Source organism: Ursus americanus, chromosome 3 (assembly GCF_024610735.1).
Source record: "Ursus americanus isolate L20-20 chromosome 3, mUrsAme1.1.p, whole genome shotgun sequence".
Taxonomy (NCBI): Eukaryota; Metazoa; Chordata; class Mammalia; order Carnivora; family Ursidae; genus Ursus; species Ursus americanus.
In genome coordinates this window covers 47,647,224-47,716,778 of record NC_142129.1, presented here as the reverse complement: position 1 = coordinate 47,716,778, position 69,555 = coordinate 47,647,224, and the positions used below count along the sequence as shown (strand labels likewise).

At 47.0% G+C, this 69,555-nt stretch overlaps 4 protein-coding genes and 1 long non-coding RNA gene across 8 annotated transcripts; 1 reads left to right on the top strand and 4 right to left on the bottom strand.

Moving 5' to 3' along the window:
• Window positions 1-25,397: 25,397 nt before the first annotated feature.
• Window positions 25,398-28,210, bottom strand: HOXA1 (homeobox A1). Its single transcript, XM_045792986.2, has 2 exons — window positions 27,393-28,210; window positions 25,398-26,882 (listed from the first exon to the last, which is right to left on the bottom strand). Exons 1-2 carry the CDS (start codon window positions 28,033-28,035, stop codon window positions 26,527-26,529), a joined length of 999 nt encoding a protein of 332 aa, XP_045648942.1. The 5' UTR covers window positions 28,036-28,210; the 3' UTR covers window positions 25,398-26,526.
• Window positions 28,211-28,281: 71 nt separating this feature from the next.
• Window positions 28,282-32,008, top strand: LOC123789147 (uncharacterized). Its single transcript, XR_006778690.2, has 2 exons — window positions 28,282-28,501; window positions 31,873-32,008. It is a non-coding gene; the product is annotated as an uncharacterized LOC123789147 (long non-coding RNA).
• Window positions 32,009-32,140: 132 nt separating this feature from the next.
• On the bottom strand, window positions 32,141-35,624 carry HOXA2 (homeobox A2). The gene is made up of 2 exons (XM_045792985.2): window positions 34,206-35,624; window positions 32,141-33,559 (listed from the first exon to the last, which is right to left on the bottom strand). The coding sequence occupies exons 1-2, from the start codon at window positions 34,588-34,590 to the stop codon at window positions 32,820-32,822; spliced, it is 1,125 nt and encodes a 374-aa protein (XP_045648941.1). The 5' UTR covers window positions 34,591-35,624; the 3' UTR covers window positions 32,141-32,819.
• Window positions 35,625-39,223: 3,599 nt separating this feature from the next.
• On the bottom strand, window positions 39,224-59,047 carry HOXA3 (homeobox A3). Of its 4 annotated transcripts, XM_087860955.1 has the most exons (4): window positions 58,887-59,047; window positions 54,521-54,600; window positions 42,572-43,217; window positions 39,224-40,959 (listed from the first exon to the last, which is right to left on the bottom strand). In XM_087860955.1, exons 3-4 carry the CDS (start codon window positions 43,095-43,097, stop codon window positions 40,160-40,162), a joined length of 1,326 nt encoding a protein of 441 aa, XP_087717081.1. In that variant the 5' UTR covers window positions 43,098-43,217; window positions 54,521-54,600; window positions 58,887-59,047; the 3' UTR covers window positions 39,224-40,159. The 4 variants fall into 4 exon arrangements, with proteins under 4 accessions (XP_087717081.1, XP_045648929.1, XP_045648931.1 ...); XM_045792973.2 differs by lacking the exon at window positions 58,887-59,047 and having other exon boundaries at window positions 54,521-55,569; XM_045792975.2 differs by lacking the exons at window positions 54,521-54,600; window positions 58,887-59,047 and adding an exon at window positions 50,451-54,248.
• A 1,500-nt stretch (window positions 59,048-60,547) lies between these two features.
• On the bottom strand, window positions 60,548-62,901 carry HOXA4 (homeobox A4). Its single transcript, XM_045792978.2, has 2 exons — window positions 62,160-62,901; window positions 60,548-61,607 (listed from the first exon to the last, which is right to left on the bottom strand). The coding sequence occupies exons 1-2, from the start codon at window positions 62,785-62,787 to the stop codon at window positions 61,261-61,263; spliced, it is 975 nt and encodes a 324-aa protein (XP_045648934.1). The 5' UTR covers window positions 62,788-62,901; the 3' UTR covers window positions 60,548-61,260.
• Window positions 62,902-69,555: the final 6,654 nt, after the last annotated feature.

Below are 69,555 nucleotides of genomic sequence, written 5' to 3'. Positions count from 1 at the left end.
ACCTTACAAATGTCTGAACTGCTGCAGTAGGAAACCAGCCAAAGTTCTGTCTTTGTAGGCACAGAACACACCTGTCTGTTTCATTCCTTTCATATTGTCTGGAATGCTGCAATCTTTTCAGTACTGTGAATACTCAGTAGGCCTTGTACTGAGTCAGAGGTGTATTTGGCATCTATGGTTTTAGGAGAAAGGAGTTTAAGCTCCCGATGCCCCAGAATATTTGGGGTTTTGGCTGAATCATTCCCAGTTGTAGTAAATAAAGGCTATTTAAAAACAAAAACAAAAACATTTCATACTGAGAAATGTAGGGGTAATATGGCATGATATCTGAGATATGCTTTAGAATATTTCAGCAAAGGAGGAAAAAGATGATAGATGAAGAAAATGACAAAATCTATCTAGCAATTTAATTTGGGTAGTGAGTAGATGGGGGGTTCATTATACCATCTGTCTACATTTGCGTATGCTTGAGGGTTTTTTTTTTAAGTGTTACATTATTACAAAAACAATTTCAAATTAAAAACATAAATCCAGACAAATAATGCCCAGAGTCCTGAATCATTCTTGAGAACTGCAGAGTGCATTCCATCATGGTTCATCCTTCTCAGTTCAACTCTAGACTCACATCCTTAAAGCTGGCTCTCAGTTTGATTTCATTTGTTTTATGGGGGAAAAAATGCTTTCAGATTATCAAATGGACCTGCGGCCCAGAAAACTGACAAAAAGCCAGAAATTTCATGATGGCTCTTGATTTCATATCTCTTAAGCTTCTGGGGACATAGTATCTTCTTGGTACAGATAGCTTGCTTTCTGCCTATGGTGGATATGTGCTGCTTCTGCTGTCTGACATCTGTTTATTCTGCTGCCTGTGATTAGAACTCCTCAATTCCCATTTAGGGATCCACTCCAGCCCCATTCTGAAGAAGCAGATTCCATCTCTGGATTTGAGGATAGAGCTTAAGCCCAAGACTAAATCAATCAGAGCATTCCACTCCCCCAGCCACTGACTGGTTCCTAAATAGTCACATGCCCTAAATCAGGCCAATCCTGGCTAAGGAGATTCAGGTCTTAGACTTCTGTTTGTGCTTTGGGAAAGTAAACTCTTTTTGCCACTGGATTTATAATCGGGTTGATGTATGTTCTTGTAGTTGCTTGAACCCATCTTATATAATAGCTTGAAAATGAATTGAATACAGCAAAAGGTAGCCATATATCCACTGGCAGTGAAAGGAAGACAGCTTTGGCGCACCTGGGTGGCTCAGTTGGTTAAGCGTCTGCCTTTGGCTCAGGTCATGATCCCAGGGTCCTGGGTGGGGAGCCTCCTTCTCCTTCTGCCTTCGTCTGCTGCTGCCCCGGCTTGTGCACACTCTCTCTCTCTCTCAAATAAATGAATAAAATGTTTAAAAATTTTTAAAAATTAAAAAACAGAAAAAGAAAAACAAAGGAAGACAGGTTCTAATGATACCACGTAAGCTCTGACCAGCTGCCCCTGGCCTTTCAGTTTTGAATCAAGAAGTTACCTGAAGAGCTCTTACTAACACATAGTGTAATCACTCCCTTTTGTAATTAAGCCACACTGTGTAATCAGCTGGCTTGACAGCATAGCACTTTGTGAAGTCTACACTCCAAAGGAAGATGTGTAAACTTAAAGCATAATTCTTACTTACAAAATATACGAATGAGTTCTAAAAATGTGGCATCATGGCCATCAAATTCCATGATTAATTCAACAAATATTGCACACCTACTCTGTGACTGTGCTAGGTGCCAATTCCAGCAAGGTCAGGGTAGCTCAGCAATAGGAAATAAATGCAGTCCCTAAATGTTTCTATTTAGTGACATATTTAGCTCTGTTTGAGATTTTTATAACAAAAAAACTTGAGAGCATTTCAGTATATAACTGTTACTGGCCCAACCCCCCTCCTGGATGACTGCAGGTCCAAATGACACACCCAAGCTGGAGTCAGAAGAACAGAGATGTGCATTTGCTTAAGGCTTTCTCTGGCCCCTGAGCCTAGAACAAGGAAGATCCCAACAACAGCTTCCAGAAAGAAAGCTGAGGCCAAAAACCCCATTCCACCAAAGCAATAATGTGAGGAGGAATAGGCACAGAATGAGACAAAAACAAGTGGGAGCCAACACAGAGATCAGGAGCAACTGATCGGAACACAAGATAGAAGAAGACAGAGAATCTCTGAGACCCAGGTTAGAACATCTTCAATCAAAACCTGGGAAAGGGGGGCGCCTGGGTGGCACAGCGGTTAAGCGTCTGCCTTCGGCTCAGGGCGTGATCCCAGCGTTCTGGGATCGAGCCCCACATCAGGCTCCTCCGCTATGAGCCTGCTTCTTCCTCTCCCACTCCCCCTGCTTGTGTTCCCTCTCTCGCTGGCTATCTCTATCTCTGTCGAATAAATAAATAAAATCTTTAAAAAAAAAAAAAAAAAAAAAACCTGGGAAAGGGCTATGAAGTTGCAAGCTATTTCAGACAAACCATTAAAAACTAATGTGGAATCATCGCTATGTTTATTACTTTTGTGGAAAAAATGCACTTGTCTAAATGAAAATCAAATGGCATCAGGAAGAGAAAGAGAACCCATGGATTTCCTATCCTGTTGCACGTTTTTGCTTGTTTAGGCTACGAGATGGAAATGGTAAATTAGCAATCAACACCCACTGCAAGATCCCGAGTGTGCCTGCCAGTACTGCAGAGACAAGAGAGCTAAAAAACACACAAAAAAAACAAACACAAAAAAAACCCCCATATTTCCCTACATTCCCTTGCAGCAAGAGTTCTGGAATCAGGACCCACCAAGTAGATGCAATCACATGAGATCTGGAAGGTGGGAAAGAAGGTGGAAATGCCCTGCTGTTCTTTTTCTCGCTGCTGGTGAGTAGGGCTGGGAAGGCAAGATATTAAATTTTTCTGCAGTCAGGTTCCAGCGTCCAGTCGCTAGTTTTATGAGGCTATAGTGGTGAGTTTTTGAATTCCTCTGTTCCATGACAGCCTCCCGATTCCCCACCTTTCTGATCAAGTAGCAGCTAAAATTTCAATCTAGTTCAGCAGTACAGTTCTGGGAGTCACCTCTGCAGGCCCAACACTGAGCTCACAACTCCAATTGTATAAGGACAAAATTCTCTATATTTAAATCTCTTCTTAAGAGCTAGTATGGTCTCTGCTTCCTGAACCTGAACCATGAAACATTCTACTTCCTAAAGCATTAAAGATTTGTGATGATAAAACAAGTCAAGCCAAAGATTAATCCCATTTACAGAGAGGTATCATCTGGGCACGAAAGATAGTCCTTAGAAAACAGACAGCATTAGGGTGTATGCAAATGAGCAGAGCAGCTGAAACATAAATCTCTGCACCAGCCAATAGCAAGATGGTGTCTTACTATCTTCGTCCTCAGGTAGAACGGTTTCCATGGGGCAAACTTCCATAATGCTGAGCCATCCGTTTAGCGGTATTAGCCAAGTTAATGAGGTCGCCGGTACTCACTTGTTGTCGTTTCCCCATTGTAGGCACTTAGGCCCTATGTGAAACATTAATAAATTGAATAGGTCACCAAATACAGTGCTCTGGTCAAGATGGAGCTGTTTGTAAAAGGTTATGAATCAGATTAAAATCCTCATTTGTCACAGAGCCAGGGAAGTAATATTCTTTCCTGAGCCAAAGATCCCTCCACACTTTTCTCAGAACTATTATATGAACCCATATTACAATATTATTAGAAAGCATTACCAGTTAGAGTATGCACATCACTACCTGTTTCTCTCATTAAAAGCACAGCAAGGAATAATAACCATGAAATGCCAACCTGGGAAAAGCACAGGCTTGAGAGTAAATGCAGCAGTTGAATTTGGCATCCTGTGATGACCCTGGAGGGGAGGTGATTCAGCTAAAATTTGGTATTTGTGAAGATCTGATCCAAAACTTCTACTGTTTTTCAGCACTGCAATTAGGAGGCAGAGGGCTCCCCACTGCCACCCCGCTCCCATGCAGTGGAGTCAGGGTGGGAGCTCCAGCTCTACTCTTGTGTTTGGCACTGCCTCAGGGTCATAGACCCCACAAAGACCTGAGAATGCAGCTCCTGGGGTGCTGCCTGTGGAACTTCCAAAGTGACTCTGGCAAATTCCAAATGCAGGATTTATTTGCAAGGTGCAGTGGTCTTTGAAAAACTGAAAATCAGAGAAAGTTCGGAGAAACAGAGGATTATTATGATTATCGTTTGTGAATAATTTTTAAATGCATTTTACAGGTGGAGGAAATTGTACAGATAACATCCCAGCTGCATTTCCCCTGATTAATAGGTAAACATTTTAGTCATTGTGCATATGCTAATAATACAAATAATTTAATTAACATTTTTTTTAAGGTGAGTGTATCTACTTTTCATTCATGAGAATCCTAGGAAAAGAAGTGTTATGAAAGAGAAATTCTCCACTGTAGTCACTGAAAGCTAGTGAGGTAGCCTGCATTCCTATTCCTTAGCTCCTCCAAATGTCTATCCCCTTATTAACAACTCGGCTTTATTATGATAACTGTTTCATGTAGCATTTCTGTAGCAAGGGAGCATGGCAATCGAGACTAAATCCATATTCTGCAGCTCTGTATGGGTGTTTCCCCCAAAACTATCATTACTGACCGAGTTATAAAGATTTAAGCAAGAAATTTAAAACGTGGGGCTCCTGGGTGGCACAGCAATTGGGCGTCTGCCTTCGGCTCAGGGTGTGATCCCGGCGTTACGGGATCGAGCCCCACATCAGGCTCCTCCACTATGAGCCTGCTTCTTTCTCTCCCACTCCCCCTGCTTGTGTTCCCTCTCTCGCTGGCTGTCTCTATCTCTGTCGAATAAATAAATAAAATCTTTAAAAAAAACAAAAAAGAAATTTAAAACGTAAGCAAGACTTCGGGATAAAGAGCTACCAAGAACAAAACAAAGGGTACATTTTATCATAAATTGTCATGGGTGATTTTAAGTACTTTAGAATATATCGTTCCATATCTACAAAATCAATTCTTTTTTTTTTTTTAAGATTTTATTTATTTATTTGACAGAGATAGAGACAGCCAGCAAGAGAGGAAACACAAGCCGGGGGAGTGGGAGAGGAAGAAGCAGGCTTCCAGCGGAGAAGCCTGACACGGGGCTCGATCCCAGAATGCCGGGATCACACCCTGAGCCGAAGGCAGACACTTGACTGAGCCACCCAGGCACCCCTATAAAATCAATTCTTGATGAGTGTATGTGCAAAATGTGTATACACACAGTATACACACAATATGTGCAGACACATATGGGCAAATTAGAATATTTTAAATAATATAAAAACTTGATCATTGTTTTTTTATGAATCTTAAGTCTACAAAGGAGACTTGTAATAAACATTTAACATTCATAATTCTGTCTATTTGGAGAAAGAGCATGGAGTTGGCATCACTGCTTGTCACGTATCTGTATATCAGACCTTGCAAGTGATTCTGCGGTTACCACACAGTGGGGGCCTCTAGGCCTGTTAGATATCTGATTCCTGTGCTCTGCAACATATCTAACTCCTGACCCAGCGGAGCTCAGGGTCATTCTTAGGTCATGGTGGTTAAAGATGGCTGTCAATTCACTGCTTAGGCTAGGTTTCAAAACTCCTTTATCTCTGTTATATTGATGATCCCTAGTGATAGGTTAGGAAATTAACCACACCATCCACATGCATCTTAATGGTGTGTTTTGTAGCACCAAAGTGACTGTATTAAAAGCTCAGTGTGCTGTATTTGAAACAGTCTGTCACCCTTTGAAAGCTAAGAACTGTAACAAATATACTTTTATCTGAATAAACAGTTATGGCTCTATGCTGCCTTGCAAATTTTAAAAAGGGGAGTTGTAATAAAACAAGTTGAAACTAGCTGATCCTGTCTTTTCTCCGTGCAAAAGTAATTATTATTCAGTCAAAAGATATGCAGTGAAAAAGAGTAATTGCATAACAAGATATTATAATCCTGAGACTATCCACCTGGTGTTTTTATTCTGATGAATACCCTTTTGGATCCCTATGCCTGTGCAACTTAATGTTTGTCACAATTCTCTATGGCTAAGGAGAAAGACAAGCCTTAATTGTAAATTTGCACATGCTTTATTGCCAATGCAATGGCATAAACACATTTAACAGGACTGCCATTCCATTTAATTACTCTGATTTTGACATGGACCTACCACCGATAAAATTGATGGCATGAATTACAAGCACCATAAAAAATCACTGCTTTCTCTTTAAGGGGTGAGTGTTAAGGTACTCTTCCATATTCTCTATAGCTATCTGCATTAGGTGAAGAAAAAATAAAGCACGGTAATAGGATAGCCATCCTCAAATTGCTTCCTTCCAAGCTGAGTTATGCTTGTGACATGACAATGATGCATGGTCTTTTTTTTTTTTTTTTTTTTTAGCTTACCTGGGTAAGATCTATGACATCTAAAGAAAAATAAACAAATGAATAAGTAGGCAAGTGGACAAATATAGAGAAAAGCCTTCTGCCAAATTAATCCTGTGTTTCATCTCTTATTATATTTGCTATTTCTTTGCCTTTTCTCAGTGATATTTGATGGTATTCATGACACTTTTGCTCGAGACAAGTGAAAAAAAAGCTCAGGAACAGGACAGTAAGCTCAAGATCTGTGCAGATGGACGGGGCTATGGCAGGGCTATGGTAATACTCATTGCCAGAAATTTGAAACCGGCAGTAAGAGGAAGTTGGCAGTCAGTTCCATTCAAGTGAGAGAGTGGCGGTGTGGCACCCGGCATCCCGGCTTGTGGAGACAAATGGAAAGGCGCCAGTTATTGGCTGGACGAACATAAAGTGTTGGCTTTCTCTTCCACAAGTTGAGGGAAGAGCTTTAACAGCTCAACATCAATGTTTTATGTAGTCACATTAAACTGTCTGCTACTTGAGTTCATTTTCTACGTTCTTGTTTATGACTCACTAAAAAAAGAAGCTAGTATTGCCTTAAAATGTTTCCAGAAGCCTCCCTCTCCGGCCCATGGAAAAAATCTAAATTTCTAAATACATCTATAAATCGATTACCCACATAGATGATGAATCAAAGCATCTCCTTTTTTCATCTTTTAAACTTGAAACTGTCACTGAAAATAAGTTCATATTTATTTGGCTATTGATCAAGTAGAAATATTCAATCAAAATATTCTGCCATGTGGTTTCATCCAAGCTTCCTTTGTCTTTCAATTAAGAAATGGTTTTACGCTATACAAATAGGGTGAGATATTCAGAGGATTAAATCAATAGACTATAAATTATGAGTAAAAGAAAACATCAGGTCACTGCCCTGACACAACAGATTTATTATTAAAGTAGGTAACTCCAAGGCAATTCACTACATTAGTTTTTATAAAGTAAGAGACAGGGAGAGATCAATGATAACTTTGGCTCACTGTTGCTTTTAATGGTTCATTTATAATAGCTACTTATCTCCTATTATTTTAGCTTGCTATAATAATGTCAAGCCAAGAAAAAAAGATAATCACCATTATGGGAATATATATTTAATTCAAGTCTGACTGACTATTCTTTAATCTGATTCATGTATTTGTAGAGTGGCCAGAAATATTCTAAAATGCATAGTGATTCTTAGGACATAAAACTCCATTACACAGTCTACATTAGGTATAAAGTACAAAAAAATCTGACAGTTTTAGCTGTACTTTCATAGGCATGTTATCAGATGAACAACCACATTGCCACAACCCACCCATAGCTCACCAACTCAAACCTGCCTGGTGCTATCAAAAATTAAAAATAGGATTACCATATGATCCAGCAAATCCACTTCCGAGTGTATACCCAAAAGAAGTGAAAGCAGGGTCTCAAAGAGATAGCTGCACACCCATGTTCATAGCAACATTATTCATAATAGCTAAAACACAGAAGGAACCCAAGTGTCTACTACTGTATGGATAAGCAAGATGTGAATATTATTTAGCCTTAAAAAGGAAGGAAACTCTGCAACCATGCTACAACATGGATGAATCTTGAGGGCATTATGCAAAGTGAAATAAGCCAGTCACAAAAAGTCAACTACTGTATGATTCTACTTACATAAAGTACTTAGGATAGTCAAATTCATACAGAAAGTAGAATGGTGGTTGTCAGAGGCTGGAAGAAAGAGGGGAAAAGGGACTTACTGTTTAATCAGTATAGAGTTTCAGTTTTACAAGATGAAGAAATCTAGAGATGGATGGTGGTGATGGTTGCACAACATTATGAATGTATTTAATATCACTGAACTATACACTTATAAATGGTTATGATAATAAATTTAATGTATGCATATTTTACCACAATAAAAACAAAGTGGGAAAAAATAGTGGTAACTCTACAACTGTCCAGAAAGGTTAAAATATGACTGGCAATACCGAGGATTGACAAGGCTATGGGGTAACTAGAACTCTCATACATTGATGGTGAGAGGATAAATTGGCACAACCACTTCAAAAAACCATCTGATGGCATGTACTAAAGCTAAACATATGCCTTGCCTATGATCCAGAAATTCTACTCTTAGGAATATATCCAAGAAATATGAATGCATATTCTCAAAAGAAGATTGTCAAAAGACATCAACAAGAATGTTCATAACAGCTTTACTCAAAATAGTCAAATATTAGAAACAACTCAAATTCTATCAGTAGAATGGATAAATGAAATGTGGTATATTCACACAATGGAATGCCACACAGTAATTTTTTAAAAGAACAAAGTATTATTACTAGCTATTACATGAAGGAATCTTACAGCTATTACATGAAGGGCCATGTAATATAGCACCTACTGTACGATTCTATTTATCTGAAACGCAAAATAGATAAGACTAATACAATGGTAGAAGTCAGAAGACTGGGAGGAGGTTATTGACTGGAAAAGGACATGAGAGAACATTTAGGGTGCCAGAAAAGTACTATATGTTGATCTGGGTGGCAATTATATGGGTATGTGATGAATCTTAAAAAGATTATGGAAAAAAAGTCAAACATAAAAGTCTACATATGGTACGATTTCATTTACATGACACTTTGGAAAAGGCAAAACCTATGGGATAGAAAACAGATCAGTGGTTGCCAGGAGGTTGGAGTAGGAGGGGACTGACTGTAAAAGGGCCACTGTGGAATTTTCTGGGATGATGGAAATCATCTACATCTTGATTTTGGTAGTGTTACATGATAGTATACAGTTACCAAAACTCATTGAACTATACATTTAAAAAGGCTGAATCTTGTGATAGCTAAATTACAACTTAATACCTACTTCAAAAATATTCAGCAATCTGTACGCTTGAGATTAGGGCACTTCATGCACTTACCACGCGTATGCTATGTTTCAATAAAAAAAAGTTTAAAAAGTAAAAGCAAAACAAAAGTAGAGGTTAAATGGGTTTTAAGACGTGTTTGAGTCCAAACTCTGCTACAAGTTTGCTATGCCAAATGCCCTAATTGTTGCAATGCAGTACTAACACAGAATGCCTTAGGTCTGGAATGAACCCTATGGTTCATAGAGTCTCACCTCCACCCCAAGAGGAGAGATCTGTGATATGTTACATAGCTACTCGGGGTGGAACCAGAAACAAACCTAGGACATCTGACTCACAAGCCAATACACTAGCACTCTGGCTCAATTCCAGCTCAAGGAAGATTAAAAAAAAAAAAAAGTCAAACTGATAATTTGGCATTGCATCAGCAGCAAATTTTAAACCAATTGTGTAGCACTGGACCTCTCTTCACACATATTTGCTTTCCGCTTCCAAAGGTACTGAGAGAATTAACTGGAAGTTTGCAAAGTGCCTTGAGCTATTAAAGCAGCTCTATCTGCAAAATCTGATGTATCAGAGATCCTCTGATAACATGAAACATAGATTAGGGCAGTCCCCATTCCAGGCTCCAACTCCAAATCAAATCTTGGCATAACTTCTAACCTTTCCTGTCCAGGCCCATCTCCAATATCACCTAGTCAGTCATGCAATGTACCCAAACTCTTCTACTACCAGCAGAGATATTTTAGGGTACAATCTAGATTATATAACCCTTAATTAACTCTTCTGAAAATGTAGTTCCTCTGCAACAAAGTCAATTTTTTTTCTTTAAAGATATTTATTTATTTGACAGAGAGAGAGTGTACAAGCGGGGTGGGGGGGGAAGCAGTCTGAAGGAGAGGGAGAAGCAGGCTCCCCACTGAGCAGAGAGCCCGATGCGATGCGGGACTCAATCCTAGGACCCTGGGATCATGACCTGGGCCAAAGGCAGCCGCTTAACCAACTGAGCCACCCAGGCACCCCAAAGTCAATTTTTCTAAAGTGCACACATGCATAAACACCAAATCATAACAAATCCTGTACAGCAGGGTTTGTGTGCCATACAGCTCCCAGCACGGTTCTCACAAAACTGCACACATGAGCACATTGTGCCATACTTCTCTCTAAAAATGGAGACATGGGGGAAGTGCTAACTCAGTGGCCCCTAGTTCCCCTCTCTATTCTCTGTTTCTACCTACATGACCCTTTGACCTCCCATCCTCTTCCACCCCCACTAAGACTCCAGTGCCAACTTTTCTCTGACCTCCACCCCCTGTCAAAACAAAAAAGACTCTAAGTATCAGTTATTTACATTTTTTGATTGACTGCTTAGTTACACTTTAGTTTCATTGAGCTTTAGTTAGTATGATAATTCAAACATTTACATTTAAACCATTTTACACCTCATTCCTTAATGAAAGGTCAATTCTCCATTAAAGAGTTCTGTACTTCAATTTAACATCAGTAAGCAAGTAAAACAGAAAAAAACAAAAAACCCACAACATTTTGGAAGAACTTGGAATCACACTTTGTGTTCCTAAGCCTTGGGAATCATGAGCATATTAGAATAGCTGAGAAGGGGCACCTGGTTGGCTTAGTCGTTAAACGTCTGCCTTCAGCCCAGGTCATGATCCCAGCATTCTGGGATCGAGCCCCGCATCAGGCTCCTCTGCTGGGAGACTGCTTCTTCCTCTCCCACTCCCCCAGCTTGTGTTCCCTCTCTCGCTGGCTGTCTCTATCTCTGTCAAATAAATAAAATCTTAAAAAAAAAAAAAAAAAAAAAGAATAGCTGAGAAGCTGCAGAAAGAACCCAAAGAATTGTTCCCTCACTCACTCATTCATGCATTCGACAAACATTTATCAACTGCCTACCACGCGCCAGGCATTGTACAAGGCAGAGAGAATCAATGATTAATAAGATATGGTGTCTATCCCGGAGAAGTTTACAAAGAAGAGGCACTGACAGAAGAATTTCAACTCCAAAAGTATAAGTGCTCTGACAAGTAGAAAAGGCTAAGGGAGGACAGCAGAGCGGGGATTCCCTTTCCTTGTAGCAGGTTTCACAGAGTACAGACCCATGAGCTTAGCTCACGGAGTTTGACAGGGCAAAAGGCAGAGAGAGAGCAAAATGGGTTTCCTCATCTTTTGGCCAAATATAAGGGGAGATGGGAGGGGAAAGGTTAGCTCTTTTGTGCTGAGGGAATTTAAGGAAGGAGGGCCTAATGCCAAGCCCAGTGTCTCTTGCAGCCACAGACATGACCACAACTCAGGCTGTGGTAACAGCTGGGCCACCTCCTCTCATCTGCACTGATGTGGTCAGGTCAGCTGATGATAAGCCTTGCCAAGATGCCCTTAGCTCCTCAGAGGGGAAGGCAGGTGCAAGCACTGTCATACAACTCCATACTCAGCTTTCACTCATTAAAATGTTATTTTTGCATCAGGATATACCAGTGGAAAATAAATTTTATCCACATCCTTTAAAATAGTTACTATTTTGGTTTGGCTCTGTTTGTGGCCTAAAATTTCAAAGTCTTTGTTGGTGTCAAATTTAGGATAATAAAGAGAAAAGGTCAGTGGTCAAGTAATGTCTTTGCCTTAAAATGGCTTCCTCCCTGCCAGGGAAAGATTGGAGGGAAGCTGGTCTTATTAGCTAAGGGCTTATTTCTGGAAGCTTGCTGAAGGCAGAGATTTTATATCCAATTTCTAACAAAGCCAGGTGTGTAGTCACAATACCCAGAGCTGCCCTGCACCTGCTTTGCTCAATTTCTTGATCCTTAACCCTCCCTTGCCCTAAACTTGTGGGTGAACAGGCTGTATCATTGAGCATATTTGATGCTATCTTAATCAGTGTCTAATATTTTTTTATCACATCCCTATTTTCTCAAGTTCTAAAACAGAGCCCTCAAACACTTATATTATTCCAACCTCTGATAATATAAGAATGAATGTTCATTCTTTCAACAAGCATTGACCCAGCAATAGGACAGATGGTTAGTTAATCCCCAATTCTCATCCTCTCCTTCTTCCATTCTAGATAGCTCATGGCCACCCACCCAGAGACTGCATTCATATTCTTTACAGGTAGGTGTGTCCATATGACTAAGTTTATCACAACAAAATGTGAATGGAAGCAAGGTGTGCTACTTACAAATCATTTGCTTTATGAAATTGCTTGCCCTCCACTTTCATTCTATACTCTTCCTATAAACGGAATGGGAATGTGGAGGTAGCCCAGATCTGACAATGCAGACAAGACCAAAGGAATACCAGAGCAGCACAGAAGAAACTAAGATTGTGAATGACCTCATGGTGCTAAGGCACCCCACCAGTCTGGGCTCTCCCCTTCCTCTGAAATTTTACATACAAGAGAATTAAACTTCAGCCATATTTAAGTCATTGTATTTATTTTATTTTATTTTATTTTATTTTATTTTATTTTATTTTATTTTATTTTATTTTATTTTTAGAGAGAGAGTGAGCAGGGGTGGGGGGAGGGGGAGAGAGAGATAGAGAATCTTAAGCAGGTTCCATGCCCAGCGTGGAGTCCCAGGTGGATCTCATGACCCTGAGATCATGACCTGAACCGAAATCAAGAGTTGGATGCTTAAGTGACTGAGCCACCTAGCAGTCCCTAAGCCACTGTATTTTTAGATTTCTTTGTTATAACAGCCCAGCCAGACCCTCGTTAATATAAACATTCATTCAATGTCTATTTAGCAGTTACTAACAGGAACTGTATGTGGGGGGTAGGGGGGACAAAAAGTGTTGAATAGACAGAAAAGCTCTCAGGATATAGGTTGAGAAGGAGAGACAAAAAATATAAAACTACACTTGTAAACTGTGATAAGTGTGTAAAGGAAACAAAGAGGGTACTAGGTTAAGGCCTCTCTGAGGAAGCATCATTTAGCTAAGACCTCAAGGTCTCAGGAAAAAATGGAGAAGGGAGATTCATCCCAGGTCGCAAACTCCCTGGGGAAGAAGGAGTATGGTTCTTTGGAGGGAATTCAAGAAGGCAGGTGAACATGGGCGCCTGGGTGATTCAGTCAGTTAAGCATCTGCCTTCAGCCCAGGTCTTGATCCCAGGGTCCTGGGATAAAGCCCCACATCGGGCTTCCCGGAGTCTGCTTCTCCCTCTCCCTCTGCTTGCTGTTCCCCCTACTTGTGTTCTCTCTCTCTCTCTCTGTCAAATAAATAAATAAAATCTCAAAAAAAAAAAAAAAAAAGAAGAAGAAGAAGAGGAAAAAGAAGAAGGCAGGTAAACAATGTGAGCAGCGTGGCATCAGGAGGAAAGGCTCTTCCTAAAGAGACATATATGCATATACATGTATAATCACACAGACATACTGAAGTATGGGTAAGTCATCTTTGCTTTTACAGTAGTTCCTAACTCTGTTTTCCTTTCTAAAACTAAGCCATAATTGGGGTTTTTTGTTTGTCCGGTTTTTTTTTAATTTCTTCACCTCTCACATATTCCAGCACTGGATCTAGAAAAACTGATCACCTTGAAACCATAAGAATTCAATCTGCCTTCGTAGCATCCTTAGACTCCATCTACAGAATTTGCCCAAAATTAGGTTCCCTTTGTCCTAAACATAATGCTCTCCCCAGGGTCATTTTCATCTATCTTATCCTCCTTTTTTCAGCCTTTCTGACTCATAAGTACTTAAAAAGCCCCAAGTTTCTATAATTCTTATTCTCTTCTCTTTCCAATCCCTTGTCTTTCACAGTCAAACTGGGGGCATGGAGTTTATGTTAACATTTACCAGACACCTTGTCTTCTCCAGCAAGTGTCATCATAAAACCTTAGCATTTGACCCAAATCACATGTTGATCATTGCCCCAACCAGAACTAAAGGCTTATTCTCAAGTTACACATTTTGGAGAAAAAGGAATGTCATCTCTAATTGTTCTTTAGGACTTCTAAAATTTTTTTATTTATTTATTTTAAGTAATCTCTACACCCAATGTGGGGCTCAAACTCACAACTGAGCCAACCAGGTGCCCCTATTCTATAGGACTTTCATAATAAAATCCTAAAAGCTTAAATGCCTAACTAAACTCTAATAAAAATATTAATACATAATGTAATATAACATAAATTAGCTAATAGGTTATATGCTTCATAATGCTTTATAAACTCCTTGAAAAGGGGTGGTACCTCCTCTCTGTAAAATTTTACATCATCCCTGAATAAATGTCTTAATTAATGAAGGAGCAAAGTCATGAGACAGGATTTAAATATAAGGCAGCAAGAAAAACTAGAGTAAGAAGATGAGAACAGAAGTCCCACATGGCGGGGAGAGGGGAGAGGGCTAGTGGAGGTCAGGAAAAGGTGAAGCTAGATGGAATTCGCAGGGCCAGAGGAGTAAACCCATAGGTGCTTTGCAAGGGCACCTGCAGCTGATAGATAGGGAACCAGTCAGCTCACACAGTTACAGATGCTCGGTTAGGGACTGGACTGGATGCTTTCAAGTCATTCTTAGTTAAGAAAGAGAAAAACTAGGGAGAAAAAGAGAATGAGAAAGAGGAAAGGTAAGAAAAAGAAAAGTTGGATCAGTGAAATGACTTCGGGGGAAGAGTACATACAATGTTTTGAAGAATAAGTACTCAGAAGCCAGACTGCCAGGTTAAAGAGTGAGCTTTGCCATTTTCTACCAGAGTGACCTCTCCTCTTAGTTTCTTCTCCTTGAAAATAGGGATTATAATAGTACCTACCTACACCTCACAGCGTAGAGGATTGAAAAGAGCCAATCCACGTAAAGTGCTTAGCATAGTGCCTCACACAATGGAAGCTATCAACAAGTGTCAGCCACTGTTGTACGTAAAGGGTCAGCCTCAGAAGAATAACTACTCAAGATGATAAGATAGGAAAGCTATAAAATAAAACAGAAAATAAGCTGGGTCTACAACTCAATTAGATAAATTTGCATTTTCTTATTGGGCACACGGCCATCTTTGGCTCTTTAAATATATATGTTCAGGGTTTTTTTTTTTTTAAGATTTATTTATTTTAAGAGCGGGAGGGGCAGAGAGAGACTCTCAAGCAGACTCCCTGTGGAGCGCTGAGTCAGGAGCCAGATGTGGGGCTCCATCTCATGACCCTGAGATCATGACCTGAGCGAAAATCAAGAATTGGGTGCTTAAACAACTGAGACACCCAGGCACCCCAATATATTTGTTTAGGTTTAACAAAGCAAAAAGGATGTGCACTAAAAGAGCCCAGGGTTGGCTGGCTGGCTTAGAGGAGTATGTGACTTCTGAACTTGGAGTCATGAGTTCGAGCCCCACATTGGGTGTAGAGATTATTTAAATAAATAATATTTTTTTAAAAAAAGATTTATTTAGGGGCACCTGGGTGGCTTAGTCAGTTAAGTGCCTGACTTCAGCTCAGGTCCTGATCTCGGGGTCCTGGGATCAAGCCGCGCATCTGGCTCCCCAGGGAGCCTGCTTCTCCCTCTTCCTTGGCCTGTCTCCCCCATTTGTGTTCTCTCTCTCTCTGAAACAAATACATAAAATCTTTAAAAATATTTAAAAATATTTATTTGACAGAGAGAAAGAAAGAGAGCACAAGCAGGGGGAGCAGCAGGCAGGGGAAAGGGAGAAGCAGGCTCCCCACTGAGCAGGGAGACTGATGTGGCGCTAGATCCCAGGACCCTGGGATCATGACCTGAGCTGAAGGTAGATGCTTAACCAACTGAGCTACCCAGGCGTCCCTAAATAAATAAAACTTAAAAAAAAAAAAAAGCCCAAAGTTGGGGAAAAAGAGAAAATAGAATTTGAAGAAGCTGTTCTCTGGCCCATCTTATATAGAGAGATACTTTCCACATTACAGAGTCCAACTACCCTCCTACAATTCCCAGCCACACCTCCATGGCCTTAAAAAATTTCAAAGCACCTTGGGGCACCTGGCTGCCTCAGTCGGTAGAGTATGTGACTCTTGATCTCAGGGCTGTGAGTTCGAGCCCCACATTGGATGTGGAGACTACTTATAAGTAAAGTCTTTCAAAAAAGGAAATTCCAAAGCACCATCATTTGGTATATCACACAGTACATGAATCAGGATTCTTAGTTGTGAGCAACAGAAACTGACTATTGGTGATTTAATTGGGAAAGGAACATACCGGTAGCTCAGATAATTGCTAGGAAGACTGAAAATCAGGCTAGATAAATGGAAAGCTTAGCATGTCTGGTGAGACCACTGCCTCTGCCCTGAACTCGCATGCTGCCACCTACACTGCCAAAGCACTAGACTTGCTACTGCGTGTCTAGCACCTTCCCTACGGCTGTGCTGAAACAGATGGGGCTTCCAAGAAAGCAATGATATGGCCTTCTCGGACTCACAGCGAGAAATTCCCTAACACCTAAAATACAAACATTTTAAAGCTGAAGTTAAATTTAAGGGTAGTCTTAATTACATTACTCTCACGTTTTATTTTTTAGCTTGAGATGGAAAAAAATATTTTATCTCACATTCTTAAGATATGAGGCTTCAACATGTGAGGATTACTGTAACAGGCTGCAAATTTAACTCTTTAGTTATTTAATGGTGAGAAACTTAGAGAACTTCCCTAAGCCTCAGTTTCTCCATCTGTAAACGGGGATAAAATAAAACCTACATCATAAGGCTACCATGAAGAAAAACTGAGATAATGCACATAAGACTCCTAGCTCAACGTCTGATACAAAGAAAGCCATCAATAAATGTTAACAAAAAAAATAAGTTGTCACAACTCGCTAGAGTCTGGATCTCTTTAGTAGAGCTACTATTTTTTGTATAAGTAATGAGTTGCAAATTAAGCCCTTATGGTCCATAGGGAACAGATCAGCGTAGCCAGAATGCCCTCAAGTTTCAGGGTGCCTGAATCAGGCAGCAACCAGGGAGCTAACATGCTATCTGAGTGGCTTGGGCAGGACAATTAAGAAGCTTGGTTTCTCTTCTTGATTTTGTCTCTGTCTCATCTGTCAAACCATACAAAGAATTTCTGAAATTGAAGAAATAAAATGCATCATCCGGTTTCTCTTTACCCGTGGGAGAGATGTGCACAGTCACCCTCTCTGTAGGATTCATGTAGGTAAGTAGTAAGGAAGAAACCCTCTGGCCATATATCTAGGTATTTAAATCTGCTTATTCTTAATAACATTTAGATCTTCAGTATTTAATTATTAGTGTAATTAATTACTGTAATTACTATACTTAATATAGTAATTAATTATTGATGTTATTAACATATCTATCCTGAGATTAATTTTGCATGCCATTTTTAATATCCACTTAAGTACATATTAAAGATATAAGCAAATATTTTTTCTTACCACTGTTGCTGCTAGCACCTCTCTGAGCCTCAGTTTCTTCACCTAAAAATAGAAAGACCAGATTAGATGATCTGTGATTCTATAACTAAATAATATCACTAACATTATAATGTTTGTAATAATGCCAAGTCCTCATGCACTTATGAACGTTGGAAAAGTAGGAAGAAGCGAAGTACATTCTTCTTCATACAACTCAATCTGACGTCCTATAAACTGAATACTGGGAATAATTGGCTTTTAAAAACTGGCTCTCTTTAGGCCTCATAACATATTCCTTTAAGTTCTTGTTGAACCTGGTTCCTCTGGTTATTCTCAGTTAAGAAATGCTAAGTTGCTGGGGTTTTGTTTTGTTTTGTTTTGTTTAAGTTTTATTTATTTAAATAATCTCTACACCCAACATGGGGCTTGAAATCACCACCTGGAGATCAAGAGTCACATACTCCTCCAGCTGAGCCAGCCAGGTACCCCGACAGGTGCTAAGCTGTAAACTATGAAGGCTAGTGCTTTTGAGTGAAGGCAAATTCTTCTCTTTTTCTTCAAACGTGAATTGTGACTGGATTTGCAGTATATAAAATGACCAAATGAAAACTGAGAGATGGAATATCGTGCATTCAAATGTTTCCAATCCTGTGGATGCTAGCTTTCATAGAAACAAAACATCTGTATTTCATATTGAATATTCCCATTTTTGTCCACATTAGGCATGTCACGGACATAACTTGTGAACATAAAAGGTATCTTTTTTCTCCCTGCAAATTATTCTCTTAATCAATTGGTGTCAGATATGGGGGAAAAAAAACCTTTACTGTTAAATTAGTCCTCTCATTGACTTTATTGTTAAATTTGATCTCTCTTTAGCTTTGTTTTCATTCAAGTATTTGTCATTTGCTTATTTTCCCAAGAATGTGTAGCTACAGTTTGCATACTTGTCTGATATTAAAATCAGTTTCTCCAGCTAATTCTTCACCAATGAGCAATTACCCACTATAGTGCCTGTGTCAAACAGAGATAGCCTGGTAACTCTCTGTAGAGGATTTATATGGTTGACCCTGTGGAGAAGCACTACAATTCAGTGGGTAAGAGTCTGGGGCTCTGGATTCAGTGGACAAGTTACTTAACATCTTGGACCCCTCTATTTCCTTAGCTGTAAAATCAAAATAATAAAAATATCTCTTTCTTGGGTCTGAGTAAGATTTAAATGAGTTAGTGTATGTTTAGTATTTGACATAGGGTTTTGCTCAGAGTAATCCTGAATAAATAGCAGATTTTCTGGATACTGAAAAACCATATAAGTTTTAGAGAATTACTTAAAAGCCAGCAAGAACAATCACCTTATTTTATAACTTAAGGTTAAGAGCTCTGCCCAAGCCCATACTGTGAATGAGAAAAGACTGAACGCAGGTGTCCTGAATTCCTGTCCAGAGCTCTTCTAAAAGGAACGTCTCTTCAGATCACTGGAAGTCTAGCGCCCTGCCCTCAGGAAGCTTAAGGTCCATTTGGGGAGCCAAGACTAACACAAATGGATAGTCTAGTTCACAATCCCAGTTAGGTACTGTGTAACAAAGCTTCCCGCATAAAAGGTAGAGTTTCGAGGAGGGGCTCAGCTGAAAGCGTGGGAAGCAGTACAGGCAACTTTCTAGAAAGAAGTGAGACTGGAGGCAAGGCGCTGGTTGACTCTGCAACTGAAAGGAGGAGGGCATTGGAGAAGCAAGGAGTTCCCTTGACTAGAGAAGCCTTAGTCTCTCTCCGAACATCCAATGTTTAGAAACTTATCACCCCTGCACTCCCCACCTTCCACCTTTCAAAACATCAAAGTTGAACTAGAAGGAGAACGAGTATGTTAGTCAATTAAACATATTTTGGAAATAGCTGGGAGGAGGAAGCAGGGAGTAAAATCCCCCCCCCCCGCCCTTTCACGTCTTTAAGATGAACTAGGGGACTAGGCTTCCGACCTGGGTTTCTCCTCCTGGGGAAGACATGTTCTGTCCCTCAGCCGGGGTTCAGGGAATGGAAGCCCCGAGCCCCCCACCCGGAGGAGTCACGCGGCCCCCTGAGGCATTTGAGGCCGCACCTCTCTGCTCCGCGTCCCGGGGCACCTGGAAGCAAGGCGATGCTGGCGGGGAAAGGAGGGAAACGGGAGGCCTAGTGGCCCCCCGAGACAAAGCGGGGCTCTTCGCAGCCTCCGGGGAGGTGCCCCGACCCACGCTCGGTTCACAGCCAGCCCGCCCCGCGCCGCGGCCGGAAAGCGCGCAGGCCCCAGGCCGGCCGGGCCGCGCCGCCGCCACACCCGCGAAGGGCCCGGATGCTGCTTCCGCCCCGCTCTGCGTGGGGGCCACGCGGGACGCGAAGGGAGCCGCGGCGTTGGCCGAAGAGTTCGGAGAGAGGAGGCGGGGACGCGAAGGAGGGAAAGCCGTCGTCACCTTGGTGGCGGGGCTCCGCTGCACCGCTGCGGGGCGCCGAGGACCGGCGGCCTCTCCCCGCGGGCGGCCCGGACCACGCGGCGCTGCCCCGCGAGCGATCCGCAGAGCCGAGCCTCCGGCAGTTGCCCCGGCGCGTCCTGAAGGAAGGGCCTCGTTTGTTCCTCCGAATGGACAGATCCCCGGAACCGTGTTGCTCATACTTGGCGGGGAGGGAGGAGGGTCCCTACTCGATCAAATCGTGGCTTTCTGCATTCTCGCTGTGGTTCTGGGGCGATTTTTCTTTTTTAAAGAAGCAGGCTAAAATGTCCAGTGCGGCTAAAAAGTATCGAGTTTAAAAAGAAAAAGAATTTAAATAAATTTTTGCTCTATTTTCGGTTGCAAGCCGTCGCAACCTGAACGCCCAAGCCTAAAATGAAAATATAAAACAATCTGATTTCTATAGATTAGGCTTGTGACTGGACGTTTTCCACCACGTTTTTAATAGGAAAAAAGTGTAATGGGCTATTTTTTTTTAATGGAGACACATATTTTAGTTGCATCTGGAAATGTTGAGAAAAAGAAACGTTGGTCTTTTCATTTGTTTCCAATAAACCCCAAATGCAATCTTTCCAGACTGTTTTACAGGGCGTAATTAGGGTTTGAGATTGGGTGGGGGGAGCTTCGTAGGCTAGCTCTACCAGCAGAATTGCTTGATTGATATTTGCTTTCCTGTTCTGCAATCGAAGTTTAGCTATATTTGAAGGCTCTAAAGCGCTGGGGATTCCACTGACAGCCATAGGTGTCCCTTTGGGCAGCAGGTTTCTGCTGAGATCAGTAGGACCCCACCAAGGAAGGAAAATGTGGAAAGTTGTGTTGCAAGGCAATTTTATGTTAAATTGTATGTGTATTTGGTACATGAATGAGTCGTGAAGAAAACTAAGAAATATGAACCAGGGCAGTTCCGGAGGCTATGCTGTGTCATAAACCACACAGAAACAAACACAGAAAAAGATTTAGGGTTAAGACACCTCCTGGAATGTTCCTCGCATCTCTAAGCCCTTTCTAACTGATCTCTAAGCCCTTTCTAGCTGATGCTGACAATGTAATGGAGCTTGAACTTGGACACAGGCAACTCCTCTTTCATTTATTGTTCCCTAGTCTAGGTTCAAAAACAACAACAAATATGTATGTGTGTTGAATTTTACCTGTTCTATTTTTATATTTTAAGAACGTTCGTCTTTGGGGCGCCTGGGTGGCACAGTGGTTAAGCGTCTGCCTTCAGCTCAGGGCGTGATCCCGGCGTTCTGGGATCAAGCCCCACATCAGGCTCCTCTGCTATGAGCCTGCTTCTTCCTCTCCCACTCCCCCTGCTTGTGTTCCCTCTCTCGCTGGTTGTCTCTATCTCTGTCAAATAAATAAATAAAATCTTTAAAAGAAAAAAAAAAAGAACATATGTCTTTAACAGCTAGTAGCCCAATATTTTATTCTTCGAACAAGATGGTAGAAACATTCAACTGGAAGGTTGTTTCAAAGATTCAAGTAATCTTGGTGGCTTCCAGATCAAGGACTTAGTGGACGGCTAGGAGACCAGAAATGGAAGAATGTGAACTATATCCAGCCTGAAACAAATCACATAGAAAAAATGGGAAGGGGCAAAATCAAATCAGAAATTTAGATTCAAGAAGTGCACTGGCCTCAGATGCTAAACTGCCCTGGTTTTTATTTAGGAAGTAAGGGTAATGATACTAGCCAAATCAATCCACCTCTGGACACCTTATTGTTCTGATTCATAAAATGAGAGGTTGGTTAAATGGGTCCCTTTCAGGTTTTTTAGAGGTATTTATTTATTTGGCAGAAAGATAGAGAGCACAAGTAGGCAGAGTGGCAGGCAGGGGGAGAGGGAAGCCCGACTTGGGGCTTGATCACCCTGGGATCACGACCTGAACGGAAGGCAGTCGCTTAACCGACAGAGCCACCCAGGCGCCACTCCCTTTCAGTTTTGAGCATCTAGGCACAGGAAGTCCTTTGGCAGAACTGTGTGCTCTCGGAATCGGAGGCAAAAGTAGGCTTATCTATAGCAGAAGGTCACCAAAGTTAGCCATCTAGTGTGTAGCGTCTCTGATAAGGACGAGCTAACTTGTGCTCTTGTGTGTATTGAAAAAAAATCATAGCATTTCTAAGAGTGAGAGGGTTATTTTACAGTCCCATCCAAAATAAAGATGTTGTCCCTGCATTGATTTCAAAATTTTAAAACAGAAGGGTATCCTGTCATTCAAAACAGTAAATTAAAGACTCAGACTCCAAGAGCTTCTACTGCCAGAATGATTATTCTTCGGGAAGAAGCACAAACAGCAGTGACCGTTTTGGTTTTTTTTTTCCCACAGACGTGCTCAGCCATCAGAAAAGCTTAATAAATCCCTATTTAGTATGCATTTATGCAGTGATTACATGAACTTTGACCTCGGGAGAGCTGTAGCAATTAGCTTCAGTGACCAGCATCTTCTCCCACCATTCCCAACTGGCTTCCTTGGGTCTTCCTTTCTCATCTCAATAGTCTATGCACTAGGATTGCATAAAATTTTAAAGTTGACTTTCTACTTGAGGTACTTGCTTTTGCACAAGTGAATTACCCCTTCCTCCCCTCACCTCCTGTCTAAAAAGTCATCTCAGAAGGATATTGGGGCTCTGATTGTTGATATTACTCAAACGCAAATGGATTTCAATTCAATCTTACCCTGTACTTCGCAAGGAAGATAAGCTCTAACGGCCCAAAGAGCCTCATTTCATAGCTCTTGGCATCTGAAATAAATCGGATCTCTTCTGTCAGGCTAATTTAACATTTTAAAAATATTCAATGTAATTTATTTTAAGTCAAATGAAACCTAGTGGATTGGCAGAAAGCTAGAGAAGGAGAGAGGCGAAGGGCAGCTGGAAGCTCCTCTCCCCACCTAACAAAAAAAAAAAAAAAAAAAGCCAGGAAGGGAGAGGAAAGTGTTTTAAGTTTCTAGTAAACACTGTTTAGCAAAAGAATAATAGGAAAGTTGCCCCTTTCCCAAAGAGGGATGGAACTATAATTGTTGCCTTTAGCAGAGAGCTCAGATAAACCGCGGGGACTCATTCTAAAGTGACCCATCACTGCATTCATCTCTTCTTGAACTTTCAGTGAACCTGAGATTAAGCAGGGGTGAGCAGCTAAGCAGTTTGTTGTTAGCAGCCTTTTCAACAACCCTTTCAGACTGAGTAAATATTGATCGGTTTGAATCTGATTGCCCCAGAGGAAAACACCATGGCATCTGAATAGCCTCCAAAAGTAAACTTTCAAAGGTGAAGCCAAGAGCAGACTTTAGAGCAAGATCTCAACTCAGCCTTAGGTTGGGGACACCCTGAATTTCGGGTGTACTTTGAATGAGTGTGAAGGAAGTGAGGAGAAAGCTTTTGAAAACTGGATTGTACCATAATTATCCCAAGTCCCTAATTGAGACTCTTGTCCTTTTTAAATTTATCAATAAGATGCTATTTTCCGTTTTCCGTCTTTTGTTGTTTCAGTCACCATTGCTGTCATTTTTCAGGGAGCTAACCATGCTCCTCAGAGACCAAAACAGAAAAGGAGAGACCTAGAAATAGGATGTGGTAAGCACCTCTGATTTAATCGATTGGGACAACTAAAAAGATACAAATGTTTTCCTCGTTGAAAGGTATATTAATGTTTCCTAAATGCATTGCTTGTTAACTGATTTATTCCACGACCTAGAGAAGGCTTTGGATGTTTAGCCATAATTTATTGTTCTCCTCTCTCTCGGCTACATTAAAACCAGCACCTTGAAGACTGGAATCTCCAGGATTTCAGCAGGTCCAGCCCTGCTTTTAGATATTGAAATTACGGCAGTGGCATGCAAATGACACTTTAACACATTAAAGAATTTGGAAACGAGCCATCTGTTTTGCTGTGTGGCCTTACACTAATAAACAAAAGATACTGTATAAGGCCAGGGTGGGAAATGAAAGAGTTGGCCGACTTTGAAGTTCTCCTCCATCCACTCGAGTCTTTTAGAGGCAACCCCAGAGCCCAGGATCCAAAAGCCAAAGGGAGGGCAGCGGGTGCCCTTGATATGGCCGCAGCAACAGCGCCTGCAAAGTCCAGGCTCGCCCCCTTTGACAGGGAAGTACAGGAAATCTCCTGGGTGCTCTAGAAGGCCTGCAAATTCCAAGTTTTTGTAGGATTTCTCCTCCCACTGCCAGCCCATCCTTTGTAAAACACCCTTTGGAGAGGAAGGAAGTCATATGCCTGTATTTGTGATGCTGTATTTCTCCTCTGCCCTTGGGGCTAAATTAAAGCCTCTGAGAATGTGTGAAGGTAAAGGAAAAGTGGTAAGAGGTCTGGGAGGAGAGCCATTTTGAACACTCTGACTTGCTGGCTTCCTCCATTCGAGAACAGACATTTGCGGCGGTTGGAAACAACTCGAATATGGAAAGACTTCAGGGCAGCTTTCAAAAGTTCACCTGGAAAAATCTGTTGAGCCCAAAGAAGAAAATAAAAAGTTTTTTTCTGGGTGAGGGGATTAGAACGGGGTTATGGATGAGAACAGACCCATTAGAGCCATGCGGGCTATGAAATCAAAGCTGAATCTGATAGGAATGAGAGCCAGAGGGGGTGGGCAGGAGGACATGTAGAGAGTGGCAGGAAGGGACGGACATTGGAAGGAGGGATGGGAGGAGAGACGCAGCGGGTTTACTGAGAATAGACCATACTCGGTTCTAAGGGTGGAATATACTGGAACACTGCCTGACAAGCCGAAAAAGAAGAGGGGTGAAGTGGAGGCCTCATCCTCAAACAGCTTTATACTGGAGCTCATTAAATGTGAATCTCTTAGCTCTTGGTTCACTGATGTGAGGAAAGACGGACTGAAGAGTTTGGGCTTTTGAAGGGGGTTCTGTTTATATATACGTCAACATTCAGTTGGAGGTGAAAAGGTTAGCACTTGACCCAGGAAGTATCCATGTTTGTTTCAAAAACAGATCCGCTTCATAAATTTCTTCACCATTCATTTTTTTCCATTATGAACTTGGATTATAATAAAGGAACTATTGTTATTTTAAAGAAAACCAACCTATTAAATAGGCATTAGCTAGGTGCTCTGACACTCACAAGGGAAGTTTCAGCTACATAAGGGAAAGCATTTACTTTTTTTTTCAAGAAAAGGCCCACCTCTGAAAGTACACACCACCCTTCCCTCCTCCCCACGTGAAATGAGCCAACAATGTTGGAACCAGCAAATTGTAGCCAAGCCAAACACAGGGATGCTTAAGCATATGTGAAACTTGAATATATTTATTACAGACATCTTAAGACCCGTAAACTCTGCTCTGGATCACATTACTCCAGGATCTCAGAGCTGTTCATGATTGTACAGGAAAGGGGGAATATCATAGGCTCACAAAGAATAACTGATATAACTCAGTGTGGTACTTCGGGGACATCAAAACATTGTGCGACATGCAAAAGACTATTCACGAATCACACAAAATATACATTCATTGTGCCATCCATCACATTAACAATTGAGCTGAAAATACATCAGATCCAGCTAAGATAACTGTGGGAGGAAGAAGCTGGGCGGAATAATACCTGTAGGTTCTGAATAATCCAGCACAAATTTTAAATGGAGTGTGGCCAGAGAAACAATAAACGGGTGGGGATGGGGAGAGACTTAGCACAGGAAGCAAGGTTTTCGAACCTTGTGTTCTGTAGGCCTTCTCAACTCACTGAAAGAACAAATGCAGGCTACCCTCTGAGGCATCTGACTGAGTTTAAGTGAGCAGTTTTATTCTTTCACCTATAATCACATATAAAATTGTACCAGCTTTGAGTTACCCACCCTGTTTTAGTCACTTAATCTAAACATTTCTAGAAAATCTGTATAAAGATAAATCTCTCAGGACAAAGTATTTACAACCAGCAAACACACACATGAAATCGAATTAAATAAAGGCATGAATTAATTGTGTAAACACACTCATAGTGCATCTCTTCTTTATGAGCTCCTGGACTCCCCTTTCCCTCTATCCTACTTTAAGGGCAAAGTAGGGGAGAACTGTAAATACACAGATAGGTAAAAGGCCTCCCTCTGACATGTTTCTGCTGGCAAAGGGGACTATATTCCAAAGGACATCTGAAAGGAACAGATTCTGCGGAAATCTCCTAAAAGCAGGGAGGGGTGTTGGGAGCCATCAAAAAATTGATTATGGCACCTAATCTGCATCAAGGAGTTAGCACACACACCCCAATCAAGCCTCTAATCTAGAATTCTCTGGAAACACATTATCCTGGCCAGGAGCTCCCCAGATAGGATCAGAAAGGAAGAGAGAGACTGTAAATGGAAAGGAAGATAAGCTAAGAATGTGCTTTGGGTAAGAAGTCCCCAGCCCTCAGAGTAGCCTGGGCTGCGGAGTCTGGGGCTGGGTGGGCCTCAGTGGGAGGTAGTCAGAGTGTCTGAGGTAGAAGACCCCGGGGAAGGAATGCAGGGCGAAGAGCTGGACTTCTCTGAAGATTCCTCGGCCTTCTCCTCACTTCCTGGCGGGGTGGCAGGAGAGATGGGCAAGAGGCCCTCCTTCTCTCGTTTCTTCTGCTTCATCCGGCGGTTCTGGAACCAGATCTTCACCTGGGTCTCATTGAGCTGCAGGGATGCGGCAATCTCCACCCTGCGGGCGCGCGTCAGGTACTTATTGAAGTGGAACTCCTTTTCCAGCTCAGTGAGCTGCTTCGTGGTGAAGTTGGTGCGCACTGCGTTGGGTTGACCCACGTAGCCATACTCTCCAACTTTCCCTGGGGGCATGGTGGGGAACGAGGAGAGAGAAAGATAAAAATTTTTACAATCCATATGAGATCCCCTACACGCTTCAGAGCAACATTCAGGTAAAGCGGAGATCAAGAATTTCTCAACAGAAACGGGGCTGGGAAAGGTGACTGATGAGGTGTAAAGTGTTAATCTGAAGTCAACCGTTAGCATGGTCAGACCGGTGATTAATGGAACCTGGAGATATTAACAGAACCACCCCCCCACCACACACACACACACACACACACACGCACAGAGACACACACACACCCCTACCCACTTCCTATGCCAGAACCTCTAAAACTCAGCCCCTTAGGAAACACAACAGTCCCAGATCCTCCTTTGCCCCACACACCTGGGCAATCTCTCCACACCGACCAACACCGGTGGGAAGAAAGAACTTTAAAAAAAAAAAAAGTATTAATTTTCCTTGGCAACTAAGCAAACAAGCTCCTTCCAGAACCATCAAGGAACATCCAAGGAATGGCAAGACTGACCTGTTTTGGGAGGGTTTCTTTTGACTTTCATCCAGTCAAATGTCTGCGCTGGAGAAGACGTCTCTGATGTAGGGGAGCGACAGGCTTCTTGGTGGCTGGCGTGGAGAGGGGACAAGGAGTTATTATACGTGGCCAGGGCCAGGCTCTGGTGCTCTTGTCCATATGAGTGGTGAATGTACTGAGGCGAGCCCACCGCGCCCCCGGCATAACCCTGGTGGTGGTGGTGATGCTGGACCATGGGAGATGAGAGGTTTCCAGAGTAAACTGCGGGAGCGCACGAGGGGTACCCACCACTTACTTCTGCTTCCTGATTTAACGCGTAATGGCTGTAAGGCGCGCCGAAGTTCTGCGCGCCGTAGCCTGGACCACAACTTGAATGGGAGTAGGACACCCCCAGGTTCCCAGGAGTCTGGTAGGTGGCCGGTTGGGGGTGGTGATGGTGGTGGTGGTGGGGCGGGCTGATCTGCACCCCCCTGCCCACTAGGAAGCGGTCGTCGCCGCCACAGCTGTTAGCACTGACTGCGCACGACTGGAAAGTTGTAATTCCATGGTCGGAAGGGTAGGCTCGCGCTGAGCAGGTCCCTGAGTCGCCACCGCTGAGGATGGGGTATTCCAGGAAGGAGCTCATTCTTGCATTGTCCATCTGTCACTGAGGGACCGGGTCCTGCGAAGCCCTGGGTGACCGTGCCAACTTTCTCACTTCCTCCATGGGGCCGGAGAAGAAAAATGATATGAATGTACAGTGCGCAAGAGGGGGGGCGCGAGGGCGGAGGGCGCAGGGGGAGGGGCACGTGACTATGTCAGCCAATGGCGAAGCCTCCTGCGAAAGTTTGCTGGCTCCCGCGGTGATGGATCACCGTTTCAGTGGCATTTAAATCCCCGGCGCTCCTCAGTCTAGGTGACGCGCAGTCGCCCCCCCAGGCAGCCCAGGCGGCGGCAGCAGCTGCGGCGGCTGCAAGGGCAGATTCGGAGCGCTGGGCCGAAGAGGAGCAGAAGCCACCTTCTGCGCGCGCTGACTCCGCTTTCCCCCCCTCCGGGAGGTGGGGGCTGGGAGGCATCCCCGTCTCCGCCCCCTCCCCACCGTGCACAGAAAGATGAACTGGCAAGAGGTGAGAAGGGAAGAGGGCTCCGTCTCTCTTGGGTCGGGACTCAGTGGGCTCGCTGGCCTGCCACTAGCTCAGGGGCCGAGCCCGCAGTGCGCGGAGCAGGAAGGGTAGCTCCCCGGGCGCTTTCAGTACACAGTCCCTGCTGTGGTGCCGGGGCGGGGAGGAACGCAGAGGGCAGTGGCGTAGGACGCGGCCAGGCCACCAGCTCTCCAAGCTCCGAAGGGAGAGGGAAGTGAGCAGGGCATTGGCCTGGAGGACCCCGGGTGGGCGTGGAGGGGATGAGAGCAAGGAAAACACACACACACACACACACACACACACACACACACACACACACACTTCCCTTCTCGAAGGAGGGTCTCCGAACCCTACTCCCTCCACCCCAACTGATTATTAGCAAGGCAATGAGGAGCTTCTGTAATTCGACGCCCGGGAGCGGGTGATTGGTAGTAGTTAAGCTTGCCGGAAAAGGCCGGGGGTGGCCGGGCTCTTCGCCCTCCCTCTGTCCTCGCTCTCCGCCCCTTTCTCCTCCCCACTCAGCTTTGCTCCGGGAGCCCTACGGGACCCGGAGCCGCTCGGCTGCTGGATTTTGAAGGGTAGGAGGCGGGGGAGAAAGATGACGCTAGCGGACGTGGCCAGCGTGGGGGCCGGGCGGTGCGCTGCAGGCCATCTGCCGGCTCCCCGGGACCCAGGAGTCTGCGCGCTCCGGCAGGGGCCTCAAAGGGCGAGACCACAGCTCCCACGAAATACGCTGCACTCCCCCCGCAATGATGCTCGTTTTCTGGAGGGGGATGTTAGGAGTGGTAGGGCTTCCTTTATCCGCTAGCCGCCCCCCCCCCATTCTACTGCAGGTCCGAAGTGGATAGGGGCTGGCAGGTGGGAGGGGCGGTGGACAGATGGCTGATGGTGGACGGGATATTTTCTTCTTCCCCAACAACACATCCTCCCCTTTGTAACTGACTGTGGAGTTCCTTGTGTGAATCTTCAAGTCTTTCCCTAGAGAGACACGTGCAAATGTGAGCGTCATCCCAGGCCAGGGGTCCTGTTCTCCATCACCCTCATCCTACCCTGATGCTGACGGGGTCGTTAATTGCTGTTTACTATTAGGTTTGGTGTCAACCCTTGGCTTGTAGAGAGAAAATGCCAAACTGAGACCGAGAATTAATGCATTCTTAGGTAAAAGAAATCAGAGATCATCCAAGAAGCTTTGCAGCCAATGCAGTATAGATTTTCCCTGACCCTATTTACCACATCGGAATCGGACAGATAAAATTTATCTGAGGCTGGGGTTCCCACTCCCCTCTAATTTCTCTCCCCAGTTAGAATAAGGAAGTTTTGCTTGAGGCAGGCACATTTCAGATGTGTGAGTCAACCTTTCAGGTTTCTGCATTCTGTTCTCCATATATAGAAGTCTCCCTCCCCCCAACCTGCCCCCTCCCCAAGAGGGGAAACTCTTGCAGACATTTGACTACGGATTCCCTCAGTAGCGAAGAAACATTCCCCCCCCCAAAACATTTTCTTTTGAAATTCTATTTTTCTGTGACCTTTGACCCATCCCCAACCACGGTTAACAGAGCACAGACAGAAAAGGTCACTCCTGCCCCAATTTCAGCACCTGGGGACGTTCATCTTCGAGAAGGGAAAAGGAAAGGCGGCCCTCCTGGAGGCGGCTTCCGTGGGAGCTCCAGGCTTCCAACGATGGGGAGAGAAGGGGCTCCTGTCGGGGAGGAGGTAGGACGTGAGAGGGTCCGTGCTGGCATTGCGGACGATCTACTTTCCGAACCAAAGGACGTTCTTTCCCCTGGTCTCATTCCTGTCCCTTTGCTGGCTTCTTCAGCCCGGGTTTGTGCAACCCCCTTGGCCGCAGGGCTTGAGCCACAAAGACGCCCTGGGCCGCAGCCGCTCTCCTTCCTCTTGCAAGTTCTCAGCCCTTGCGCTCCACTCCTTCCACTTCTCTTCCTCCCTCCGGGCCTCATTCCAGAGCCAGCATGGGTGGGGGTGTTTTTCTTGGGACCACATGCATGCACTTGCACATAAGCCCTTGCAAGCACTCGGGCCGGCGACCGACCCACCTCCGCGCACTGCTCCGGGCTCCCGGCAGGCGGGACTCTCGCAGCCGAGCCTGCTCCGCCCCGGCTGGCCGCCCAGAGCTCAGCTCTCCCGGTGCTGCTTACAAAGGCAGTCTCCTCTGGCCTCGAGCCCGTAAGGCTTCCGTAGCTCGGTTCTTTCCCCACCCCCACGAAATCCTGGGGCTCATTCCGCCTTGTAGAAGACCCTGGTTTTCTGAGCGTGTAGGCCAGCGCCCCACGACCCGAGCTAAAGTCTCTTTTAATGCCCTGGGAGAGTGGGCGAAAGGAGAGCTTGGTCACTCTTTAGATGATGGCCTGCAAGCGGCTTGCTGGGCTCAAAGCGCCTCTTTCAGGGCTCTTCTACTGGAAAGGGAAGGAGCAAGGAGGAGACAAAACGCCGCCGAGGCCCGGAGCTGTTCATGGCATCCGCGGCCCAGCCAAGCTGTTGTTTTAAAAGAGCAATAAAAATGAATTATGACTAAACGCCTTCTAACTTAATGCTTTCGGACGGGGATCCCCGGCAAATACGTAAGAGGATTTTTATTTGTGCATGTGTTCCTGCAATTGATCTCTTTGATGACATTCTCATTCATAGAAAGCGTTTGATTTATGAGCGTAGGACGAATCGCAAACAGCAGCGGCTCAGCCCTGGCTGCGGCCGGGCCGCCCTGCTCAGCTCCGCGCCTGGGGCTGGAGACCCACCGGGGTCCTCACAAGCCTCCAACGCTGCCAGGATTTAGGGGGCAGAAGGGTGGAGGAAGGCAGGGTGCAAACCCATGGAGAAAGATTGCAATTTCATTGTAACTTCCAAGCCTTAGCTGTTAAGAGCCGGGTTCCTAAATCAACCCGCCCCCCACACATGTTGCTTACACGCTGCGTTTTCTCACGGTAAGTAAGTAGCCATCACAGCAGAGCTCAGTAAGGGAAAAATCAGCATGGGGAGATGTAAGAAGGGGGAAAAAACCAGAACAACCCAGTAACGTGCCCTAGATCACATTTTATTGATATTTCATTTAAAGTGCTTTTTCTCTTTCTCTCTCTAGAAACTGGGTTAATTTATAACCTAGGGCGCAGAAACTCTCCATTTTAAATCTCAACTTGGTAACCTGACTTCACAGCTTTAATGATCCATTATTTGCCATGTAAACAGATTTAAGAATGAAATATTGATTTTTCTGATCCTGAAAAAAGAATCCTAGAATGATTGAACCAGAGGATTGGAAAGAAACCTTTCTGAAGTGCATTTTCCAGCTAGTAACCATTGTTTTGTTTTTTTGTTTTGTTTTGTTTTTCTCTACCTTTTAGGTCTGTTTGCCTGGACCCATCAACAGCTGGGAGGCTAATCAACCACACTGAAAATGTTTCCGGGATTGTGGGGGAGGGGTTGGAATGTAGATGTTTGAAACAAATGTGTATAAATAAATGAATTGTTGATAACTTAGTTATTGACCTGAAGACTGGTAGCTTGTTAAAGAAACTCCATGTTCCTCCTTCCTGGAGTTGGGGGTTTCTGTAGGCACTTTATTGCTCCACTTTCAAAAGCTTGGGCTTGGCCCAACTCAGAGGCTGCCCAATCCTGTTTCTAGTACCAATTTAAATCTATGGCTTGAACATCTACACTGAAAAACCAAATCCATTCCCTTTAAAAAGAAAGAAGGAAAGGGGGGGGGAAACACTTCTCAGAAGTCCTAACCATTTTCTGGCTCTCTTTTTTGTTGTTGTCTATTGAAGACTTTGAACACGCCCCCTTAATAAATATATTAAAATTGAAAAAGAAGATGAATTGTGACCAGAATTTTATTTACCAAGTTAGACTAAAAGAGGAAAAAGAAACCGTTATGAGCCTTGAGAAAGAGGGGGGAGAAAAAAATAAGAAAGCTACTTATAGCAAAGGAGAATTTATTCTACCAAAAATACTCATGACAATGCATCCTAATGTAATACAAAAATAAACAGAAAGTGAAGATACAATTATATGATCACTTTCTTGCAGGCCTCATATATTGCTTTCAGGAAATCACATAGAGGGTCGTTGGATTAGATTTAGAACAACTAAATAACTCCGAAATCATCTGTAAAAGATGGCTCTGAAACGGGATCAGGAGAATCACTAAACAGAAAATCTTCCACATTTAGAGGAGAGACAGGGTGGGTCAAGAAGAAAAGAAAATAAAAATCAGGAATAAAAGAAGGCCGAACCACCTGGTGAAAGGGGTTTTTGTTTTGTGATGCTTTGTTTTGCTTTAATGTTTTTAGTAATTCAGATGCTGCAAGTCGATTGTGGTGAGTGTGTCTGTAAAAAAGTCAAAGCTGTCAGCTGAAATATCTACGGGACTGTCGAGGGAACCTGGCAAACTGGGCGAGACAGCGTCTGAAAGCTGCAGGCAGGAATCTGCGGAAAAAACGTTAAAGTCCTGCAAAGAGGGGACCTCGAGGGCCTCGGGACTGTCATTGTTTAGGCCAGAGCCACAGTTCTGGCCCATTGTTGACAAGCAGTTAGAAACAGTGGGTGACTGGTGCTGAAAATGTTTCAGATTTTTCTCATTGCTGGTTAAAGGCGAAACTGGGAAACTTTGGGAGTCGCCATTGTGTCCATTGGGAGCCTGCTGCTGAGAGAGGGCATTTTGCTGAAAAGTGTAACCTTCCCTCTCCAGAAGGGCCCCGGAGACGCTGAGGGCTTGCTCAAAGAGCGACTTCTCCTCCTCGTCCTCCTCCACTTTCTCAGAGTCTTCGAGGCTTTTAAATTTCCCTTCGCTGTTTTGGTTCTCCTTGCACTGGGTCTGCCTCTTGTGCTTCATCCTCCGGTTCTGAAACCACACTTTCACTTGTCTCTCAGTCAAATCCAGCAGCGCCGCAATTTCCACCCTTCGGGGTCTGCAAAGGTACTTGTTGAAATGAAATTCTTTTTCCAGCTCTAAAAGCTGCGTGTTGGTGTAAGCAGTTCTCAGGCGCCGCGAGCCCCCGCCGCTGCCATCGGCGATTTCCAGGGATTCTGCGGAAAGGGAAACCAACAAGAGACACACGCACAGTTGGAGGTGGAGGGGTCCGAGCGGGGTTATTCCACTGGAGAATAAATATAGCAGAAAAGATCAACTGCAACAAAATGGCCGCCCCTGGATGCAGGAGAGCTATTGTGCTGCCTTTCCTGGGAGCCCAGCCCGGGGAGACCCCATCTCTTCCACCTCCATCCAATTCCTGCCTGTGGCTCCCCCCAACCTCTCCATCCGGGAGCAAACTTTATATTAGCCACACCACAATTTATAATTAATGCATCAGCTGCTTAGCTGAGCAAGAGCGATCTATCACTCTTCATTACTGTCAAAAAGCCAAACTCTAGGACAACTAGACAAGAGGAGGTCAGTTCCAACTCAAATAAATCATCCCACATTACACAAGTTAGGGAAAGTTTTCACCCCCCTCTTCTTAAAAATATATGTGTGTTTCATTGTGCAGCGCAGGATCCCTTTTCTCTCCATCAAACCCACTCCTGAGCCCACAGGGGAAGGGAAGGCAGCCAAGCATCTCTCCCTCTCTCCCCCTTCTCTCCCAGCCCACGCTCCCCTCCCCCATAACCGCTCCCCGGGCAGCCCAGGAGGGGAAAAGGGTCCCGGGACCTGGGGCCAAGTCTTTGGACTGACCTTTGTGGCTGAGGCAGGCAGGGCCGGTGGCGGCGGCGGCGGAGGCGGAGGCGGGCGGCAGCGCGGTTTTCTTGGCCGCCTTCTTCTCCTTCATCCAGGGGTACTCGGGCGGCTGCAGGGCGCCGGCGGGCACTGGGCTGCCCCGGCTGCCCGCGGGGCTCGGCTTGGGGCGGCCGCCAGCGCCGTGGCGAGGGTGACTGCCCGGGTTCAGGCTGGGAATGGTCTGCTCAAAAGGAGGAGGAATCAGTGTCGAGTGTGAAAGCGTCGAGGTCTTGATTGATGAACTTTGAAATGTATCAGCGACAGGGGGAAAAGATGTCAGGCACTCAGCGAGCGACGGCTGGCTATTGATAAAACCAATCTCTCGCTCAAATTCGTAATTCATGGCCTTCTCCTTGGAGCCCCCTCGGAGAAAAAGTTCCCTCTTCTGGAGGGGCTTTGGGGGGGCAAGGCCCAGGAAAAAGGCGAGAGCAGAGGAAAAAAAAATCTATCATAGAAGATCGCTGCTGGGGTGTTTTTTTTCTAATTCACTGATTACAGCCGTATGGGGACCGCGCTACTATTAAACTATTGAATTCATGGAGACAAGGTTGAAATTGGACCGAATTGGCTGTCACATGATTGCTTCTGCCCAATGACAATTTGGGCTTTAATCAAAAGAAGCCACTGTCTGTTTGATTGATCCAAAAAAGTCGGGAAGGAACGCCTCATTGGGGGCCAGCGAGGCTTTATTTACACTTTTTGCAGGGTAAAAATACATATATGTGGGTGTGGGTGGGGATGCCCGGGAGTGCGTGGGGGCGAGGGTGCCTGCCTGCCTCCTGATCGGCATAGATCGGGTGTGTGCGCCTGGGAGTGTGTGGAGTGTGAGTGTGTGCGAGCGTGAGCCCTGCTGCCGGGCCCGCCGGCGGCCGCCCTCTGCCTCCCCCGCACACTCCGCGCATTGTTTGGGACTGTCGGGAAGACGCCTCGCACCTCACAAATCATTTAAGCACCTCAGTCTGACGCCTGCAGTCATTAACAAAGTAATCCATTAATCTTCAAAGTTTTGACACCCGAGAGCCCCGCATCCCAGCCACATAAGTTCTGCTAAGGCAGGAGGAAGGAGCAGAGGGAGAGGGGAGAGGAGACAGGGAGAAGAAAGAGAGAGGGAAGGAGGGAGGGAGAGAGGGAGGGAGAGAGGGAGAGGGGGAGAGAGAGAGAGAGAGAGAAGGAGAAGGAGAGAGAGGAGACACAGAAAAGAGAGGATTCATTTTGGGGTCTTCCCTCTTTTCCCTTTTCCTCCTCCACCGTTTCTAAAACCAGTTCCTGGATCTCAGAAGTGATCCTTGTTTTCCTTCCTCTCTGTCTTTCCCTCTTTTCCTCTTTCTCCCTCTTCTCCCCTCTCCCCTTCCCTCTCACTTCTATCTACCTCTCCTTCCCCAAACCCCTCCCGCATGCCCTCGCCCCCCCCCAAGCCCAGCTTGGAGTCCGCGCCCCCAGACCCGGACCCCAGCCCATTGTTAGCCGGCTTTTCCAAGGCTGCCTTGCATCTGGCTCCAGAGGGAAGCGGAAGACGGGAGGCGGCTCTCGAAGCTTCCCAACCTTCCTGTGCCATCAACTTTTCAAGAGTGGCTCGAGAAAGATAGATGCATGTGCCAAGCGAGACAACAACCCCAGGTCCATGTGTCCAAATCCCTGTAGCCAGGGCGGCGGCCAACCAAAGCAATGCCACCCCGAGCAGGCTCCTGCGGCTCCTGGCATTCTAGGTTTCATATCCATAGGGCTCGGGTGCGGTGAGTATTTCTGATTTCCAGGAAGTCTGTTGGAAGTTAGCAGCAGGGAGGGAGAAGGCGCTTGTTCCTCTCTCTTTTTTTCCCTTTTCTCTTCCTCTCCTTCTTCTCCTGGTCCTTGTCGCTCTGACTGGGGGCTTGTGGGTTCAGATGCAATGCGTGTTCCCTGGCAGCCCAAACTGCCTCCCGCACCTTTCCGCTCCTGGGCCACCAGGGATGTTTGCACTCAGGTTCTGCTGTGGGAAACAGCACCGCAGGTGAGAGAGGGCAACCTCAGGAGGAATTAGGAAGGTTCTCTTTTTCTCTGTTCACGCTCTCTTTTTTTCCAATTCGGAGACTTGAGACTGAGGACATCTTGGACTGTGCTGGAGGGTTCAAAAGATAACACCTTTAGGTACCAAACAATAACTTTTTAAAAATCCACCAAGCCAGAAAGAGGGGAGGAGGCTGAAAGAGAAATCTGAGGGTATCTCTTTTCCCTCAAACCCCGAGGAGGATGATTCGCTTTTGCTTCTTTTGAAATGGACCAAGTGATCAGACTCCCCCAGGCCGGCAGGCATCCGTGGCAGGAAAATAAATCATTCTGATGGCCAGGGAGAGAGAGGTTGGTGAGGGAGAAAAAATCTACGTAGAAAACAAGAAAGGCCGACCACGGCACAAGGCTAGGACTCCATTTCTGAGGCCGGCATCAAAGGGGGCTTGGGTGGAAATTAGATATAAAGTGGCCTCCATCACTGCCTAGCCCAGAACATCGCCTTACAGATAGAGATGCTATTTTGGAAAATGCGAGGTTTTTCAGTTTTCTTGCTTTTATTCCAAACAAAGCTCTGAAGGAAGTCTGGGTGCGATCAATCTTGCTCACCAAAAGCCTTGACAGCTTCTGGCCCTTAAGAACACATTTCAGCTTCGAGCTCTTTCCAAGATCAAATGTGGCCGAGCAAAGAGGAGAGCAGGAAACGCAAGTAAACAAGGAAAACTAGTCTTTTTAAAGATATCTTTTGGGCAGCAGGAAGAGTTATAAGGCTGCTTTTAGGAAAGGTGCTTTTGCACATTCTGGGATAGTGGCTTTGGCATTTGTTTTTACCAGAAGTAATATTGAGGGGCTAAGGGGAGGGGGAGTTATGGAGAGGGAGCAGCGCTGCCCCCATATCGCTGAGGCTTTGTCAGGGGCTGCGTGGGTGAGAGCTTTCTGCTCGCCTCAGCGGCCTTAATTCAAATACCATCTGGAAGCAAACCCTTTTCTTTAACCATTCAACACTGAAATCTTCCCCAAATCTATTACTTTAACTCAGGAATATTTTAATGAGGACTTATTTTTAATATCTTTGAAGCTGGAGGTGAGATCAATTATTTTTTCTTTGAAACCTAAAATGAATGTTTTGACTGCCAAGATATGGGAAATCATATTGGAATCTCATTTAAAAATCTGTGCCCTGAGGGAAGGAGGATGCCTCCAAACCAGTCCCCTCTCAGCTAAACAGTAGGTTTTAGAAATGGGTTCAAATAGTGGTATCTCTGAAAGATTTTCCTCTGTGAATGGATAGCGCTTGTGCGCTCCTGTTTTCTCTCTCTCTCTCTCTCTCTCTCTCTCTCTCTCTCTCGCACTCTCTCCATTGTACCTTATCTTACCGGGTAATTTTATACACTTCTGTAAAATTTTTACTTATAGAAGACTTCTGTGGTTACTCAGCCTGCTCAGTAGATCTGAACAACCACAAGGGCGGAAGCTCCGGTCCTCACAAAGACTGGTTTTCCAGCCTCTGGATTTCTGAGGTGCGCCATATTTCGGCAGGGAGGTTGGGGTGGGGAGGGGAGCAAGTCTACTCCTTCCATAGCCCAAACTCTTTAAAAATAAAGAAATATATATGTGTATCAAGAGCCCCAGAACAGATGTGGGAGACGTATCTCAGGCTGTGAGATAAACACCCAGGTCTCTATAGATGCCTGGCTTTGCACCTTCTGAGCCTTTTTTCTTTTTCTTAAAATGTGAGAAGTTTCCCTAAAAGCAGCTCCTGGAGACCCAGGAGATATCCCCAAATGGCTCCAGTGCCTCTTTCTAAAGACCATCTGAGGGAGCTTCTCAGGGGAAAGATAGAGGCCATGATGATGGATATTTTGGATTGCAAACAAAATGGCGACATTTTTCACCTCCGTCTCTGAAAGATACAATCCAGGGAGAAGGAGGATTTATTTCTCACATCAGATGCTTCTGATCCCGAGACGCAGGTGGTTTCTCACTTCCAATTTAGAAAGGGGGTGTTGATAGGGATACAGTTTCTGAGTTTTTCACTTTCTGAATTCGGTTCCTTCTCCAAGCAATTCTTTAATATGAAAATAAAAATATTTCCCTTTCCTGTGCCTGCTTTTGCGTCTGCCAGCCAGTCAGTAGGCAGCCCTATCTTAAATCCAGGAGTCGAAATGTAATGCTTAGCTCCTGCAGCATCAAATGAAAGAAGTACTTATAAAATTGCATTTTTATTAGAAAGATACCAATCTCCTTTCTCTCTCCTCCTCCCCCTGGGGCCATAAAAGGACAGTGAGGAGGGATGAAGGAGAGGAAATAAATCCAGGAGATGCCAAATCCTAAATTCCAGGATGAAGATGAAGCTGGGACTCAAGCAGTCCAGGGAAGGGCTCCCGGGAGGCTCCTGGGAGGTCAGCCTTTCTTTTGCTGGAGACCTGGGTAAAGCTCTGTCTCCTTCGAGCTCTCAGTGGGGATTTTAGGAGTGATTCTTTCCTCCTGGAGCGATGAGACCGAAAAGCATCCACAGACAGTCCGGTTGGTCCAGAAAATGCTCGGCATCCTCCGCGCGGCTGACGATTCCCAGGGTTTAAAGCCTTGGCCGGTCCGCTTTGACCAGGAGGAACGTCTTGGAGAAGACAGCCCTGCCTTACTCCCCAGCGGGGCCTCTCGGGCACCTGTGCGTCCCCGCCGCGCTTCGGGCTGGCGGCCTTTTGTTTCTCCCGCACTCAGCAGTCCGCAGCCCCTGCGCCAGCGCAGGCCCCTCCGTGGCAGCTGGGAATCAGGCAGCCCAGCGGGCTGGCGCTCGGCGTTTCCAGAGCTGCCCGCCTCCGGGAGCTCTCGCAGCCTTCGCAAGAATTCGCCGTGCTCCCAGGCGAGCCGCCGGGCCAGGCCCCCACTCCGGAGCTGGAAGGCTTGCTGCGGCCTGCTCAGCTAGTTCGCCTCTGCCTGAATTTCACGCAGACCCCCATCTTCGGCCAAAGAACCCCTTCTGAACACGGATATTATTCAGAATAAAAACTTTATTTATTTATTTTTTTGTTTAGTTTCTCAGAATGTGAGCAGCAAGGAATGTAGAACTCTCAAAACAAATCTAGCATTTTCCACGTTTACAGATTGGTTTTTTTTTTTTCAGTTTCGCCGGATGTTAAAACCTAAATCACTGTTTTCAAAAGCTGGATCCTCTCTGGTATTATTGCATCATTACCGTTTTTATAAAGGAATTATATTTCCCTTTCAAATAAAAAATTTTTCTATGTACGCCAATACATTATTGAACAAAAGGCCCAAGAAACCTTCTGAACAATCAGGGTACAGAATTTCTTTAATATAAATACGAACGGATGGGGATAAATAATATTTAAAACTTAGATTATTCAATGCTTGCAAAAAAAATATAAATAAATCTGACTGTTCACCAGCATACACACACGGAAAGACGTACACTTAGTCATCCTTGCACAGGGAGCCCCTGTTTCAAAGCGCCTTTGATTTTTTTTTTCTCGCTCTTAACAAGAAGTGCAATTAAAAAAAAAAACCCTAAAAATTAAAAAAAAAAAGTAATTGCTTCCCCTCGGGAGCCATAATGTACGAACAAATTCACATTGAAGAACTCGGCTAGAAAATTTGTTCATATACCCTGTTTCTGATCAAAGAGTAGAGAAGGTAAAGGATGCAGGGCCAGTGGCCGAGCGAGGGGTGGGAGGAGATAAACATAGCTACTGATACTGACAGCCATTCCAGCAACCAAGATTGCTACGTCACATAAACTATAAAAACGCCTTACCAAAGAAAACAAAACGGGGTGGGGGGAAGGTAGAGGGGGCAGAGGAGAAAAAAGGGAGGGCAGGAAGAACCTTAAAACAACAACAAAAAAGTAAACGTAGAAGAAAGGTGGGGGCAGCGGGGGTCTCTCCTGGCGCGCAGCCCCGAGCCCACCATCACAGGTGGGTGAGCTTGGGGGCTTCCTGAATTCTTCCCTGAGAAGGATGGTGGGCGGTAAGGTCCGTGTAGGTGGGGTGCGGCTCCCCTGGCCCGGGCCCGTGATGGTGGCCGCTGCCCAGCGGCCCAGCACCCCCGTAGTCCATGGCTGCCGAGGCGGCGTGGGGGAGGTGAGTTAGGCCAAAGAGGGCAGGCCCAGAGTTGCTCATGGGCTCCACATAGCTGCCCCCCACGAAGACGGGGCTTCCCTGTAAGTGTGGGGTCCCATAGCTGCCGTTGCCCTGCAGGCCATGCGCGTGTGGGTCATAGTCGGGCGTACCCCCCGCCCCCGCCGCGGTGTAGCGCTTCTGTGGGGGCGGTGGGGGCGCGCAGCTTGGCAGGGGTGCGGGGTAGGAGGCGGGGGGCAGCCCATAGGCGCCCTGGGGAGGCTTGGAGAAAGGCGGGGGCGACTGGGGCTCATATGGGACGCTGTTGACCAGCGAATGCATAGAGTTCAGATAGCCGCCCGCGCCCGGGGGCACGGGGCTGCGACTTGGGGACTGACCCCCTGATGACGTCAGCATGCCCTTGCCCTTCTGATCCTTCTTGTACTTCATGCGGCGATTCTGGAACCAGATCTTGATCTGGCGCTCGGTGAGGTTCAGCAGGTTGGCCATCTCCACCCGGCGCGGCCGGCACAGGTAGCGGTTGAAGTGGAATTCCTTCTCCAGCTCCACCAGCTGCGCGCTCGTGTAGGCGGTGCGCGCCCGTTTGGACGACGCCTGCCCAGGCGGGCTCTTGTCGCCAGCGCAGCTCTCCCCTGCGAGGACAGAGGAGAGAGCAAAGGACAGAGGAAGAGAGCCATCAGGGGCTGCCCCAAGCCCCGCCTAGCCCCTGACCCCGCCAGGCCCCTCCTTGCTCCAGGCCCCAAGATCCCTCTGTCAGGGCCCAGGAAAGGGGATGAGGAACTAGGTGCTGCCCTCTGTCCTGGTGGGGAAACGGTGCCAGCAGCTGGGTAGCTAGCCCCTCATTCAGTCAAGTTGCAAGTCATAAGCTTCCCTAAGCGCAGAGAGGTTAAGAACAGAAAAGCAGAACCCCAGTTTGCCTTCCTGGTCTGTATTTCTGTCCTGGAGCTCTTCACTTTCTGAATCATTTCATCCTTCAGGCCTATCAGACTACAAGCTCCCTGTGGGCAGGTCTCCCATCTTCATTCCCTTCACAGTAACTGGAATGTGGGGCACCTAATATACACTCAATAAACCTTTCCCTTTTTCACTGTCTGACTGAAGGATTGGACAGTTGCCTCAACTGGCCACTAATTTAGTCTACCCAGTGGAGATGGGCAGAGTGGAAGCCCCGATCTGGAAGGCCTTCTTTGCCCAAAGAAAGAGATCCCACTGAAAGTACCAATTTATGGTGGGATGACCCAGGCCCCTGATGCTGGGTCCTATTAATTAGGGTTCTTCATGTCATCAAGCAGCATTCCGCATTTCCATCCACTAATCTGCCCTCCTATCCTCCCCTCCTCCTCCCAAATCTTTTTTTTTTTTTAATTTATTTATGTGACAGAGAGACAGCCAGCGAGAGAGGGAACACAGCAGGGGAGTGGGAGAGGAAGAAGCAGGCTCCCAGCAGAGGAGCCTGATGTGGGACTCGATCCCAGAACGCCAGGATCACGCCCTGAGCCAAAGGCAGACGCTTAACGACTGCGCCACCCAGGCGTCCCTCTCCTCCTCCCAAATCTTGACTCTGGAGGGTCCCAGATGCTCAGGCTCAGAGCAGAGTACTGCCAACTGGAGAAGGCAGGGGAAACGGTAACCAAGATGCTGGGAAGCCCAAGACCCAGGGCCTGTCCTCTAGTCTAGTTCCTGGAGGCCCATGTGGTTCCTATTAGCATGAGAAGTCCAAATCCCCTCCCCCAGGAGATCTCTGGCTGCCTTCATTGTACTAAGTCTGAGTAGGGCCTTCCCAGAGGTAAGGCAGCCACTCCATCTACTGGAGCAAAAATTACAAATTGGCTCTATTTATAAGCAAAGCATTGATTCTCATTTGGAATGGTGACTAGGCCTGCTTTTACTTTGCCACATTTCATTGTGGAGTGGATGTCACTGTTTCATTAGAAATGAGGAATTGTGCTAAAAGAGAGAGTACAGCTCAGGTCTGTTGTGCCCAAAGGTCCTAACTCCAAGAGTGGAGTAAGAAGGGATTCCAAACTCACTAGGCCCCACCTGCTCTTGGAGAAGTCAAGAGAGACTCCCATCAGGGCTTCATGGTCACACAGAGTCCTGTCACCCCCCCAGTGAAGGAGAAGGAGCAGTTAATTCTTGAAAATGTTCCAGCGCTCCCAGACCATGCTGGCTGTGGCGGAGATGGCTGGGAGAGGGGGGCGGGAGCCAGGCCGGAGGACCCTCCTCCAGAAGGCACCGCTTTACCTGAGCTGGAGCCGCTGGTTTTCTGCTTTGTGTTTTGCCGAGACTCTTTCATCCAGGGGAAGATTTGTTTGGCCACGGTGGGTGAGTTGAGTAGGGGGCTCTTGGCTGCGCTGGCGGGAGTGGGGTTGCTGCTGGCATTCTGAGGTGGGGACACCGAAGAGGGGGGAGGGGGCGCGGCAGGAGCGGGGGCTGGAGGCTGCGGCGGGGGTTGAGGCTGCTGTGGAGCTGGGGGCGCGGCCTGGGGCGGCGGCGGGGCCAGGGGTGGCTCGCCCAGGCCTGGGGGTTGGCTGGGCGGGCCGCTCAGGGTGCGCAGACACGCCTCGCTCAGCTCATGCGCCTTGGGGTGGCCCCCGGCGCTGGCGGGCGACTGGAGTGAACAGGCTGGTCGGTGGTACTCGCCATCAGCGCCCAGTGCCGCGGACGCCGGGTACGGCTGCTGACTGGCATTATAAGCGAACCCGTTGGCTGCCTGGTAGGGGTAGCCACCGTAGATCGCGGAGCTGTCGTAGTAGGTCGCTTTTTGCATCGCGTTGTTTCACAATCTTGATCGCACACTCTGACAGGGGCTTGACACCCGTGAGGGCGCACATTGGCACGCCCCCGCGGTCACGTGACGCTCCGCCGCCAATGGCCGCCCCGCGCAGACCTGGGGGGCGAGAATCGCAGCGCGGTGAGGGCTCCGCGCAAATCCATCTTACTCTCAATAGCTAAGTGACATGAAAGCCATAAAAGAAAAAGTGGTCAGCAATATTTAGCAGCACGACTTGGCCCCGGGCGCAGAGAGCCGCGCTATAAAAAGCCGCTGGAATTTACTGGCAGCTACAAATATTTGCTTAACTTGCGTCTGGAGTTGGGGGGTTTTCCGGGGAGAGAGGAGAAGAGTAAGCGAGGGCTGGAAGCCGGGTCTCCAGAGCTGGAGTCCAAAAGAAGAAAGGCTGATACTGATGGGCTAGAAAGAAACAGGGCTGGAATCCTTTTCCAGAGAAAGAGAAACTTGGGGTGTCCCTTCATCTCAGCTCTTTGGCCTCGTCCGGCGGGACCCGCGACTCCTTGCCTCTCAGGATCTTGGGGAAGGGGCAAGGGGGCAAAGGGGAGCGTAGGTTGCCAGTTTGTTCTCCAGTCCTCGCTTTAGGACTGATATTTGACAAAAGAGCCCTGACGCGGGGTGACTTCCCATCCAGTCCCTTCTTGAATCTTCCAGCACCCAAGAGAGGTATGCACAAAAAATTTTCAGGCAATTGCCCTACTCTACCCCGATGGATTTCAGAAGCTGAGCTGTTAGGCAGTTAATCTACCCTTGTGCAGGGATATGACCTACCTCTTCCAAATAAGCCCCTTGTGGCCAAGAAGGGGAGAGAAAAAGTTTAGAAGGAACATCCTGTGTGGGAAGGGACCAACAACAACACTCGCTCCAGCAGTCAAACTCAAATCCTGGACAGTTCTTTACTCCTTTCCTTATTTCTCAGGCATGACCCAGCAAGCCACTCCCACCTCTTCCCCGTTAGAGAAGGTCCCCAGACCCTACTGCCTTGGACTTTCTGAGGTGCTGTTATTCAGGGCAACTATCAAATTCTACCTGTTAAAACATGATGGATTAGAGAAAAAAAACAACCCACCAGGAACCTGAAAAACCAGCGTTCATCTCCATGACCACGGCTTGAACTCTCCTTCCAACTTAACGATAATAGGTTCTGTCTTAGAAACTGCTATGTAATTTGATGTATGGGGGTCATTTGGCTCCGGACGAGGGATGGAAGCACAAGCCATAAAATCCTGCCAGAGTTCCCTGATCTTTGTGTGCCGCTGTTGTTGATATTTGTTATTTGGCCTATTTACCTGCTTCAGAAACACCAAGTAAAAGGTCAACCACGGGAATCTTAAAAGCAACTGAAAGCCTTCTCAACCCTTTTAAAAATTTATTATTTAGAAAGCAGTTTGCAGAAGTGAAATCTATGTTTTATTTTTGTTTTCAGCCTTTGCATGGTCAATCTCTGGTTCTCAGCTGAGAAAAGTTCCATGTGAGTGTGTTTATATATGTATATACACACACATACACACAGAGAATGACAGTCTCTCTGTTTAAGAAAAAAATACAATGACAAATTCATGAAGAAAAAGGGTTAGTTCATGCCCCAACTATGTATATTTGAGTCCTGGAGTCATTCAAGTTCTCTAGGAATAGCAGACACTTTGTTAACTGGAAAACACCATCTACCCACAGATGATTACAATTTTGTTTTTAATAATGGGCTTCTTTGGATTTCGTTATTAAACCAACAATCTGACCAACATCTGGAAAACAAGCACAATTAATTTTCCAGAACCTCAATTAACAATTACATCTTCCCTTATCCAAGTTACTGTGCATGATCTCGAGCCCTGGAGTATTGTTTCTATTTTGGAAATAGATAGGAAGCTACAGATCCCATGATCGAAAATAAATAGGGAATAAAATAAAATTTAAAACTGAACAGCAATTGAAAGTCTCAGTTTCCTGTTCTTTCACTGAAAACAGTTCCTATTACATTTGGCAGTGTTAATGTGTGCCATTATAAAATTTTAAGATACTAGGCTTGTGTAAAATAAAATGTCAGGTTAAGAAAATTACTCCAGACACTTGAACACAAAGATATTAGATAAAACAAAATTAAGGTGATTTTGAACGTGCAACACTTCAAGTGACTTGCTAATCCATTCTCACAAGCTATATTGACCTGCTACTTACTTAAGTCTTTTCATCAAGTTGTGCGTTGTCTTGTAAATAACAAAAATACCATGAAAAACCAAAGAGCATACAACAGCCCCCATAAACTGAAAATATGAATTCACCTCGGAGATCCCACCAAAGTCCTTCCTATTGTTTGAGGTCAGAAGACAACCACCGTGGGGCCCACACATTGCTCCCCTCCTGCCCCCACCCCAGCCCCCAAAGTTTGCAACCTAGTAAAGAAGTTGGAGATCTGCCAGTCTGGAAACTTGCTTTGCACCCGCCACCCCCCCCCCCAAGCAAGGGCTGGGGATGGGAGGAGATTCCTCCGAAAAGATCTGTTTCTGGACAATAACCCCCAGGTGCAAGAGCTGAAAGAGAGTTGAGGAGGCTAAATTGAGTGCAGAAAGCAAGCCCTATTGTCTTTCTGGAAGATCTGCCCAAATTCAACCTCCTTCCTTCAGACACCGCTCCGTCTTTCTACTCACGCCCCTTCCTCAGCCTGCCCTCACCCCGACTTTAAGCGGGAATATCGGGCAAAAGCTCCCGTGTCCCCTTGCCCACCCCTCCCTCCCTCCCCAACCCAGAAAAGTTGGGGCTGGGCTAGGGAGAGGGAAGAGGTGGGGGCGGGGATGGGAAAGCGGCCTGAACTCGAAGTGTAAGGGTATCAGTCACTGCCGGGAAGGAAGCTCCGGCTTGTGAACTCTTCTTGAACCGAGATTTAAGTCTGCAGCCATAAATCACCGAGACGTAAACTCCGCCATTCAGCGCTGAGAGCGGCCGGTTGTGGCCCTGCTTACCTTAACTTCTGACGAGCGCCGCGAGCGCAGGCTCGGGCTCGGGCTCGGGCTCGGGCTCCGGCCCCCGGCCCGGCTCGGCCGCCCGGCCGGGTCCCCTAGGCACGGGATGGGCACCGACCCTCAGCATCAGCCGAGACGGCGGGCGGGAGGGAGACCCCAAGGCCCGGACGCCGCGGAGCAGAGCGTGGCGGCTTCGCTGCTCCGGCACGGCTCGCCCAGGGCGGACTGGGGCGGCTTGGACCCCCCCTCCCACCCACCCCACCCTCCCACCCCTCCCCCACACCCCCTCCCCCTGCCCTTCCCGAGGGCAGCAGCCGCGGCCCGGAGATAAGCGCTAGCGCGGCGCACTGCTCTGCCTGGGCTAGTGGCACCGACTTGGGTATGTTTCTTATGAATATTACACGCGGAGCAGCGTCTGGTCGGGGGGTGCGGTGGGGGGTGCTAGGGGCGGGCGGGAGGGGAGGCCGAGGCGGCTGGGGAAGCGCGGGGCGGCGTGGGGGATGGGGCTGAGGCGAGGGGAGGGACAGGAGCGAGAGGGGGAACTCGGCGGCGGCGGCGGCGGGAGGAGGGCAGCCTCCCCCCAGCCCCCAACGCCCTCCCTCTCCTCGCTTCTAGGCGTCACTAAAGTCCAGGAAAATTATGCTAATGAGGACAAACGGCTCTCACAAAGGGGCTCTCTAGCCGGGCTCTATTTCTTAGGAATCCATTTGAGAAACCACCTAACCTCTGCCCTGGACACTTCCAGTTGGGGTGCAAGGGGAAAGAGAACCAGGAGAAGAGTTCTCCAGACTTTGGGCACTTTACCGCATCTGTCACCCCCAATCTGAGAACCTCAAAGCAATCCTTGGGAGGAAGGGGTAGGGCTTCCTTTCTCAAGAGACCTCCCCAAGAGCCAACTGGGCTGTCTTGGTTATATTTTTAGTCAGAAACCCTTAAAATCCTGGCAGCCAGGAGGAAAGTAGCCTGGGGGAAATGCACGTAAGTCCAGGCAGTGAAATGGGTTGCTCTGGGCTCAGGTACACACTGAAGTGCCTAGAAACCTGGGTCTCCAGCTCTTCTGTGCCCATTTCCCAGTACAGACAGGCAGCTCACTCACAGGAAAAGACAGGTAAAACTCTGACCCCAACGCCAACAATGTCTATGATGTTCCCCCCTCCCAATTAGTGGTATACAGGGACTCTAAGCAGAGGAAAGGCCTGAGTGTGCCCGGTAATATTGCCACAACTTTAAGGAGGATGGACTTCCCCCCTTCTAATGCCTCCCTCAACTCTCCAGATTCAGAAGTGAACTCTGCAAGGGTATGTGTGTGGCAAAAAGAGAAATGGAGCTTTCGTGCAATTCCAAGGTGTCAACGGCCAGTCCTTCTCAAAGGAAGGTGTTAAAAATATAAGTAGTATGTTTAAACTGTCAGGGAGCCAAAGTGTCACCTTAGAGCAAAAACAAAGCCAAGGGAAAAGGGAGAAATCAAAAAGCACTCCTGGCCAGGGTGGCCTCATGCATACCAATGGTTTTTGTCATTTATGGCTGGGCAAGATTTATGACTCGGCGCCCCAAAGCTGTAAACAGAGCACAAAACAGCAAACACTTGCTCCTTATGGCATATTGCGGCAGCCAAACTTGAAAGGGGGAGCCGGGCGGCGTAGGAGGTGAGAGCCGCCGCAAAAATCCGCTCGGCTGCATTTTCCCTTCAAACCGGCCGGGTCGGATGTGGCATTTGAAGAAAGAAGGCGTGGGTCAATAATCAACCCGCACTTTCTCCTCCAAACTGCTGACACGACTCTCACCGCCTTCTCAGCTAAGCCAGCTGCAGGGAAGGCCAGCTTTCCGTGAGAACCTGCCAAGGGAGGGGACCTCCTGGGCCAAGAGGGCCGAGGGCACCGAGGTGAGGGCTGGGGCATCCGGGGTGCATACCTTTTCACCGGCACCAAGACTGTGCGGGGCAAAATGCTGGGACTGGACCCGAGGAGCCGCAGGAGCCAAGGGAAAGCTGGGGCAGGAGGTCGGGACGGGGTCTCTGCCGATCCCAGACTAGGTCGCTTCTGGGCGGCTAGCTGCAGCAGGCAGAAATGGGACTCTGACCTCAAGTCTAGGGTCTGCCGTCCTGGCATGTAGACCTCCGGGATTTGGGCCTCTCTGCTGAAATCCACAGGACTGGCTTTTGGAGCATGGCAGGCGAGGTGATTAAAAATAATAATTTATGATTGCTGAAGGTTTTTCATTTATTATTGTTTTTTAAGAGAAAAATATTGCCTGTCGATTTCCACTGCCAGAAATGACTCACCGCTGCCTCTGTGGTTCCCTTTCTAGGCAGATCCCGCAGCCATTCGCCCTGCTCAGCCAAAACCACTGAGGTTTTCTTTGTGGAGAGGACCCCTTGGCTCCTCCAACCCCCCCCCCCAGTCCCTGTGCTCCCTGATGTCTTACCCAGGGGGACTAGAAGAAAACATTTTCTCAGCACTACAAAAATATCTGAACAGCAAAGGTGTGTTTGTGCCTCTCTACCCTTTACAGGGGCCTCCTGGAGAACATGTCTGGGAGGGCCTGGGGTCGATCCGAAGCTGTCTGTGCAGCCAGGGAGAAAGGTGAGGCAAAAAGAGGCATCGGAATCCAGGAATGGGGAGGAAAATTAATGAGGAAATACACTTGCCTGTGAGGGCGAGGCGGGCATTTTGAGGGTAAAAGGGGACTAGCCTGTTTTTTATAGCCATAGTTAGCTATAACGGAGTGCCTTTAGCTCTTTCCACAAAGGAAAAACCAACTGGTGCTCTATAAACTGGACTATGGGTTTTCTCTCACTGTGCACACTTTTATACAGAACCAGTTTGAGAGTCCATCCCTAGATATTTATTCCACTTGCTGGCACTGAAGTGACAATAAAAAGATGCTTTTAACAAACCTCTATTCCCTCTCTCATTCTTTCTAGCGAAACTATATTATTTATGAGTCTTTAACTGGGTCAAAAATGCGCCAGAACTGGGTCATAAATCATATGAAATGCTGACAAGTAATTGAACAGCAATTAAAGCTTACATTTTATTTCCAAGGGGTGTTTTAGAGCACTTGAAACGGCCTCAGTTAAACACGGTTGGCGCGGAGGCCGGCAGCGGGGGAGGGTAGAAGCAGCCCTTCCGTTCTGGGGATGTAAATCCCACTCAAGTAGGGGAAGCTTGATTTGATTTTTTTTTTTTTCAAGTACAGAAAGAAATAAGATTTTTTTTTAAAGCCACGGGCAAATCTGATTCCTGACTCCTTGTAGACACCTCTTTCCTCCACTCCAAGATCGCCAAGAGCAGAGGAAAGCTAAGTTTCCTTCACCTTTTCAGGGAGTTTTCATCCTTCCCAGGAGCGCCCGGTCTCCAAAGTGCAATTACCGCGGGCTTGCCCAGTAATTTGGAATCACAGTTTAACTCTCATCTGCCTCTTTCCTGGCTACAGTGCTGTTTCTGGGGTCGGAAGCCCGAGACATGTCTGCCTGTGCTTTCTGTGGACTCTGCCTCTGGAATTCTCTCTAGCCCAGGGCGCACTAGCCAGTGCTTAAAACTCCGCGAGCCGGCTGGGTGTGTTACAATGGGGTGTCCAGGCCATGCACAATATGAAGCCCAAGCCCAGGTCTGGCTCCCTCCTTCTCTCCGAAATTTAGACTAACAGAGCTTCTGGGCGTCCGGCACGCTTACCCCCACCCTAAGCGGCTCCTAGGTCTGAGCTGTCCTTCGTCCACCCCTACCCGGGTAGAGAGGGTGCTGGGGAAACAATGGCGCGTCCTCCGGGTCTGGCACCTTTGGTCCCGCGTGTGGGAAATCGCATCCTACAACCCAGCACTGAACAAAGTGGCCCGAAGCATCATCAATAAAATGGCAGCGCATCTACACACTCATTGATTTCCCTCTCCCAGCTGCTCCGGCTGCCCCGGTCAGCCCTACCTCCCCGTCCCCGGCCGCCCGCAAACGCGACCAACCCGGGAGCGAGTCCCCTTCCCATCCACCCAGCCCCCACCCCCTCCAGGCAGTCTCGCCGAGCGAGCGCAGCGCGGGCCACCGCGGCCTGAACCCGCGCTTCAGGACCCTCCCTCCGCCTGGGGCTCAGCTCCTGGGACTCAAGCCCGCTGCAGTGGACAAAGCCGCCTGAGCGCTGGAGGCCACCGGGCTTACCGCGTAGCCCCCAAGTGCCCTTGCCTTTATACCCCCCAACACTTTCCAGGGAATTAAACTCAGTCTGAGGCGCTACTGGGGATCTTTCAAACGGTTTCGGTTCTACAAGAGAAACAAAGGAAGAGAGGGGCTGAGGGTCCTGTCGGTGAACCAGGGTCTCCTCGCCTGACCTTTGTCTCTCACAGCCATAACTCACTCTAGATATGAACAATCAGCGGAAATACCTTAAAATAAATTCCATCCTCCTGGTGTGGCCTCGAGTCCCATCGGCTAGCTCGCCCAGAACCGCTCCATGAGCACTGAAAACTGCAACCCGCTAGGAGAGCGCTCTCCGGAGAAGGGGAAGGAGAAGGAGGAGGTGGGTGCGTGGGGGTGGGGGAAAAAGGCTCTCGCTCTGTAGAGAATCTAGAAAACGTAATCACAGGCGAAGCCCGCCCGGGTCTCCGTTCCAAATGCCACAATAATGCGCTGTATTATGTGCTCACGTGGTCATACGTCAACTTAAATCCTTTTATTTGAAATAGGGAATCACTGACGGGACTAGGTTTCCAAGCAGAACATTCAGCTTTGGGGGAGGGGAAGCGGGGAACCTTGGCCAGCAGTGGGGAAGAGTTTTGTCCAGGGCAGTAGGACAATGGGGGCATCCCCCCCAACATGTGCCATACTAGGCCACTTATCTCCACTTACATTTCTTTACAAATGATTCAAACAGAAGAGATCAGCAATGCTGTCCCCATTCTTAGAGTCCATGTAACTTTCTGTAGTCTTCCACTTACAGACAAGCCGAAGCCTACACACCCAAGCACTCTAGTCTCCCCTGTCCCACTAGCCAGTGCGTCAAAAAGCAAAGCCCAGGCCTTGTTTCCAGAAGAAAACCCAGTAATGACTGGCTTAGTTGGTGGACCCCCTCATGGCCCGCCATTGTATGGAGTTTGCTAACACCCACACCATACACCACACCACTGGAGAAACCAAAAAGGACCCAAATTACCTGACAAAAGGCTAAAGCACCTCCTCCAAGTCCAACTGATTTTGTTCATTGGGAGTCCTCTAGGAAAGAGGTGCTTAGCTCTAGAGTGGTGGTCAGGGTTTTGCAAGATATGGAGGGACTCAGTGCCCCGGCTAAACCTACACTTACGCATTTCCTCAGTGCATAGCGGGAGTGGTACATGAAAGTATAGGCTTCTAACAATGGAAAATGTAAGGGGAAATGATCTAATTGACTCTGTAAGAGAAAAAAAATACATATATATACAACCAGACTTTACTGGCATCACTTGAATTAAACTACAAGATAACCTGGGACCTTCTTTGCACATGGGTCTGTCCACCCACCTCTAAGACAAGTCTGTCCGCCAACAGAAAATGAACTGGACCAACTCTGCTCCGGAAGAACCTGGCTGAAACAAATAAGCCCCCTGTTCTACTCCTGATTTCTGCTTGGTGACACTGTCCACTGATTTTAACACTTCACCCTCTCAGGAGCTAACTAGAAAGTTCCTCTTTTCAGGTCTTAGTTTCCAAACTTTGGGAGTGCTCTTGGAAGGGGTGAGATCCTCACGCCTTATTCTTTTCTTTCTTTAGAGTGGATCTTCAGCTGGCTAGGCCTCTCTAAGTGTGAGGGGTCACTTATAGCAGCTGCAGGAGGCTGTGCATGATTCTGCCCCTCCCCTCCTCCCCTGCAGGGACCTGGTGAGAATGTAAGGCCCTCAGTAAGGGGGCCTGGTCATGGGGGCCTCCAAATCAGAAGGGCAATAAAAGAGGAGACCTAATCCCTTGGAAGTGAGCCCTGGCCTATGCTGGTGGCAGTATTCCAACAAAGTTCTGTCTGTGGTAGAGCTAGGAGAGAACCTCTCTGTGAACTGTCCCAACTCTGACCTAAGCCACAAGCTGGAAAGTGAGAACCCAAAGTGAAAACTTGCTTCTCTTAGGTATGGGGGTGGGGGATAGGACCAAAGGCTGGTACCCAAAAAGCACTCTCCTGTCCCCTAAGGATTCAGACCACTAATACATTGTCCTCTGCTCCCCTTATGCACCCCTCCTTCCACACCAGTGCCAAATATTTCACACTGAACTCTCCTGATAGCCTAGAAAGGACCTGGAAGTATTGCCAAATTGCTGGCAAACTACCCTCTCCCCCAGCCAAAGTTTCTGCAGAGACTTCAACTCAAAGATGAGAAGGGGCCCCCTTCAGAACTCTCAGAACAGTCTGGAGCAAATCGAAACTCCGAGGCCATAAATCAATGGGAGAAGTATTCGGTACTGCTTCGGAGAAATGCCTTAACGCCAGCAAGGCCCAATGGCGGCATCTCAGCTCTAGCCAGGAGCCTCCTTGCCGCTATTAACAGCCCAGTTAATGCTCCAACTGCTGTTTAACAATTAACATTAACGACTTGGGTTGGAATGGGGTGATTTGGTGGGATGTGAAGGGAAAAATCGGAGGAAGTCAAAGGAAATTTAACTTTTGAGGTGAAAACGGCTTCCCTAAGAGAGACCTTGGTCTGGGCAGGCCACCAGGCAACCAGCAGCCGAGAGCCCTCCCTCACCACTCTGAAACCCAGTCTCCTTGAGCAAGGCTACGGGCCTTTTAAAGTTCCCCTCCAGAGAATGAGGCTAGAGGTGCTCAAGTACGGAGGCCCAGGCTGGGGAACCTCAGCTGCCAGTCCCTTTCCACTTACTCCTCCAGGCCCCAACCTGACCAGTGCTGGGGACACATGCCCTGGATCCATTTCACCAGAGCCAAAATAGGTGGAAAGTTGTGTTGGAAGGAGCACGTGAGCAAGGATACAGAGCTTTAGTCAATATTTGCAAGGCTGTTGGCAGATTAGATATATCTGTATTCAAACACTGCAATCTGATTTCTCTGTCAAAAATACACTTAACATTTTTTTCCCCTTTAGTTAACTGTAGTGGTTTTGCTAGTTAGCATCAGGTAAGGCCCGCTTAGCCCACCTTTTTTTTTTTTTTTTTTTTTGGTGGAGGTTATAGATCATTATTTAACATGAGATATTTCCTGTGGGTGCAGCTGCAGTACAAATGGGCTCCAAATTCTCTGGAGGCATATGGATGTATATATAATTTTATACACATGGTCTATAACTCCCGCAACTATGTATACATGCAATGGTTCTGTTGTGTACAGAGATGCAAATCATAGGTACACCCTGATTTGCAAATTCCTGAAACACTCCACCTATACTTGATATAAATGGTCATACAATAGCTGAGAACGTAACCCAGCTTTACTATTACCCTGTTTACTTTCCATCTGATAAAATAATAATTGTATCCAGAACACCATATAAGCCTTAGAGTGTTGCTGAATAGCATGTTGCAATTAATTAACAACCTGGTATCTATTTGGGGAGCAAATTTTAGGGAAGACAGAGGCCTAGGGAATAGAAAACAAAAACTCAGAAAACTTTTTAAAATAAATAATTCCTGAAAGAACAAAGCAAACCCAGTCCTTCATACCAAGCTTCCGAAAGCTATTCCTGCAGCCCCTCCCCCAAACAGGCACGAAATTTATGGATCTTTTACAAGGTAATAAACCACAGTAATTACCTCCCCGCATTCCCAAACTAAGAGAATAAATTAAGCCAGAACTTGAAAAGAATTTTAAAGAGTTTTCTCTTGTTTCCAATAGGAAAAGCAAACGCAGAGACCTGGAAGACCCGTGCTTTTCCTGTTGGAAGAACGGAGCATCAGCCCGGCTAAAGGAACGGAGGAGACCCATTGCCTGCGACGGTCTACACATTCGAAAGGCAGTAACTTCCCTCTTGCCAAGGAAAGGCAGAAGGATGGGAGAAACTGCAAGGCGGCGAGACAAGTTTTCCTCAACGCAGATCTCCGCCTGACGACCATTCCCGAACTCACAGTCTCCGCAGGCGCCGCGAACAGTCGAACAGTCGACAAGGAGAGCGGCCCACGCAGCGGCCGCCGCGCCCGTGGCCTCTACTTGCTTTTGCCCTCTCCGTGTGGTGGTTTGTTTGGAGCTTACCCGAAGAAAGAAACACACCCCGTTGACACCCCCCACCCCCACGCGCACACACATCTTTGGTCTCGGCAACCACCCCTCCTGCACAAAGCCGGCCGGCTTTGGGGCAGACTCTTTGTCTGCTTGAAGCCCCGCATTCTCGGGGAGTGCAGCTGAAGGGAACCCAGCTCCAAAATGCCTCCGAAGTTAAATATTGACCAGAACCTCTTTCAGAGGGCTGCAGCTCCTTGGAAGAGTAAACTCCCTCCAAAGGCCCGTGCAAAGCCCGGCGGAGTGCAGAGTTAGCGCCGCGCTTACCTCGAAAGACGAAGACTGATCCAGTGATTGTCTCCAACTCGGGGCACTCAGGGAATCGCCTTTTCCGGTGTGCTGGCGCTCTGCGGACAAATAAACAGCAGAGGGTAAACGGTGGCTGCGAAGGAAGGGAGTTGGAGCACCGGAGTTGGAAGTGCGGCCGGCGCGGGCGCCACGGTGGCCCCCGGGGTGACGCGGACACGGAGGAGTCGCCAGGGCACTCGTCCATGAGGCGCACTCGTTGCTTGTAAGGGTCCAGTCTAAGAATGGCCTGAAGATGGTGATTTATTTTTGTAAAATAAATACATACTCCATCTCCGCACCCACATTCTCCTCTTTCTTTCTTTTTACGGGGGGTGGGATGAGGAAAGAGGGTAGGGGGAAGAAAATGGACGGGCAGAGGAAGATGGGAAGGTGGAGGAAGCTTCGCCTTTGGTGCCAGCTCTGCTCCGAGAGCTCCTCACGCACCTCAACTTGGGGAATGTGAATGCACGCTTTATTTTCTTTGGCTAACAAAGGGAAGCCCTATCTGGGAGCATTCAATCACGGACTCTCTTGAAACCTCACTAATAGTGTTCATTTCTGTTTGGCGGGAAACTAGACCCCGGCTCAGTCCTTGGGCCGGGGGGCAGTCTTGAGAGGTTTTGTCTTCTGGTTCATTCAAGCCCTGGGTGCGTCACTTCTCGGTCCCAGTGGGCTGGCGGGACTACCGCAGCACCCAGTCCCTCAGAGCAGGCCAACCATGGCTGTTGGAAATGGGGGGAAATGGCAAGGAGGCAGACATCGGACAATACCCGGTCTGGGGGGCCTATTCAGCCTGGCCTTATGCAGCAACGACAAGCCATCCGATGCCCTATTTCTGCTGCCAACTCATCCCTCAAGATATTTGCAACCCTGTCTTGCTCTCTAACTAGCAAATGGTCAGTCAACTTTCGGGGGATGGAGCAAAGACGCTGGGGAAGGGAGGAAAGAATCATCCTCAGTGCTGAAACCAAGCTGGGAGAAGTTCTCTGCTGACTAGGACTCTGTTCCGCAACCCTATCCCCCACTACCCTTTCACCCAGGCCCGAGTAGCCTCCCCACACGCCAGCCTGCCCCAAACCCGCCCTCCATGCCTGTCTCCAGCCCATGCAATCCTGCTGAGAGCCTGAGAGGCTACCAAATAGCTGACAAGCCCCCTGACCCTCAGGCTTCAGGGGCCCCCCCCAGCACATTGAACAAGTGGCCACAAACCAGAAACTAGTTGCCCTCTGCCACCACCTCAACCTGCAGCCCCCACCCTCTGTCAGGCCCTTGGGACTCAAGAGTCCGCGCTGGGCCCCCTTTCTCTTGTTCAAACTCGCCCTCTGTATCCCCAAAGGAAGTGCTCCTGGCCTTGGGGCTCCTGGAGTGACTCTGAGCAAGGTGGGGCTTAGCTACCCTTCTTGGTGCCATTCGACTTCGCTCCAGAAAGATCCGCTATGCCACCATCCGCCACCCCTCCCCCCAACGATGCTTAGGAGTATTGTAATTATTATGGTTATTATTGTTGTTGCTATTTCCTTATCCCCAAGTCAAATACTCATGGCTGCTGTTCCCCATAAATCGTTCAGACTAATGAGTCACAAAGACATGCTGCCCAGGTCTCTCCCTCTGCAATGGCCACCGCCGCCGCCGCCGCCGCCGTGGCCTCTCTCTCTTGGCGTTTTTGGCGCTCGCTTGCTCCCTCGCTCGCCCGGCGCGGGTGATTTATGAACACCGGGAAAATTGAACAAAGCCGCGCGCCGGTCCTGTGGTATCTCTGCAGCCTTCCCCAGTGTGAATCAGAACATTACCAACTGTCTGCGCATCCGTCCCACTTCATCACTAAAGCCAGGATGTGACCGCAGAAAACCCAGCCCCAACTCACGTTTCCCCGGACACGGCGCGCTCCCCGGACCTGCGGAAACCCTGAAGAAAAAGCCCCAAGACCCAGCGTGGGCCCGCCAGCTCCGGTCCTCCCCGCCGAAGGGCTCTCTTCAGCCCTCCTGAAGGAGTTAAAAGCCTTTGGAGATAAATCTGGGGGGGTGTGTTTTTTAAAAATCAAATAGGAAGTTGGGGTCTCACTTCTGAGAGATTCATTCCTAGTGAGGCCCTGACGAGTCCGATCCATTCCTGACGGTCCGCATTAATTATTTAATGAGTCACGTGACCTCAAAAGATTACAATTTCAATATCTCCCTCGAACTGGCGCTACACCTTTATCTGCAGCAACTACGGTCCTTGTTTGGCTCTTTTAGTTCCCAGGCCTCCGGAAGCAGACACCCTTGCTCCTTGCTCGACTCTGGGGCCAGCGACTGCCATGAAAATCCCAGGGCCAGCATAGTAGAATTAGTCATTCTGGAAATATAAGCATTATGGACAGTGGGGTGCCCACCCATCTCCCAGACACCCTGGCATCTATGCCCTCCTGAGCCCAGAGGAGAGCCCACTTGTCTCAGCACCTTGGCTAAGGTGCTTTGGTTGCATAATCTCCTGGGGCGATTTGAGGGCGCATCAGGCAAGAATGCAGCCTCCTTCTCTGGCTACAGCACACGTGTGGCCACCCAAGTCAAGTGTAAGCCCAGATGCCCACGTCCATTCCAGGCAGAATAGGCTTCCGCAGAGGAAAGATGGCTGTGCACTTACCCCTCTCCAAGGTGAGACCAAGGCTCTATCCAACCTATACATTCACTAACATGAACATGGGGGGACTATTAGCTGCCTTAGTTTCCTCAAGGGTAAACTGAGAAGACTGAGCCAAAATGGCCTCCACATCTCTTTCACCTCAGACATTCTTTCAAACAGGGATCTCTTTTAGCCCCAGAAATCAAGTCCGGAGAGAGGGGAGGTGGCCTGAGGGGGTAAGGGGAGTTACTCCATGAGTTTGGGGCCTTGGGAAGAAGAGACGCCAGAATTCCAAGACAGAAGTTTCAGACTAGAATGTTTCCTAACAGCCCCAGCAGCCTCCCTGATGCTATCAAGAAGTTAGAACCCACATTCTTTCCTCCTCCTATTTTTCCCAGCCCGCAGTCTTTTGAGAGAGGAAGCAGAGTTATTCTTGGGCCCATGGTGTACAATCTAGAGAAGGAGCAACAGGAACAGCCCTTGGGAAGGGTGAGCCTGTGTTCTTCAATACATGACCCAGGCTAGGGATGCAGACCAAGGGAGTGCAAAGAACAGCCCACTGATTTCACAGAAACCCCACCCATTCAGATGGGAAGCCCCAGGTTTCTGTTTGCTACATTGATTCTTTGGGGTCTTTCTTTCTTTTCATTCTAAAGAGTTCTTGATCGGTTTCTATGCTGAAACTGCCGGAGGGAAGGCAGTGAGAAGAGCAGCACAGTTTGGATGCTTAGGCGAGCAGGGAGACAGAGCAGAGATGGTGATCCCCACCCCATGGGGAGAAAGCTGAGAGGTGGGGGGAATGTGGGCACCCTAGGATAGCTGGGTATAGAGTCAGAGATGCTGTGCAGAGGGCCCACTCCCCATATATCTAGGTAATCTTCCCATGAGCTCCATCCTGGGTATTAAGTACTCTACTATGCCTGTCACAGTTGAATTCCTGCTGTAATAAAACACCGGGTATATCGTAGATTTCAGCAAAACTAGGAAAGAGAGCCTGCAAAGTGCCATTTTTCTTCAAGGGGGAGAGTGTTAAGTACTTAATTCAAACTGTGACCATTAAAGTGTCTCCTATCCGATTTAGGTTGATTTCAGATGTTGACAAAACTTTTATCTCCAGAGTCATGCACAGCTTGGCTCTGTGACTAAAGCAAAGGAGTATGTGTTAGAGGGAAGGAGGGAAAAAGAGAAAAAGAAGAGGAGAGCATGTGTAAGGGTCATTTTGGTTGGAGAATTATAGAGCTTACACAAAATACTGTCTTTAAAGGTCAAGTGTTTGAGGGGCCACTAGGGTTCGCTTTAAAAAAAAAAAACAATTAATGAGATAGAAAATTTGTCCTCTGGGTGAACTCTTATGGTTGCCCTAGCAAAGGGAAGACAATGCATTATTTTAAAGCCCAAAGGGGGATTTTCTAAGCTGTAATACCAAGCTCCCTTAAAAAGCAAATCTAAAACAGGCAAAACACTGTAAAGAAATGACACAATTGTTTGGGTCATTTTGGATAATTTTGGCTTTGCAAAACTTACCGATACCTTAATAATCAAGACAGTTTGGACAAAAATGCCATTTTGTCCTGGTATATTAGAAAAACAATCTTTCAATTTTTTCTCTTCCTTTCCTGGATAGACTATAAGAGTAAGCTAAAGAAAGTTATCCCTTTTATCCCCATACAACTGTCTCCAGTATGAAGCTAATGAATGCCCCTATACCCCTCCTTCCCTACAAAGGAGAAATATAAGAATTTACCTTAAATGATGATAATCTGCCATTTGAGGTTTTGCAGCTTGACACTCAATTTCCACCAAGAGTCTAGGCATTTTTTGAGCAGACAGCCAAGATGCTGCGTCTTTGCCCGAGACCATATTATTTGCAAGAAGATCCCTCGCTTCTCCACAGACTTTTCCCAGAGAATGCCTTTCAGAATTGCTGTTGAATTACAAAGAAGTATTTATTGTATGAGGTGATTAATGATTCCTGGGAAAATTGCTATTTTCAGCGTGATTTAATTTCGTTTTACAAGTGCGTGTTGTGGGGGGAGGGTTAATAAGTTTCAGCAGCAGTTGCAGTGACTCCAGAACGCCCTGGCACCCGTGCACACAGGATAGAAGGCGCTTCATGCCAGTTTTGGCCTGACTTGGGAAGATGTGTATTTGTTTGCCCCTGAATTTTCTTGGGGTGAGGTGGAGGCCCCTCAGAGACTGGTGTCCACCACTCTCCTCCTAGATACGGGTCTGTTCATAGGTAGGGAACTGATCACCCTTGCCTGTATCACACACAGGGCAGCAGCGGCAAAAGGAGGAACAGCACTGACCGCTGGCTAAGGGTTGCCACTGATGGGAAAATGTGCTTAAAATTCCTCTGCTATAGCAAAGGTAGGTGAGTGCCCCCTCCCATCTCTGCTAAAATTACAGCATGAATTAAACACTGCAGCCATTCATAGCCAGGTGACAGTTATATTCTGGGGCTGCTGTGTGTTGGTTTTCTGCATCGCGCTGCAGAATCCTCCCTTCAGTGACAACCGGGTCTAAATCCTCTTTACTGATTTGTAAATCAGTAAATAAATACTAGAGTTACAGAGATTGAGCTGTGGGATTTGATTTCCAACCTTTGAATCTAGATCTTTAGGTTGGGCAGAAAGATCCAGGAGCATTTGAGGAAAGTGACCCTAGCTCAGAGTTTGGCTTTTTTCCAGCACTGAATACTCCGAGGTCTACCTTGCTTGGGGTACATTTTGGGAGTGTCATTATGCTTTTTCTTTCCTCAGAGAGACTTTGGAGGGTTTACCGGGAAAATTCAGTTTATTTTGAAAGCTCTTGCTTCTGCAAAAAGAGAGAAGGAAAGAAAGACAGGAAGAAAGAGAGAAAGAAAAACAAAAATCCCCAAGCTGTAGTTGGTGAAGAGAACCTTAAAAACAGCCAAGAAACAAGAAGCAATCTCAACTCTCTGCACAAACTATTTTTTTTATCTCCAGGGAAACAGGCAGATTAAGTGTGAAGGTGCAATAAATACCAAAGGGACCACTTCTTTCCAAGTGTGCTCAGAGTTCAGCGTGTAGAACAGCTGCAGAAACCCCTGGGCCCTCAGCATTGCGCGGTTTCACCTTTCATTGCAGGGAAGGACACGTTTCTATGCCTTACAGAGACTTGAAGCCTGAAAGCCTGGCCAAGTTTGGGAAGAAGAGGAGCCCTCTCAGAGCTCAAGAGCCTCCCTGCTCTTTGGAACTTTTCCCACAGTGGGTCAAACTTGACAAGAGTTCAGCTCAAGTTGAACACACTCACACACATTATGTGAGCAGTCAGAAACCAAGCGAACATAACTCGAGCCATCTATAGGATTTTTACATGCAGGGTCAAACATCTCAATCCAGAGAACTTTTTTTTTTTTAAATTAAAAGTAGGAAACACACAAATGTGTCTTAGAACTTTAATGGTTTTTTAAACAGAGTTTATTCTTAGCACATGGCTTTTTTACATAGCCACACCACAATTTGTACAGTTGCACATGGGTCTAAATGCACTCCCCTCTCCCCCGAGATTGTGCCTCAGAATAAGACAACAACAACTCTACAACAATACTTTAAATAAATGCAAGGAAAGGAAACTAACATGTGTCACATCTACCATCAAGGTCTATACATTTTGAGAATTAAATAATCTTGTGAGGTCCACAATGTCTACTCATTTATTCAGTTCAATACAAGCTTGTATGAGCTGCCTTAATGTGGAAGGGGGAGGTAGGGAAGGTGGGAAAAGGGTCTGTTTTCTTTTGTTTGCCACAAATATACATGTATATGTCCCCAGTCAGCATGGGCTGTCCAGCTGACTTTAGCCATCTCAAAAGTATTTGTTGCCAAGTGGTCCTTCTCAGGTACCCAAACCTGGCTGCCTTATTCAGGCCAGCAGGTTGTTCCATCAGCCAGCATCCTGGCTATTGTCCTCTCTTAGGTGTCAACCAGCACCCATTCTTACCAGGATAATGTCTTCTTTTTTATTATCCTTTTCACCAAGTTGGGTTTTGTTTTGGGGTCTGTTATGGTCCAGACAGGTAGGAGTGTGGGGAAAAGGGGAGAAGAGGGGGAAAAGCAGGTGAGGGAATGAAACTGGTCTAGATCTCTAGAAGATTATATGGAGGAAGGAATAGGTGTGGAGGCACCCTGGTGGGGGTGGGGATGCAGGTGCGGGCTCTGGGTTTGTGCTTTCCCTGGCGGGCCTGCTGAGGCCGAAGCCGAGTTGGAGGATCGCATCTTAGTGTTGGGCAATTTGTGATCTTTCTTCCACTTCATCCTCCGGTTCTGAAACCAGATCTTGACCTGGCGCTCGGACAAGCAGAGCGTGTGGGCGATCTCGATGCGGCGCCGCCGGGTCAGGTAGCGGTTAAAGTGGAACTCCTTCTCCAGCTCCAAGACCTGCTGTCGGGTGTATGCGGTTCGAGAGCGCTTGGGCTCCCCTCCGTTATAACTGGGGTTGACTGAACGCCCACAACCCCGAAGGAGAAGGCCAAGGAGGAGGGAGTGGAAGAGAGGGAAAGGAGGAGGAGAGAGAAGGTGGGGTGGGGAAGAGCAATTGGACATCATCATTATATAATAACCTGACACCAAGTTCACGCAAGATACATAAAACGGCAAAGAAAATGTTTCACAGGCTATTGACAACGGGAAACACCCGAGAGCCATAAAGAATGGTGCTGGGCATTGGGGCTGAAGAAAAGCTTCAAAGACACATGGCCTGAAGCCTCTGCCAGGGCAATTAAATTTATGGGGGCTATAATTACTGCCCTAACAGTTTGGCGTCTCGTAAATCTCTCGATAAAGGGACCCCGGGTACAAAAGGGTTCTCACGTTAGGATCAGGCGGCTGGCTGGCGCGCACACACCCACATCCCACTGTAGCTCGGGCCAGATGGGGGCTCCCCTCCAGAGGCCCCCTTCCCCTCAGCCTCTTCTTCTGACCCTCGCCCCGACCCCCGAAGCCCGGCCCGGCCCCAGCCCACCCTCCCGCGCCTCCCCAGCGGCGCCACGTACCGGCGCTGACATGGATCTTCTTCATCCAGGGGTACACCACAGGCTCTTTGCCCTTCAGGCCCGGCGGGCTCTTGTCGGCCAGGAGCAGCGGGCACGCGGGGGCGCTGCCCCCTGCCGGGACGCCCGGGGTGGCTGGAGCCGCCTCGCAACGCCGCGGGGGTGCTGGGGGTGCCGCGCGATGCTGCGGGGGAGGCGGCGGCTGGGGCTGCCGCCCGGGCTGCAGGACGTGGCTCGCGTGCAGGCCGTGCGCAGGACCCTTGGCTCGCGCCGGGGGCTGCTCGGGCTGTGGCTGCCGCCCCGGGCTGGCGCCACCGCGGTAGCCATAGGGGTAGGCGGCGTCGGCGGCACCATGCGCGGGGTAGAGCGCGGCCGCAGGGTAGGAGGGCTCGCGGGCGGCCCGTGGCGCGTAGTAGGAGGCGGGGGTCTCGCGGCTGTTGCCCGCGTGGGGGAGCTGGGGCTGCTGCGCCGGCAGGTGCTGGGCCGCGGGCGCTGGGGGCTGCTGGTAGCTGGGGCCCCCGCCTGGGCCGCCGTCTCCGCCGCCCGGGCCGCTGTGCTGCGCGTACTCCTCAAAGGGAGGGAACTTGGGCTCGATGTAGTTGGAGTTTATCAAAAACGAGCTCATGGTCATTAATTTGTGAAGTGCAAAAATACTAATTTTTCTCGCGTTGTCGTTTTTCTGGGCTCGCCGAGGCCCCTCCCCCTCCTGCCTCGCTTCCCATCCCCCCCTTTCCTCTGCTCCCTTCCCCTCCCCCGCTGTCAAGCGCCCACCCCTCCCCCTCCCCCTCCTGCCGCCGCCAACGCCACCAAAGTTCGCGCCGCTCCTCCCCCCGCCCCCCCCCCGCTCTCGCGCGCGCTCGTCTCGGTCCCGCGCGCGCCCCCGCCCAGTACCCACCACGTGACCAGCCCCTGCCAATGGGCGCGCCGCGCGCGCGGACCCGGATCAGGAAGCGCGCGGGCGGGTGATGGATGCCGCTGTCCGGCCTCCGGCGGTGGGAGGGAGCTGGGGCTTTGGTCCCCCCAACCCCCCAACTTTGAGTCCTGCTGGGAATTCGGGGCCCGCCAGTGCTTCTGGTCCTCTTGGACGCCCAGGCCGGGCCCTTTTCGTGCCGGCCTCGGGGCAGCCGGGTGACAGCAGCCCAGCGCTGACCTCGGGCCCAGCCTAGCCTGGTCAGATGTCGTCTTCCAGGGTTCGAGGCCGGCGGGGGGAGGGAATGGCGTGAGACTTTGGAGGTATCCCGCTTTTAATCCTGGCCCCGGAATAAAACGAATAACGCCAACAGGCCCATTTTTTCCACCAGCTGATCCTCTTCCCCACTTCGTGCTCCAGAGATTCCCTGCTTTGAGAAGCCCGGGAGGAGCCGCGAAGGGTGGGTGGGTGAATAGCTGAGAGAAATCGGCCCGAGGATGTAAAGCAAGGCCATTCCAGTATAACCGGATGGGCCGTTTTCATTTTTCCTTCCTTTTAGAGACAGAATCTATTTGATTTTTTCCTAAGAAAAATCAAAACCTTTCTAATAGCATCTCATTTGATGGAGGTGTCGATGTGAGAGTTAAACATGCTTGCATTTACTAGGTGCGACTGTGAGAGAAAAGGTAGCCCAAAGGTGGGGATAGGTAGCAGCGACGCCCCCACAAAATCGAACTTTGAAACCAACAACTTCCTATTTCAGAACAAACCCCAAACAAAAACAAGCCAAGGACGGAATAGGCACTGTGCCCAGTGTGATCACGGACGGGTCTTTCCCCGCTAAGAATTCTATATTTTGTCTTTTGGATGCTGCTTTCTCAGGCTGTATTTGAGGCTAAAGTTATATTTACAGGATAGTCTATAATTTCTGAATTGCTGAAAATTAGCATATTAACGATATCAGTAGCTCTGGAAAGGGGAGAGAGGACTGTTGCCTGCCATTTGGTAATTGAAATTTGATGGGTAAACTAATTACGCCATTATTAACAAATAAATTACGTATTAATTCCACCTAATGTTGATCTTGAAGTAAATACTGATGCCTTACTAGTAGTGTGTACTTTCCCTTTCATTTTCTGAGTAACAGACACACCTGGATCCTCTACTTTTCAGCCTAGATAAAAGCAGTGCAAACTAGCACAGTCACTATGCTAAAAATACTTTTATATTGGCATGCAAATCAAGGATTTTTCAGCTGGTGCACCTTAGTTGATTTTTCAAAGAGCAGTATAAACAGCCTTCTCACCACTGAGTCTGGACTGCAGACAAGGAAAGTTATAGCCTAAGCCTGGAGACACTTCAAAAGGAATGTCAATTCTATCTTCATTTATATCGCTTACTCATATGAGTTACTAAATGCTGGACTATATCCATTTGATGGATAGTCATTTAATGCTTAGCCACATAAAGCCTATTATATGGGACTAATCTTTAAACTAATTTAGGAAAAGAGGTTAAAAAAGGGATCATGTTAGCTTTCCAACTGGAATCACCCTGAAGTGGTACAAAGAGGTTTCCCACATTGGATGTGTGTGTCTGAAGAGTGCTGTCCACCGACACGGGGCACCCTGAAATTTTTTTAAATGAAATCTGAGCCACAGACAGAAATCAACGCTGAGTGTAATCTTTAGACCTGCTCTCTATAGTTGGGGGGAAATCAAGCCTGTGATACAGCTACCTAAACCAGTATTTCTCTACAGCAAGAAAAAATAATATATACATATTTTATATACTATTTTATATGAACAATATATACGTACATAGTGTAATTTACAAAACGTGGCATTCTAAGCTTCAGGGGGAGAAAAAAAACATGACAAGGAAATTTTGCCCTCCTCATGTCATCAGCCTTGAGTACTAGGGTCTTAACTACATCTGTTTAATATTATTTACAGACACTAAAACACAAAATTCATGTTGTTTAGCCTCAGAACCTTCTACCGAGTTTCTATTTTAAAGTATTAACGAGGCACAGGCACTGTTTTGTATATGGTTAACCTAAACGAGTTAACTGTGCCTGTGTTTCATGTGGTTCTATTACTTTAGGAAGATGGGCTTACACAGAATCCCCCAAGGCCTGTAACTTGTCTTTGTGGTTCCTATCATAAACACAAACGGAGCCAGGACCACCAAGTGTTATCTCACACACCGACATTTTGACATTTTACTGCAAGATTTATGGCTGTAATAAACAATCTCAGTACCTTTTCTGATCCTTCCACAATCTCTCTTTGCAAGCCATCGCATCATTCCATTGAATCAAATAATCTTTAGAAAAACGCTTAAAAAAAAAACCCAAAACCTCTTGCCTTTACATAAGATCCAACACACCAAAGTAAAGCCAGGAAGAGACTAACTCAATTAATAAATAAACTGAAGTTTACCAGCAGCATCTCGCCCGAGAAAAGATGGGATGCTCTGAAATCGAGCAGAGAGGGAGCGTGCTAATCTTCGCACACCAACTGGCTCCAGTCCCTAGCAGGGTGGAAGCGTTATCCTTTTCTTGGGAAACTGGTGAGCGCATTTGTTCATTTCCACGTGCAGAGATAACATATATCCCCAACAAAAGCTTTCTTAAAATCCCATTAAGTGAAATAACTTTTCATCATGTCCTTGAATCCCAGATGGAAAAGGAGAGCGAAGGAGTCTAAGGGAGAGGGAGGGCGAGAGGGAGGCAGTGTTTGCAGCCTCGTTTGAATCTGATTTGAATCATTTTGAATATATTTGGAACAGCCTTCCCTCTTGAATGCAACCCTGTCCCAAGTTTCAAAGTGACCGAACAGTGACACCGTGCGCATTTTGTTTCTTATTAATCTTACACATTGACAGTCTTTGTTAAATCACAAGGCGCGCCCTTCACTAGCCGACATTTTCATATTTGTTAGACGCGCTGACCTGAAGTTCACCTCGGCCTTGGACTTTGCGCTTCTAAAAGGTCTATACAGTGTCTTTTAGAGAGCAGGGTGCTTTGCCCAGGTCACTCCTTCTCAGGGAAAACCAAGGGGAAAAGCAAAGGAAATGTAAACGTTATGGAATGTATTGACTGTATTTGTCCTTTGTTCTTTAGAGCGAGAGTTCTCCAGACTGTTCTCTGTCTGAAGCAAGTCTCTGGAGCGCACACGGGAATAGCTGAATTTCAAAATGCCTGACAGTGGCATTTGAGGACTTCCCCCATACCTACACTAGGCATATGATTTTAGAGAAGCAATACTTTATCAGCCATTCGACCAAGAGGCAGTTTCCTTGTAGTAGTTTATAAGAGTGAACACAATCCACGCGTAAGGATTGAAATGTGTATCCGGATTAAACCTGAATTTTAACCTGAATTGTGTGAGGGGCCTAAAGATAAAAATCCTCCAAATAAAAAAGTAGGTACTCTAAAAGCAGTAACTTCTGCAGGTACTTTTTTTTTTTTTTTTAAGTTTAAAACTGGCTCAGGGGTGTCTATGCTTATTGAAGTTGACATGTTTCTAAGGTATGGCACAGCTTTTAACCAATAATACAGTAACAAGGTTTTCTTGAAGAGACACATAATTGTCTTGGTGAGTAATAGAAGGGGGTTCAGTTTTCTTCATTTCGCTAGCCCAGATGTGGTGAAGTGTTCATTGCTATAACAGCAATCACCACAGTTGTTTCCTTTCTTCTATTTTCATCTGGCACACCCCCATTTGGCTTCAAGCTCTTGGCCAGAGTGAAAACTTTACACATTGCACAGTGGAAGCAATCTGATTACTTCCATGAAGGCGGTGTTTAGGAAATACTTACTTTACCACTAAACGTACCTGGCACCAGCAAATCCAATCAACCAGAATATACTGGGATGATCTTAAATATCCCTGCAAGAGTTCACATTCTGAGTAGTTGAATTAACTCATCTCTAAAGTTAAAAAGGAGAATGTAGAAAAAAATTCATTTTTTCTCTTCTGTTTTCCTACTCTGATTACTTGAAGATCAATACATAGAAAAGGACAATATGTCCCCCACCCAGAAAACAGATTCTAATGGCACCAACATTTACAGCTAATATAGGTGCATGAAAAATAAAATATTGTTTAGTTCTCCAGTTGCAACTCACACATGAGGCATGGTTCCAGTTGGCTTCCTTAATACACTATTTCCTTTCTTTTCTGCTCTCCCACCCTTCCTCCTGAGCTTGCTTTCCCTCTCCTTAGCTTTTATTCCAAATGTATTTTTAAAGAGTATTTTCTGGAGAAGAGAAGTCCCTCACAGTAGTCTTAACGGAAATGGCCTGGCATTTGTGGATTCCATTTTCCTGTTCAAATGGCATATTCTTTTCAGTTTAGTTACCCACTTACAGATTGTAGCATTTCTTGTATATTCGGTGTAGGGTTAACAACAAACATAATGAAAAATTTCCAACAGCAGGAACATTTTCATGGTACCAATAAGCATTTTCTCCCTGGTGGAAGGTGGAAGGATCCTGCCCTTTCGGGAGCATTTCCACTTCCTTCCTTCCCTTCCCAGCTCTGAGAACTCTTTGCATTTAGTGGGTGGAGGTTTCAGAAAAAGCATTCTGTGTTTGAAAATTGCAGAGAATACATTTTGCAAGAAGTGCCAGTGCCTGCCCTTGTTCTCACACACTTGAGGGATCATTATATGTCTGAAAAAGAAACTGTCCAATCAAAATAACAATTTTCAAATAAAGGAAGTGTCCTGCCCGGTTCTCTTGCCCTTGAATATATGATGAAACCTTGAAAACTTGCTACGTTACTTCTTAAAGGCCCATTGATGAGTTTTGAGCTTTTTAATTTTGTGACAAACCCACAAACAGATTCCTGGTTCTCCAGCATCTAAGGTGTTGGTGTTTCAGTAATCTATGCCTATTTACCTGGTGCTATTCCCTCAGAATGGGAGCGATAATTCAAGATGAAATACAGCATGTATTACTCTTGAAAAGAGGAATTTTCTATCCTTTCCTCCGTAATTGAGGTCATTCAACCACTAGGGTTCACCTGGAGTCCATACCATGATACACGCGTCACTCCGAGCCATTTTATCTTTTGTGCTGATAGTCAAGATCGCAGCTCTAACATTGACATCAAACTCTGTCTGGGCAGATGACTAAGAGTGCTGCACAACATAAACTTTTGACCCTCAACTTTTTGACCCGCAGTTGCAACGCACTAGCCACAAAGATACACAAAGCTGTGCCTCTTCTTTCAGGGGGAAGGGGTCCCCCCAGGATCGCAGGGACACCCTGCTTCTGCCACTGCCTTTTGGATTAAGAGGGTGAATTGGATATTTCAGGGCGTTTGTGACTGTATTTCCTGTTAAATCAGCCTCCTACCTCTTTTTGTCAGCGCTTAAATAGGAGGGAGATTATTTTCAAAATCACTCATCATCACATTTACAGGGAAAATTTGGAATAGGAGGGTGGAACCTCAAAAAAAGTGAAAGAAAAAAAGAAGACAGGGAGAAAGCAGGCAGTGGGAGTTGGAGATATTTTTTTTCTTTATTTAAAAATAAAGATGCAGCCCTAATTGTTGGGAGAGCTGGCCCAGGCAGGCGAGTTGACTGTGAACTTGTACTAAAGCGTGCTCTGCTGGCGATTCCTAGGGTGTGCAGATTTATCTTCTCTGCATTTACTTAACCCGGCAGTGAACTGCACGGGCGTCATTTGTTAGGCGATGACAGACTTCACCTCCAGCAAGGGCTGCTTCACAAAATCGCGATAATTACCCAATAACCTTCATAACAAATATTATTATTGAAAAGACCGGTTTATGGGGAGGGGACCTGGTGGGAGAAGGACAGCATTCTTTGTGAAAAACACCAAACAAAACAGACCTAGGCAGATCTTCCAGTTCTGGGGTTTAGAATGGCCAGGACTGTGGTTCCCCTTTCCTATGTGGGTGGGAACCTAGGCTGACCCCCTCAGCCTTGTTTGGAAGCCCCGTTTATAGCTTTGTCATTGACTAGAAAGAAATTCTGCCTTAGAAGCCAAAGGGATGGAGTCCACAACATTCTGCACTCTCCATGGTGGGCAAACCTCAGACAGACTCAGAGCTAAGGCAGGGGAGAGGCTTCGAAGGGCATCTTTTAAGCTAAAAGGATTGTTTTCTTCTTTAATAGCCCATCTTTCAGATGTAATTTGCTCTCCCCTCACTAATTGTTTGGATATAATACTCTTCACATCTCAACAAATGAACACGACTCTATTTCTGGTAGAAAATTCTGTCTTGCTCTCCCAGAGCCGCCAACAATAAAGCAGGGGAAAGAGCTGGGGAAAAGGAATCTCGGCATAATGTTGTGAAATTAGACCATGGAAACCCTAACAAACCCCTAAGTAAGTGTGACCAGAAGCTTCCTATTATATTTATAGTTCAGGAAATATTGTCTCTTCAGCTTGTAGAAACAAACGAGGCCCTGCACATACTGGACACCTTCTCCTTTTACAAGATGAGGAGC

Coding starts and splice junctions, on each gene's coding strand:
- HOXA2 (XM_045792985.2), bottom strand. CDS start 34,590: ATGAATTACGAATTTGAGCGAGAGATTGGTTTTATCAATAGCCAGCCG. Junction 33,560..34,205: donor TGCCTGCCTCAGCCACAAAG/GTCAGTCCAAAG, acceptor CCCTTTCCGCAG/AATCCCTGGAAATCGCCGAT.
- HOXA1 (XM_045792986.2), bottom strand. CDS start 28,035: ATGGACAATGCAAGAATGAGCTCCTTCCTGGAATACCCCATCCTCAGC. Junction 26,883..27,392: donor AAGAAACCCTCCCAAAACAG/GTCAGTCTTGCC, acceptor CCATGCCCCCAG/GGAAAGTTGGAGAGTATGGC.
- HOXA4 (XM_045792978.2), bottom strand. CDS start 62,787: ATGACCATGAGCTCGTTTTTGATAAACTCCAACTACATCGAGCCCAAG. Junction 61,608..62,159: donor GAAGATCCATGTCAGCGCCG/GTACGTGGCGCC, acceptor GTGGGCGTTCAG/TCAACCCCAGTTATAACGGA.
- HOXA3 (XM_087860955.1), bottom strand. CDS start 43,097: ATGCAAAAAGCGACCTACTACGACAGCTCCGCGATCTACGGTGGCTAC. Junction 40,960..42,571: donor AACCAGCGGCTCCAGCTCAG/GTAAAGCGGTGC, acceptor CTGTCCTCGCAG/GGGAGAGCTGCGCTGGCGAC.